General features: G+C 40.3%; 2 protein-coding genes across 3 annotated transcripts; both read right to left on the bottom strand.

Moving 5' to 3' along the window:
* Positions 1-1,804: 1,804 nt before the first annotated feature.
* LOC141787408 (A disintegrin and metalloproteinase with thrombospondin motifs 9-like) lies at positions 1,805-26,110 on the bottom strand. Its single transcript, XM_074665714.1, has 11 exons — positions 25,896-26,110; positions 22,716-22,892; positions 10,384-10,554; positions 9,952-10,146; positions 9,407-9,536; positions 8,908-9,002; positions 7,279-7,373; positions 6,983-7,116; positions 6,475-6,566; positions 5,543-5,647; positions 1,805-3,945 (listed from the first exon to the last, which is right to left on the bottom strand). Exons 4-11 carry the CDS (start codon positions 10,012-10,014, stop codon positions 3,850-3,852), a joined length of 810 nt encoding a protein of 269 aa, XP_074521815.1. The 5' UTR covers positions 10,015-10,146; positions 10,384-10,554; positions 22,716-22,892; positions 25,896-26,110; the 3' UTR covers positions 1,805-3,849.
* adamts9 (ADAM metallopeptidase with thrombospondin type 1 motif, 9) lies at positions 24,351-54,123 on the bottom strand. 2 transcript variants are annotated; one of them, XM_074665695.1, is made up of 29 exons: positions 53,722-54,123; positions 53,037-53,431; positions 51,327-51,489; positions 49,372-49,712; positions 48,174-48,257; positions 47,943-48,067; positions 47,753-47,793; positions 47,557-47,662; positions 46,346-46,492; positions 45,635-45,776; positions 45,143-45,247; positions 44,077-44,222; positions 43,453-43,634; positions 43,204-43,340; positions 42,234-42,351; positions 41,954-42,049; positions 40,717-40,883; positions 40,335-40,464; positions 39,160-39,286; positions 38,862-39,072; positions 38,571-38,735; positions 37,590-37,751; positions 36,313-36,432; positions 34,608-34,715; positions 34,356-34,523; positions 32,221-32,466; positions 31,531-31,692; positions 31,044-31,220; positions 24,351-26,066 (listed from the first exon to the last, which is right to left on the bottom strand). In XM_074665695.1, exons 1-29 carry the CDS (start codon positions 53,816-53,818, stop codon positions 25,800-25,802), a joined length of 4,635 nt encoding a protein of 1,544 aa, XP_074521796.1. In that variant the 5' UTR covers positions 53,819-54,123; the 3' UTR covers positions 24,351-25,799. The 2 variants fall into 2 exon arrangements, with proteins under 2 accessions (XP_074521796.1, XP_074521806.1); XM_074665705.1 differs by lacking the exon at positions 24,351-26,066 and having other exon boundaries at positions 28,817-31,220; positions 53,722-54,122.
* Positions 54,124-55,007: the final 884 nt, after the last annotated feature.

Genomic DNA, 55,007 nt, shown 5'->3' with positions numbered 1-55,007 from the left:
TTGTCAATATTGTCTCCTGGCCTTTCCCAAACATGTAGCCAAGACTGTAGCAGCTGAGGAGCTCTTGAACTTAAATGTTAGCTGTTGATTATGAACTGGCTGAAAAAGTGATGTCTTTCCATAGTCACAGGATTCCTCTCTATAAAGTCACATTTCCGCATAAGTCCACTGCTGTGCAGGAGAAATGTTTATGGCTGTATCAAACATATCTTTTAATAGAGAAGGAGGGGTCGATTTTAGTTTGATAATTTTCGGCAGTAAACTTTAGTTTTTCCAGGGGGCCAGTGCTGGCAACTGCAAAAATTCTCTGATAATTCACTGTTATGTGTGTGGACAGAGGTTAGATAAGTCACATAACACATCTGACAGGTCACAGCCCAGCTAGTGGTTAAAGAGGAAACAAATGGGCCATTTCCACTAGCACTCCTAAGTATCTCCTAAAACAAGCCAATTTTAGTACCTACTCCGCTCTGGATCCAAGAGAGCTGAGTCGATACTAAAAAAGATGACGTCGCCCACTGCCGGCTACCGATAGGTCAGAAACAAGATGGTACATAAGAGGACGAGAGCCACACGGCATTTTTAAACAACAACTTCAAGAATGGTGTCCTGACAAGTTATTCCGTAGTCCAACGACAAGGTCCAGACCTTTTTGGGGTTGGTGGCCAAGGACGGGATCCAACAGGAGCTGGACGGAGCCACGAGGAATGAAAAGGTCTACAAGGAAGTCTCGAGGCAAATGGAGGAGCATGGCTACCACCGGACCTCCCAACAGTGCTGGGAGAAATTGAAAAAACTCAAGAATGATTATAAGGCCATTAAGGACCACAACGGCCGGAGTGGGTCAAATCACCAAAAATGGAGGTGGTTCGACCAAATGGACACCATTTACGGTCTCAGGCCTGCCAGCAACAGGGGAGAGAGTGGCTTCGACTTGGCCGCAGCACTGCTGGAGAGAGAATGGTCAATGATGGCAAGTTGTGTCTCAACTCTGTAGTGTGCTTGATGGCATTGTTAAACGTTAGTTTCTGTTGCACAAAGGAGTATGTATTGTACTTAAAATTGCTATTTTAAAGTAACGTCAACCCCATGCTCTGTTTGAAAGTATGCCCTGCGTAAACTTTAGCTGAATAGGTTGAACTACCGTGTAATATGTTGTTTTTACGAGCTGCCATTTTGTACTGTGCGTATAAATAGTTGTGTCCGTGCTTCTTTTGTTCAAGAAACCCTTTCTGCCAGCGAGGAGGCATTGGAAAGCCTCCTCAGTGTGGACTCCCTCGCCCCTCCACGAGCTTTCACACCAGCACCACCAACACCAGCGGCAGCAGTGCCCAGCACACATCCTGTAGTTAGAGGTAAGAAATACATGAGCTATATCAACTGCACTACAGCTCATAGCTAAAAGCATTCTTGTGGACATGATTTGATGATGTGTCTCCCCCTTTTTTAGACACCCCCCACACACACACACACACACACACCTTTGAAAACAAACTTTCATCTGTGAATATTCGTGTTTGTACATTTTGCTTTATTCTACCATCTCTAACTTCCACTATTTTAATTCTTCACTGGGAGGATAATATCTTATGCACATTTAACTAACTTTTTTGTGTTCAGAAGGACAATAGCTCAAGGACAAGCTTGGCACTAAATCACATGTTAGTCCCAAAAATAGACAGGAGAGTGTGAAATGTGTCAGATATTTAATATCCTTCTGAGTATTACCATATCTGATCACATAAAGGCACCAACTCTGCTCTTACAATACATGCAGTTATTACATATCAAGAAAGGTGTTCACAAAACAGAGCATGTTGGCAGACAGTTCATTTGATGGGAATACGTCATGGTAATTCATGTTATGTCATTGTTTATGTACATTCACAGGAAAAAAAAAACATTAAATAAATACTTGTATATAAAATAGAGAATTTATAATGGCACTTAAAAATGATAAAGTCAACGATACATATTCAGTTTTTTGATTAAAATAAGACATTTAAGTAAGAAAAGAAAAATACAATTCAGTTTCATAATAGTCCCTTCATTTATGGCACCTGAGAACTTTGACAGAACTAAGTGTTGACATTCACAATGAGAAGTGCATTTTTCAGTTGCAAATGTGAAGGCACAATTGGTTTACTTCCCTGTCTTCAGAGGTGACTGTTCTAATGAGTATAGTGGCACATTAAGGCAGTGAAATTCCCTTTGGCTGTAATTGCATTTTATCACATCAGGCATTGAAAGAGCACAATATAAAGACGGTGTAATAAAACAACATATGGCTTCTTAATACATGTAACATAAAGGATGTACCCCCAACAGACTACAGACAGAAAAAGGCTTCACGAGTGTAAAACTGTTTCTGCGTTCTTATCCATCAACATTTCCGCAAAATGGTTAGACTACTGCATTCAAAGACACACATGTAGACAGAAAGTACCCTGATATTGCCAGAAAAACAAGTCAGACAGCTTGTGAAGGAAACAACATGTATAGTTAAGGCGAGTGCTCAGACACATACACCGGGAGAGGAATATGAGGTGCAGGAGCCAATTGTTTACTGTGCAGGCAGCAGCTGGACAGTAAACATACTGCGGTGCCTGTGAGCTTTGAAGTTTGAGCGGCGTCCCCAGAGCCAGACCAGTGCATTATATCTCCTGTGTATCCTCGATAGTCCTGAGGTGAAGTCTGTCTTTAATGCTGCTCAAGATAAGATAACCTGTCTGTTCTGTTAAAGCCAGAGGCTAATAGCTCGCTCTGGTCACTGCATGCTTCTAGAGCGATATACAAGAAAACAGAGAGCTTGGTTCTCTCTGATGTCTGGCAGAATAATCTCTTCAACTCTTGTCGCCTATAGCATTTCCTCATGATCCAGTAGAGCATTAGGGTGTTCATATCTGAGTAAACATTTACTTCCTCCCTATTTTTGACCCAAATCCCACTCCCACACCTTCACAATTACCACTCATGCCTTATAAAGGCTTAATGCTTAAAAGCCTTTAAAGAATGTTAAAGATTTCCATACCAGCTGTTCTTCTACTTCTAAGAAAAAAATGTCACAGCTAAGTTTCCATTTTGTCCTTCAAATAAGTCAAGAGTTCAAATGGATGGTTGAATGATGAGAATCTGATTTCCTCTCCTCTACCCAGCTCTATGAATGCTACAGTTGCAGCCACATAATCCAGTTGGTTTATGATCCCCTGTTTTGTATTTGTTAAGCTATCTATACATATAACATATCTACAGTAAACCAAGGTGAGAGGTGTCTTGGTGTGTGAGGCAACCACTTTCGTAGACTTACATAAACTGAAGCAGCCCAGTAAGTGAAATAAGCAGGACGGCAATAACTTAGAAATGGAAAGAATGTTGGACTGGGACATACATTAACAAAAAAAAAAAAAAAAAGAGCACTTCACCGAACCAGAAAACTTCTAACAGAGCTGCCCGACAGCACACAGTGTAAAACAGGTTTATGGTCATGTTAGGCATCATGCATGTGCCATGAGTCAAAAGAATAACTTAGTGATCAGTGACACCTCACTGCAACTTTAACATCATGGGAATAAACACAACTTACTGGAAGGATCTCAATAACAAAACATGGCTTAGAGTATGGAATAAAACAGCTGAACAAAAATATCAAAAGGCACAAACATTTGTTAAATTATTATACAAAAATAAATGAAGAGTATAATAAATAAGTCATTCTTATCCTGCTTTGTACAGTACTTACACCAGACTAATTTACACTATACACACACAAGAGTAAAAGAGGTCATGTGAGGGATGGGTTAATAGCACCAAAGATGAGGACAACTTGGATACAACGAGCACCTTCAGGTCTCACATCCTTTCCACTGTTACTGGCAGGCTGGAGCTTGATGATGGTGTACATTTACCGCAGTAGCCTCCACATATTCCTGACACCTTGCTGCCATCCTGTGGACATAAGAGGAAGAACACTTTTCATAGGGGGCGCTGTTGCTGTTTATGCAAACATTGAAAAATAAAGTCCAACACATGCTGATTATTACAGCTTTAGAGGAACCTTTAATATCTATCAACCAAAGTCCCCAGTCTTAGCTATCAGAGTCAAACAAATAGGAGGATGTGACCTGCAATGAAAAATTCAAAATGAAGAATCACTTCATTGCTTTAGGAATTTGGTGCAGTGATGTTCTGGTGACTGTGAAAATAGCCTCTTATTTCACTCAACACAAAGACATACATACAACAGGCAGTTTGTCATCAGGTATGAATAGAGTAATCACTCTCTACAACAAGCTGAATACAAGCTGATTCAACCACTAGCACTTCACGGCATGATTAACATTTGGCACAATAGGTGTTTTCACCCAAACATCAAGAAAAAGAGAAAATGCAGCAGACAAGTGGTGTAAAAGCATTATGAAACAAAAGCCACAGCATAAAATGAGTGGTGTGCCTAATCTGCATGTGAGTGTTTACTCTGAGTGTCCGGCTCTGCTGGCTGTGACCATCAAGCTGCGAACACTTTAAGGCATCACAAGTGCTTTATAGTTCAGCTTCACCAAAAGCACTCTCCAGCCAGTGTGATCTCCATTTCAAAGAAGAAGCAGGATTGAGCAGAGGGCACCAGTGAGTGCAGCTGCTCAACAAGGGTTTTTTCCAGTCTATTGGGATAAGTAGAGATGGGAAACTGAACCCACTTGGGACCTTGTTCGCTTCAGGCTTTAAATTGAGTAGGTATCATGACTGATCAGGGGAGTGGAGACAGTGGAATAACAGGCCTGGGTGAAATAAAGGTCATAGACTGTGTAGCCTGTTAAAAAGAGGTAGTGCCAGAACTTTTAGCTTACTTAATGATTATCTTCAAAATTTCATATGTATACTTATACCTTATATAATTAAAGGTGTAAGTGGGTACTACTCACACCTACTTTTACCTATATTTCGCCTGAAGAGCACCCAAAGCAAGATACAACGAGACTCTTTGTTTGGAAAGCATATCAAAGTTTCATACTGTTTTATTCCGCTAAACAAATATTTCTGACATCTAAACATTTCTTTAAAACTTTTTTAGAGATTTTTTCAGACCTTTCAAAAAAAAAGAATGTCAAAAAAAAAACACAAAAATATTCAATAAAATGTAAAATTATGCTGTTTAACCTGAAAATTTTAACATATCTCATTATTTCAATGGATAAGTTGGGGTTTAATGATTTATGTCCAAATTGTGTAATTTTGTTTTTTTCCATTTTTTCTATCATGTGAAATACTTTTGTGATAAAGGGGGGAGTTTTGTATGTGCATATGATCAAATATTTAGTCATATATGGTTATGGTTAATTTATTACCTGTTGAAATAATAATAATAATAATAATAATAATAATAATAATAATAATAATAATAATAATAATAATAATAATAATAATAATAATAATTTTGATGACATTTATAATTGCTTATGTTTGTTTGTTTGTTTGTTTGTTTGTTTGTTTGTTTGTTTGTTTGGTTGGTTGGTTGGTTGGTTGGTTTGATGTAAAACTGACATACCTGTGATTTTTGTACTTCAACCACTGCATAGTTGCCCTGGGAGATCCATGAGGCATCCTCAGTCACCTTAAAACCTGTTCCTGCAAGATTTATCCTGAACTGCCCCTAAAAGGAGAGACAGAAAAAGAAAGAAAGAAAGAAAGAAAGAAAGAAAGAAAGAAAGAAAGAAAGACAGAAAGACAGAAAGAAAGAAAGAAAGAAAGAAAGAAAGAAAGAAAGAAAGAAAGAAAGAAAGAAAGAAAGAAAGAGTGTTTGAATAAATGACAAGATTTGCAGGTATTTGAAGACACATAGACATTGCAAAACTATCACAATGTGTTTTGACAAACACATATACAAGTGTCCAATTAGAAAAAAAATTGTAATTTAGCACCCAGTTTGCAAAACATAGTTGGATACACCTTAACTCCCTTTGTGCCATGCACCTTTTATGTATTTATCCATTATCTCAGATTGAAATAATGGGTCCATGAAGTCAAACATAGAAAAAAATAATTATTGATCATGGATATTGTAACTGTAGGCTTGTAGGTTAAAGTTTTGTGGGTAGACAGACAGAACATTTTATAGTTCAGGAGATTTGCCAATTTACTATTACAAGTTTCCAAGATGGATATATTCAAATTCATTAAAGTAATAAAAAGGGTTTGAACAATTATTGTGGGAGCAGCTATAAAAAGGTTGTGAAAAAGAGAGAATACTAACAAAACTTGTTGACTGCAGACACTTGAATTTCATTGGTAATCAAAATAAATGCAGATATAAAAACACACCTATTTATTGCAACTTTAATTTGAATAATATTTCTTTCTCTGTAAATGAAATGTCATTAATGTTCTGTGTCACATTGCTTGTCTAACTTTGAGAAGACACTGAGCTGTAACAATGGTACGACCTTCTCATGTTCCTCTATGAACAGCTGTTGTTCTCACCTGTGGACAACGAGCTCCACTGTAGCAGTCTCCAGCTGTAGCAAAAGGGACACTCTTGCCTTCGCGGGTGAAAGCAAACTGCCAATCTGTAGCTGTACAACAAGACAAACCAAGACCGTGAACAAATACAGGCTGACAAATGTGCCCAGAAATTAGTACGTTGTAATTTGTTGCTTTAAGACCTCAGATGAACTTTAAAATGAATGCTTACATGTGACATAACAACCCACATTTGTGTTATTAAAATGGTCTTTTAGGCTCAGTCTAATATATGTGTAGTTTCTTCCACTCTGAGAAGTTTAATTCTAGCCGTCTTGAGGCTTGTAATTGTGGGATTCTTAATTGAACCTTCAGGACATCTTGAGCCCATTAAGCTTTGTGAGTATGAACATAATTAGACAGTAAAGGAAGTTCTTGTTTGACTGAAATGTAGAGTTAACACTGCTACAGGATGCGGTCATGTTTCAGTGTGTGTATCTGAGTTTCTGCGTGTGTGAAAGCCACTCACTGATGATGCTCATACTGCTGAGGTCCAGGCGCACTTTGGAGAAGGTGGTTATGCCAGCGGCAGTGTAGTCTCTCCGACAGTCACAATCCTCTCTTCTTGAGCCATTGGCTGGACACTGGGTGGGGTCATTGAGCCTGGGAAAAACACACACAAACACAAACACACACACACACGATACCTTAGCTCAACTTTACACTTTCAAGGAATTTATTTATTTACAGACGAAAAACTGCAAAGAGTCAGCTGGATCTTATAATGAGCTGGCTGCTCTTGTTGTTGTCCTGTTAGCTGTTTACCTGAAGGCAAAGATCTCTGAGAAATTCTCCTCTTCGCCAGTCGTCAAAGAAATGTACTCCTGTGGAGCCTCTGTCTGCATTCCTGCACAGTAGACCTGAGGAGGAGAAAGGCAGAGGAGGAGGAAAGACGGGATGGTAAAGGGGATGAAAGTGAAAAAAGGTGGCACAGAAAATAATGAAAATAGTCTTTTTTAGAAGAAAGGACCAAAAAGAAATGATGAGATGACTATAACAAGCCGCCACACAGAAGCTACTGCATAGATAGAAATAATTCAATAAACATGCTTATTATGAATAAGATAAGCTAGTGGTGGTTAGTTTGGAGGCAGAGAAGAGTTTCTTCTGACTGTGAGACATTAAAAACTAAGGATATCATTTGTGTCCCCTATCTTTTTTTTTACAGGAAACTTTTGAGTTGTTTGGATATGTATTGGAGAAGTGCACATCTGGTTCCCTCAGTGAGAGGAATAGGTAAAATACATATAGTATGGAACATCATAACCACTTTGTGGCCTGACTGGAGACACCTCTATAATGAATCATAGGTGGAAGATGTGTGATGACATGTGAGGCCGAACACTGCATTTCTTTATAGATTTAGTGACTTGCAGAACTTTTTGCCCACTGGTTGATTAAGCCTATTTACTAAATGATACAAACCAATATCCTAATAAAAGCCCTTTGTTTATGCAGAAACACATGGACTATGTCACACAATCTGTGCACTGAGAAACCCACAAGGAAGGAGCATAAAAACTGAAGGATGACTGAGCTGACTGGGATATACTACTTGTATGCAGCCAGGGTCTTGCATAAGCTATCATAGATCATTTTATGCTGTCACTGCCTCTGAGGCATGAAAAGAGGTGTCTTCAGTCTGGCCTGGCAGGGATGTGGGACAACAGGGACAAACAATCAGCTTGGATCTGACACTTTAATATCACAGCATACATTAACATGGCAGTAAACAAGAATCTGAAGTTACTGTTTATTTTCATGTAGTCTTGTGGCTCTCAAAAGGGCATTTTAAACAAGACCCATACTCTTCTTCAGTAAAGGTATTTCCTGTTTCTGTAGTATTGTTAAACTCTTTGAATTCGGATATCATCTACTCGACTAATCTTTAAAACTTTCAGCATCTCTCAAAACATGTCTGAAATATGGCCGATGATTAAAAATGCCAAAGCCATGATTTCAGACTTCATTAGGGATGGATACCTTTCACACTTGAAATGATACAGTATCGATTCCCAGTACCTGGCAATCGGTACCGGTACTCAACAGTACCAATTTCAGGTACTTTTAGTGTTTATGTGGTAAAAAATATCAATTTGTTTTATGATAAAATATTTATTTTTTTAACAATTTAACAAAGATATTCTTCAATATATAACCTTGAAATGCTGTGTTAATGTCTAGCATAGAAAATCGCCTACTTCTCCACTCCCTCACAGTCACAAAGATGCATTTAGGTACCTAAACATGATACCTTTTTAAGTCAACACGAATCGATACCCAGTACTTTTGACATAATTCAGTCGGTACCTAAAAAAGAACCTAATTCGGTACCCATCCCTCGACTTCATAAATATGTAGTATTTGTGATCCAGTCAGATCATATCATTTTACCTTGATTGCCCTTCCTTGAATATTCAGAAGGTGTTCACCATCTGAGAGCGGCCCGTTCATGCTCTGGACATCCAGACAGCTGGACGGCAAGTGGCCTTGAAAGCAAATAAGACATAGATGTAAGTAGGCATACATTACTGTATCAGTCAGTGGTTTAAAACAGGACAGGCACTCACACAAAGCCTGTGTATACACTCATGAGCACGCATGCACAGTAAAATTCCAGGGGTTTGGTGAAGTGTGGCAAATCACTGCAACGAATCAAAGAAAACGAAAAGCCACCCACTCTTTGATGTCCCATCCTTCCACAGGGAGGGGAACACAATAGACATTGATTCTTTGATGTCTGCCACAGATCATAAATATTTCCCCACAGGCCTATTCCCTGGTCAAATCATTTCTAATACGAAAATCTGAGATGCATTCAGTTCTTCTGTGTGTAACTGTGGTAGCCTTGACCTTTTTTTTAAAGGAGCAGTAGTATTCTTGCAGAACTTACAGCCTGGATTTCTGCAGATTTTTCTGGCCTCTGGAATGGCATCTAGGGAACACTTGTTGCTTTGTTGTCCATCTGCTGACATGCACTGCACTGTTCTCTCCATCACTCCCTCCCCACAGCTGGCTGAACACTGGAGGGGAAGAAGGGAACCAAAAAGTGTGAGAAGAAAACTTGTGGATAACTTTTTATTCAAAGTGGTTTCATCCGTAAAACAACACAACTGTCCGTTTTGGTCAGCAAATTGCTTAACTTTACCATGGTACAAGTTTTCTAATCTTTACTTTATGATCCATGAACTGAAAATGAACATAAAACTGGTGGATGGAGAAGCACATTTTTTTGTAATTTTAAAAATGTTTTGCACTTCTAAAAGCTTTTTTTTCTGTGGCTGCAATGAGTCACAACAGAAGAGATGCACTGTTACCTTAAAATCACCAGCTCTTCATAAGCTCAGGGTTATGTTCACTGAATCAAAGTATTCCTTTCCCAGCCAGACAAACTACTGTTTAAGGACTGTACTGTATTCAAAATCACAATTTTCTTACCGGACCCCAGATTCCAACCCTCCACTCCTGTGGTGGCGGGCAGGGGTCCAAATTGCATGGCATGTAGCTCTCAGGGGGAGTCCCTGGACAGTTGGACAAAGACTGATGGCTGTACTCATAGTTGTCATTCTCCACATGCACCTCACTGCAGGAGATCAGACGCTGACGGTAGCCTTGGCCACAGCTGGATGAGCACTGGAGGAGAGAATAAATCACAAGGATGAAATAACAACAGAGCCCCCTGCTCAGGAATCATGGCTGCTGTCTGTCACTTCTACATCGCGGCTTTTCAAGATGGTGATTCACATGAACGGGCTGCTTGAAAAGAAAGGTATTGGTTTCAGAAAATCCTTTAAAATAATTTAGATCATAAAGTTTCAAGTCAGAAAATGCTTTCTAAATGGCTTCTCCCGGCTTCTGTGATTTTCTCACCTCAGTCCATTCTCCTGTGATCCAGATGAACTCACAGGCTTCGGTGTGACAGCTCTCGATGTCTGGAGGTCTGATCTGGTTCACACAGTAGATCTCGTGTACCTCCTGCTGGTTGTGGTCTACACACAGCAGGGCTCGTCTCCGGTGGCCTTCCCCACATGATTTACTGCACTGCAGTGAAGACAAGTCAGAAACAAACCTTTAACAAACAAATATAAAGTAGGATCTGTGTTAGCCTTTTCCAATTCTATACAACACCAAGTTTTGAATGTAGTGGAAGTGTGATGACGAACAGATAAGTTTGTGTCTGTCAGTTAGAAAGTAGATCCACTTATTGATGCTTAAGTAAAAGAAGTTGAAGAAAGAGCAAAAATCTAAGAGGAAAACACACAGGGTGCAGACTAACCCAGAGCAAAGTCAGAACAAAAAAGACAAAATAGCACTGACTGCAGACAATGCCTCAGTCTGCCAGGGCTGTTTGCATATATTCAAACAAGTCAAGCAACAAGTATTATTTTAAGGATAAAAAAGCCCTTTTGCTTATTAAACTGAACCTCGTCTGGAAAAATCCATAGACTGTATATAGAGTGGACAGTGTGGCTCCGCCATTTATCATTGAATGGTTTTGAAGCCAAAATACTCTGTCAGAGGCACAGCCATTGGCAGCAATTGCAGCCAGAGTCTGCGCAGTAGAGACGATGAGGGATTCTGGGAGAATCTGAGTGGAGCTGGGTGACAAAAATAATAGTTTTTTTTTCTTTTGAGGAGTCTAATCACTTCTTGACTACCTCCCAACATCAGCTGTCAATCATCGTTAAACATTACTGGAAGCCTCGTTTTCAACTTTGTATAACTAATGAAAACGAAACTTTTCAGAAAAAAAGAGGACTTGAATACAAGACAGCTAAATACTATCTTGAAATCACCACATCAATCCGACGTGAGAAACATTTCTAGGAGGAGTATACATTTTTTAAAGTTTGACCACAGTCCATCTGGAATGGCTGGAAAGCTGGGTTTTTTAACCTATACTGCAGCCAGCCACTGGGGGGAGCAGTTTTTGTGGAGACCTCATTTTGAGCCAAGCAAGTGGACGTCCATTTTTTTTTCCAGTCTATGGAAAAATTTTAATCACTTGAGGGGACCATATTGGAAAACAGCTATACAGCACCAGACCTGTCAGTCATGAGAGCTGTGCTTCTGATTGGGCAAACTCATGATGTTAATGCCTTCTAAACTGCTGGGTTAAAAAAAAGTTTACCCTCTGTACTGTGTGTGCCAGCTTTGCTGCAGCCAGCCTCAAGTGGATACTCGATGAACTGCAACTTTTAGCACTTTTGCATGGGCTTTATATTTTAAAACGGGATGTTGCCCCTTGACATACTCTCAATGAATCCCTTTCTGTGGTTTTTGAGCTGGTAGCAATGGCATTCTGGCTGCTCTACTGATTGTGAAAAGTTAAACACAAGCAGAAATCAACAGTATGAAGGAGTGAGCTCGCCAGGGAATACAAAAAATGGTGGCTTTAAAGACTAAGATTATTTTTCCTTTTTGGACAGTCTGGGGCATGAGTAATGGATAGTATAGCAACACACTAAAAATGAAAGTAGTAGATAACAAATTTTACATGGTGATCTTGCCCTCTTTGTCAAGACATAGTTATGGCAAGTAACTCCAAATGAAGAAAAAGTTGTTATACTGTCTGCAATATTAACCTCTTAAGACCAAGCGTCCACACATGTGGACATTTCATTTCTGCCCTTCAGACTCATGATACTTCTTTTTTTTTTTAAACTTTGACCTATTGGCCACACTAAGGGACACTGCCCACTACATCTTTTGGTGAAATCAAAACATTACACCCGTTTTAGTGAAAAAACAACGTATTTAAGTTCAATAACACTACTAAAAAACAACTAATAGAGAACTCATAACACAAAAAAATCAAACTTTCCCAACACAAAGACCAAGTTAAGCTATTATACTTATTAGGTCTTATCTATCCCAAATGTCAAGGTGAATGAAAAATCACACACCATACAAAAGCTCAGGTCTTAATAGGTTAAACCAAACAACATCAAGAAAAAGAAGAAGTCAGGAATTATGGAGCAGATGGTATTAAGGTTTTATCATGAGAAGGAGAAATAGTTAATAGCATATTTTTTAAGTGTTTATACTATGGTAGTCTCACTGCCTCCAGTTTAACACATAAGACTGAGATCATTTCAGCTAAAGACAGGAAACCTTGTGATCAAAAAAAGAGACTGCACGCCTGCATACCCTGTCCGTTGATTTTGTTGTTAAGGTTTCAATGGCAGACTTTTTATGAGACATGTCACATACACAAACCCTCCTCGGCCTTCATGTCCTGCTAGATGCATTTGGAAACTCATCTGTTACAACATTCAAATTTGCAGGTCATAACTTAAGCACTTTACGTCTTAGCAAGGCTTCCACTTGCGTCAGAACCACTCTTAGGTGGTTACGCATGCAGCTGGTCTTCCTCGCTCTTGACATGTTGAACACTGTCAAACAACTGAATACCTGGAAAGGATTTTGTGAGCCGTGCTGCAACATCACGCGGGAATAAAGCTGTGTCATGTATGCTTGACACTGACATTAGAAAAAGCTGAGAAGAAAACTTTTTCAGACTATTAGATAAAACATCCTCTCCTATTTATTGAGTTGGTATTAGTGCATAAAACACTTGGATGTTCAACTCCTTGCCAGGTGAGCTGCTGTAATTACATCCAGCTGGTAAATGGGACACCCAGGCATTGAGCTCTTAAAATTTCTCCCCTGACTCTCTCTCCTTTCTGAGGAGATATTTCATGCTGCTCATTGACCCAGATTCAACATCACTTTAACACAATGAAGAACCTCCTGCTGCAGCTGCCTGCTCTAATCATCCCAGCTCTTAACAAGGATCTCTAGCCCCTAGCCTATAGAAAATTACTGGATCTCAGCAGGAATGCAACTATTAAATAAAGCCCTGATGCGGCTGCAGGGGAAACAACCTGAGCTCTCAAAATCACAGATCATAGATAATGGTAAACAGAGATAAACTAGAGAAGTTGCATTTCCTTGCAGCAAATGCGTTGAAATGCTGAAGCTGGAAAAGTTTGAATAAAAGTGGAAAAAACTGAAAATGTAAAATAAAGGAGTGGATTAAGAACGTGGATACAGTGGAAATGTAAATCAGCCTTTAAAAGTTAAAATAAATAAATACAAAGAGAGAGAAACCAAACAGTGAAATCTCAAAAATGTAGAAGACAGCAGAAATCTATGACTAATGTGTTAATGGGACGAAGAGAATAGGAGCAGTTTAATGTGTGAACAGAGTTTCAAGTCAAAGTCTGCAAAAGGTAGAAGCAGTTGAAGTTGAAGGAGTTGCAGGGGATCAGAAGATTATTTCAGTCTCTGTTTTTGATGGTTAAATGTTTTAAATAAAGTTTAATCATTTAAAAGTTAAAAAAAGGGGTTATGATGTGAACCAGAGCTGAAAATGTGGAATGGAGAGAAGAAGTAGAAGAAATAGGGGAAAAACAGTACAGAGATTAATGCAGCACTAGTAAGAAGAAAGGAAGGAAGAAGAAGAAAAACCAGCAGTTTGTCAATTATAAGTTGTGGGACAAAGCTGTATAAATAGTGGAGCATGTAGATTAAGTCAAAGGGGGAGGTATGGTATTATAAGTAACTGAAGTACATGTGTGTCTTTGTTCCTGGATGTTTTGATTACTCAGTATAAACAGCTGTGTGTGATGAAAGGTTGTCATGTTTGAATCTTCTGCTGCCTTTTGACGGTTTTGGATGGTAAAATGTTTGTGTGTGTGTGTGTGTGTGTGTGTGTGTGTGTGTGTGTGTGTGTGTGTGTGTATGTGTGTGTGTGTGTGTGTGTATGTGTGTGTGTGTTGGTATGTGTGTGTTTGGGTTGGCTGTATGTGTTCGTGTAAGACAGTTTGGGTTGGCTGTTTAGGCATTATAAAGAAATATATGTGTTTCTCTGTCCTTCAAAGACTAATCAGTGATTATCCACAGCTGTGTGGTTACCATGGTGATCATCATGATGTCATAATGAGTGTGAAATGGCAGTTGAACTTTGGAACTCCTTTGTATCCACTGATCTTAAGCTGGATTTTTGGGCTAGACATAGGTCCGAACAAACTGCATTTATGCTGAAACCCTAAGGGCTAGAAGAAAAACAAAAACATTGTGAGAATCTGGAGACTCTGATGAACAAGATGATGTGCTTTACAAGATGATAGGATTAAAACTGACCGCAGGAGGGTGATGTTTAAAAGTTGTTAGGAATCAAGTTGATGAGAAATATTGGTCAGATTTTAACATTACTTCAGATTACAGGGATGTGACGGTTTCTCTCACACTGAGGCGTTTTTTGGCAAAACTGTACATTTTTGTTGCTAAAATACTCCCTTTGTAAGAAGCAGGAGCCTTCAGTGAACCATTTAATGTACTTTTTATTTTTCTGCTGTGAAGATTTTGGAAGTTATGACAATTCGATCGAGATTCGCACAACCTTACTGCAGCAGCCTCTTTCACTCTATTTGAAAACATTCCGCAGTCTAGCAGCCTCGATTTTAGGGCAAAGTGGGAAAAGTTTATGTTGCTTGAAGAGTGAAATCTCAAAAACAGTAAAAGCTGTTTAAGAGCAGATAAAAACCTAAAGAGAGGAAAGATAGCTGAACATTTTAAAGTTTAATTGAAGTCTGTAAGTGGAAGTAAGCTGAAGTTAGAGCTTGTTAAAGTTGAAGGAGATTTAAAGGAAGGAGCTGACATTTCCCATCTGTTTAACATAGAGAAATTTTTTTGGAAAAAGCTGAATAAATCAAAAAGTTTAATAGTTAGAAAAGTGAAAAGATATAGCACACATGTCCTAAACAAGCTGAATAGTTTAAAAGTTGAACGGTGAAAATCGGACGAAATTTGAAGGCTGTGAAAAGGTCCAAAAAACGTACGGAAGAATAAGAAGTTTAACTAGAGAAGTTGCATTTCCTTGCAGCAAATGCGTTGAAATGCTGAAGCTGGAAAAGTTTGCATAAAAGTGGAAAAAGCTGAAAATGTAAAATAAAGGAGTGGATTAAGAACGTGGATACAGTGGAAATGTAAATCAGCCTTTAAAAGTTAAAATGAATAAATACAAAGAGAGAGAAACCAAACAGTGAAATCTCAAAAATGTAGAAGACAGCAGAAATCTATGACTAATGTGTTAATGGGATGAAGAGAATAGGAGCAGTTTAATGTGTGAACAGAGTTTCAAGTCAAAGTCTGCAAAAGGTAGAAGCAGTTGAAGTTGAAGGAGTTGCAGGGGATCAGAAGATTATTTCAGTCTCTGTTTTTGATGGTAAAATGTTTTAAATAAAGTTTAATCATTTAAAAGTTAAAAAAAGGGGTTATGATGTGAACCAGAGCTGAAAATGTGGAATGGAGAGAAGAAGTAGAAGAAATAGGGGAAAAACAGTACAGAGATTAATGCAGCACTAGTAAGAAGAAAGGAAGGAAGAAGAAGAAAAACCAGCAGTTTGTCAATTATAAGTTGTGGGACAAAGCTGTATAAATAGTGGAGCATGTAGATTAAGTCAAAGGGGGAGGTATGGTATTATAAGTAACTGAAGTACATGTGTGTCTTTGTTCCTGGATGTTTTGATTACTCAGTATAAACAGCTGTGTGTGATGAAAGGTTGTCATGTTTGAATCTTCTGCTGCCTTTTGACGGTTTTGGATGGTAAAATGTTTGTGTGTGTGTGTGTGTGTGTGTGTGTGTGTGTGTGTGTGTGTGTGTGTGTGTGTGTGTGTGTGTGTGTGTGTGTGTGTGTGTGTGTGTGTGTGTGTGTATGTGTGTGTGTGTTGGTCTGTGTGTGTTCGGGTTGGCTGTATGTGTTCGTGTAAGACAGTTTGGGTTGGCTGTTTAGGCATTATAAAGAAATATATGTGTTTCTCTGTCCTTCAAAGACTAATCAGTGAATATCCACAGCTGTGTGGTTACCATGGTAATCTTGCTGATGTCATAATGAGTGTGAAATGGCAGTTGAACTTTGGAACTCCTTTGTATCCACTGATCTTAAGCTGGATTTTTGGGCTAGACATAGGTCCGAACAAACTGCATTTATGCTGAAACCCTAAGGGCTAGAAGAAAAACAAAAACATTGTGAGAATCTGGAGACTCTGATGAACAAGATGATATGCTTTACAAGATGATAGGATTAAAACTGACCGCAGGAGGGTGATGTATAAAAGTTGTTAGGAATCAAGTTGATGAGAAATATTGGTCAGATTTTAACATTACTTCAGATTACAGGGATGTGACGGTTTCTCTCACACTGAGGCATTTTTTGGCAAAACTGTACATTTTTTTTGCTAAAATACTCCCTTTGTAAGAAGCAGGAGCCTTCAGTGAACCATTTAATGTACTTTTTATTTTTCTGCTGTGAAGATTTTGGAAGTTATGACAATTCGATCGAGATTCGCACAACCTTACTGCAGCAGCCTCTTTCACTCTATTTGAAAACATTCCGCAGTCTAGCAGCCTCGATTTTAGGGCAAAGTGGGAAAAGTTTATGTTGCTTGAAGAGTGAAATCTCAAAAACAGTAAAAGATGTTTGAGAGCAGATAAAAACCTGAAGAGAGGAAAGATAGCTGAACATTTTAAAGTTTAATTGAAGTCTGTAAGTGGAAGTAAGCTGAAGTTAGAGCTTGTTGAAGTTGAAGGAGATTTAAAGGAAGGAGCTGACATTTCCCATCTGTTTAAAATAGAGAATTTTTTTTGGAAAAAGCTGAATAAATCAAAAAGTTTAATAGTTAGAAAAGTGAAAAGATATAGCACACATGTCCTAAACAAGCTGAATAGTTTAAAAGTTGAACGGTGAAAATCGGACAAAATTTGAAGGCTGTGAAAAGAGCCAAAAAACGTACGGAAGAATAAGAAGAAGAAGAAGAAGAAGAAGAAGAACCTGGAATAATAAAGTAGGATAACAATATGTTGAAATGCTGAATCAGCATTTCAACATAACTAGAGAAGTTGCATTTCCTTGCAGCAAATGCGTTGAAATGCTGAAGCTGGAAAAGTTTGCATAAAAGTGGAAAAAGCTGAAAATGTAAAATAAAGGAGTGGATTAAGAACGTGGATACAGTGGAAATGTAAATCAGCCTTTAAAAGTTAAAATAAATAAATACAAAGAGAGAGAAACCAAACAGTGAAATCTCAAAAATGTAGAAGACAGCAGAAATCTATGACTAATGTGTTAATGGGATGAAGAGAATAGGACCAGTTTAATGTGTGAACAGAGTTTCAAGTCAAAGTCTGCAAAAGGTAGAAGCAGTTGAAGTTGAAGGAGTTGCAGGAGATCAGAAGATTATTTCAGTCTCTGTTTTTGATGGTAAAATGTTTTAAATAAAGTTTAATCATTTAAAAGTTAAAAAAAGGGGTTATGATGTGAACCAGAGCTGAAAATGTGGAATGGAGAGAAGAAGTAGAAGAAATAGGGGAAAAACAGTACAGAGATTAATGCAGCACTAGTAAGAAGAAAGGAAGGAAGAAGAAGAAAAACCAGCAGTTTGTCAATTATAAGTTGTGGGACAAAGCTGTATAAATAGTGGAGCATGTAGATTAAGTCAAAGGGGGAGGTATGGTATGATAAGTAACTGAAGTACATGTGTGTCTTTGTTCCTGGATGTTTTGATTACTCAGTATAAACAGCTGTGTGTGATGAAAGGTTGTCATGTTTGAATCTTCTGCTGCCTTTTCACTGTTTTGGATGGTAAAACGTTTGTGTGTGTGTGTGTGTGTGTGTGTGTGTGTGTGTGTGTGTGTGTGTGTGTGTGTGTGTGTGTGTGTGTGTGTGTATGTGTGTGTGTGTGTGTGTGTGTGTGTATGTGTGTGTTTGGGTTGGCTGTATGTGTTCGTGTAAGACAGTTTGGGTTGGCTGTTTAGGCATTATAAAGAAATATATGTGTTTCTCTGTCCTTCAAAGACTAATCAGTGATTATCCACAGCTGTGTGGTTACCATGGTAATCTTGCTGATGTCATAATGAGTGTGAAATGGCAGTTGAACTTTGGAACTCCTTTGTATCCACTGATCTTAAGTTGGATTTTTGGGCTAGACATAGGTCCGAACAAACTGCATTTATGCTGAAACCCTAAGGGCTAGAAGAAAAACAAAAACATTGTGAGAATCTGGAGACTCTGATGAACAAGATGCTGTGCTTTACAAGATGATAGGATTAAAACTGACCGCAGGAGGGTGATGTATAAAAGTTGTTAGGAATCAAGTTGATGAGAAATATTGGTCAGATTTTAACATTACTTCAGATTACAGGGATGTGACGGTTTCTCTCACACTGAGGCGTTTTTTGGCAAAACTGTACATTTTTGTTGCTAAAATACTCCCTTTGTAAGAAGCAGGAGCCTTCAGTGAACCATTTAATGTACTTTTTATTTTTCTGCTGTGAAGATTTTGGAAGTTATGACAATTCGATCGAGATTCGCACAACCTTACTGCAGCAGCCTCTTTCACTCTATTTGAAAACATTCCGCAGTCTAGCAGCCTCGATTTTAGGGCAAAGTGGGAAAAGTTTATGTTGCTTGAAGAGTGAAATCTCAAAAACAGTAAAAGCTGTTTAAGAGCAGATAAAAACCTGAAGAGAGGAAAGATAGCTGAACATTTTAAAGTTTAATTGAAGTCTGTAAGTGGAAGTAAGCTGAAGTTAGAGCTTGTTGAAGTAGAAGGAGATTTAAAGGAAGGAGCTGACATTTCCCATCTGTTTAAAATAGAGAATTTTTTTTGGAAAAAGCTGAATAAATCAAAAAGTTTAATAGTTAGAAAAGTGAAAAGATATAGCACACATGTCCTAAACAAGCTGAATAGTTTAAAAGTTGAACGGTGAAAATCGGACAAAATTTGAAGGCTGTGAAAAGAGCCAAAAAACGTACGGAAGAATAAGAAGAAGAAGAAGAAGAAGAAGAAGAACCTGGAATAATAAAGTAGGATAACAATATGTTGAAATGCTGAATCAGCATTTCAACATAACTAGACAATTTCCACGGAAATCGTGAGAGGGGCTCGGGCGGCGGCCGGGTTTTGCATTCATTAAATAGTTTAGAAACACCGATGTGACCAGACCTTGTTTTGTACTGACGTCTGATCGAATAGGTGTCAAATTATCCCATGCACAATGAAGCGCGCTTCGCGCGCACACTTTCATATCTTTACTGTTCTAGCCCTAAAACATTATGTCACAAATATACACCTACATGTCATGAGACATGGTAGAGTGGCTGGTTGCAAAGCCTTAACCCCAAATAAGCTCTTGAGAACTTGTTAAAGTACTTGTGTGTGTGTGTGTGTGTGTGTGTGTGTGTGTGTGTGTGTGTGTGTGTGTGTGTGTATGTGTGTGTGTGTCTGTGTGTTTGTGTGTGCACATGGGTATGTATGGGTTGGCTGTATGTGTGTGTGTGTGCGTGTGTGTGTGCACATGGGTATGTATGGGTTGGCTGTATGTGTGTGTGTGTGTGTGTGTGTGCGTGTGTGTGTGTGTGTGTGTGTGTGTTTGTGCGCGCGCACATGCGCCTGTGTGTGTATGGGTTGGCTGTATGTGTGTATGTGTGTATAAGAGAGTTTGGGTTGGCTGTTTAGGCATAATAAAGAAACACCTGTGTTTCTCTGTCCCTCAATGACCTCATCAGTCAGTAGACACAGCTGTGTGGTTACCATGGTGATCATCATGATGATGTCACAGTGAGTGTGATCTGTCAGTTACACTTTGGAACTCCTTTGAATCCACCACACATCTACAGCTGGAGTTTTGGTCTAGACATAGGTCCGAACAAACTGCATTTATGCTGAAACCCTAAGGGCTAGAAGAAAAACAAAAACATTGTGAGAATCTGGAGACTCTGATGAACAAGATGATGTGGTTTAAAAAGCTATAGGATGGAAACTGACCGCAGGAGGGTGATGTATAAAAGTGGTTAGGAATGAAGTTGATGAGAAATATAGGTCAGATTTTAACATTACTTCAGATTACAGGGATGTGACGGTTTCACTCACACTGAGGCGTTTTTTGGCAAAACAGTACATTTCTGGGGTAAAATACTCAGTTTGTAAGTAGCAGGAGAGTTCAGGGAACGTCAAAATGTAGTTTTTATTTCTCTGCTGTGAAGATTTTGGAAGTTATGACAATTCATTGGAGAATGCTGCAACCTGTCATCAGCCGCCTCTCTCACTCTACTTTCAGACATTCCGCACTGGAGGAGCTGAGGTGTCAGGGCAAAAACCAAAAAGTTTATGTTGCTTCAACAGTAAAATCTCAAAAACTGTAATAGATATCAAAAAAGTAAAGTCATACTCATAGAGCTGAAAGATCAGTGAACATTTTAGTGCAAAAATGATGCCTGTAAGTGGAAGTATGCCAAAGTCTTAGCATCTCATAGTTAGTGGAAATTTTGGGCAGTGAGAGGGAGAGATTCCTAGGTTCCCCATTCATTCTCTATGAGGGATTTTTCACCGTTTTTGGCCAATAAGTCGGCCAAAATTTGGCGAATCGGTGAAAAAAATAATAGCACACCATTCCCGGCCGAGCCGCACATTTTGATGTATAATTTGTGGGGGTTTTCTCAAAGCCCTTGGAGGAGTAGCGAGCCGAAATTTTGTCCGGAAGATGAAGAAGTTGAAAAAAGAGGCGAACGGAAGAGCATTAGGGGCTCGTGGCTTCGCCACGAGCCCCTCTCCTGCATAGCTTGCTATGCAGGAGAGGGGCTCGTTCGAAGCCCGAGCCCCTAACTAGAGAAGTTGCATTTCCTTGCAGCAAATGCGTTGAAATGCTGAAGCTGGAAAAGTTTGAATAAAAGTGGAAAAAACTGAAAATGTAAAATAAAGGAAAAAAAAAATGTTAAGAGAAATGAGGAAAAGACAATGAGTGGATAAAGAAAGTGGATACAGTGGAAATGTAAATCAGCCTACAAAAGTTAAAATAATTAAATAAAAAGAGAGAGAAACCAAACAGTGAAATCTCAAAAATGTAGAAGAAAGCAGAAATCTATGATTAATGTGTAAATGAGATGAGGAGAATAGGACCAGTTTAATGTGTGAACAGAGTCTCGAGTCAAAGTCTGCAAAAGGTAGAAGCAGTTGAAGTTGAAGGAGTAGCAGCCTTTTTTGTTTGATTTGAGTCAAGTTTGAGAATTTTATGGCAGGTTAATCGGCAGTTTTTTTCAGTAGCAGCAGCTGCTTCTCTCAGTCAAATTGAAAACATTCCGCCCTCTGAGAGCAGGAGGAGAGGTGAAAAGAGTGAAAAGTTTGTGTCGCTTATACAGTGAAATCTCAAAAACAGTTGAAGATATTAAAAAAGTTATTACAGATATCAGTAGTGGAAAGATCAGTGAACATTTTAAAGCAAAAATGAAGTCTGTAAGTGGGAGTAAGCTGAAGTTAGAGCTTGTTGAAGTTGAAGCAGATTTTAGTCAGAGGAGCTGATATTTCCCATCTGTTTAACATAGAGAAATTTTTTTGGAAAAAGCTGAATAAATCAAAAAGTTTAATAGTTAGAAAAGTGAAAAGATATAGCACACTATTCCTAAACAAGCTGAATAGTTTAAAAGTTGAACGGTGAAAATCGGACAAAATTTGAAGGCTGTGAAAAGAGCCAAAAAACGTACGGAAGAATAAGAAGAAGTGGAATAAAGTCACAGGATAACAATATGTTGAAATGCTGAGTCAGCATTTCAACATAATAAAGTCACCGGATAACAATATGTTGAAATGCTGAGTCAGCATTTCAACATAATTAAATAATGAAATAAATTTTGTATATTTGAATGTAAATCGTTAAACAGACAACCAGTGATATGTTCAACGACATACCAAAGTTGAGAAGACATGAATTGAACAGCTTTGTGGTCACCTGTGGTAAGCAACATCCACTCATTTTATCACATGTTCAGAAACAGTTGATAAAATCTACATACATTTTCCCATTAAAGCTTGTTTAGAATACGTAAGTAATGCTGTCTCTGTCATATTACTTATAAATATGCGCAACTTTGCTCGCGCTTCTTTATAAACGGATTAGCCAATCAGCGTTGAGCTACATTCATTCTAATGCTGCTGCAGCTTTGATGAAAAAAAAATCTGATCATCTGATTTGTATCAGGGCCATGCACCAGCAGCAGCTCACTCACACTCCTCCTCCCCTCTGGCCTCCGACTGAAGCAGCCACTCAGACTTCAACAGATTTGACAGACAAAAAAAAAAAAAATCACACAGGCTCTGTTAGAGGCAGAGTTGCAAAGCTTGCAGTGTCAGCGCTCCGGGCTCACCGGCTGCCATTCTCCTTCTCTCCACCGGTACCGAGAGGGACAGTCAGCGACCCGGCAGCTCTGGCTGGACGCCGGTCTGGAGCGCTGGGAGCAGCCTCTCTCCTGCTGGTTTCGTCGGCCCCCGACCTGGCAGAAGACCTCCCGACGCTGGACGCCGTCTCCACACGATGCAGAACACTAGCAACAGAAGAGGTACGACTTTTTAACACGTTTATTTAAACATTTCTCCAAAGTTTCACTCTCTCAGTATAAAATTCAACTGAGTTATTATCGCGATACTTAGGGCCCGGAGCTTATTGTGCTATTTGTTTTTTTTATTCTTGCTCGTTTACAAAAAAATGACATTAAATTTGATGGAGATTGATGAAAAGGTGTGCTAGTTTACTTAAATCAACACATACACCAGTTATTCTTTCAAACACGGACTATAAGACTTAATGCAGCTCTTTGTGCTCAGAATAACTCTGCTTTTCTTTAACTGTAGCTGATGACACATACAGATGTTGATAAATGTATATTTATGTATCTATTAATTGTTTTTTAATGATTGCATGAAACATTTCAACTGTACTCTATGAACTCACTGTCACATGTAGGCTTAAAACTGCCTTTAAGCCCAGTGTTGCACACGTTTTGACAACCAAACGCCAAGTTTAGTGCATATTAAATAAATCCATGGTTTTTGTGTGTATTCTTTTATTTTACCAGAGATGGGATGACTGTGAAGATGGAGGCTGGAAAGGCAGTGGTATCATTAAACTCTATGATGGCGACAGCAGATGTGTTTCTAATGAAAGCCTGTCTTTTGTTGTAGCTAATGGAGAACATGTTTCAACGTATTATTCAACAGAATAAGAGCAGGATGGAGAATGTGTTTTGTGTTATGTTAAATATGTCAAGTCTTCAACCCAGATGAGCAAACTATCACATGGTACGATCAAAGCATTCTTGGTCATTTCTAAAGCTGTGTTCAAACTTTTGGAGTTGATGTCTAACAAAAACTTTCTTTTATCTTTTTTTTTTTCTTTTCAGACAGAAGTTGACGGTTTTGAGCCACATGGACAGCATGATGTTTATTTAGTAATGCAAATGAACTGCTTTCATTTTAATTTGCTTATAGTGTTGGCTTGGAACAGGTGGTCTTTTTCCTTGTCTTTTTGTTTGACCGTGATTCCCTGTTTGTTTAAATGCACACTGAATAATACTGCTGTCACACTATTTATGATGTAAAGAGATCAGAAAGACAAACTGAGGTAAGTTTGGATGAAAAGTTTGGGTCCTGCGGCAGCTCAAGATTTTTGTGTAAATATACACAACATACAGCACACACATACTGAATATGGTGCACCCATAGTGCAGTTAACAGACAGCATTGTATCACTGGATATTTAGGATGGCTCATGATAATCAGTGACATATGTTAATTTCAGGTACATTTCAGTAAATAAGAATATTATAGAAAACATCATTTATTTCAGTTGTTCAATTCAAAAAGTGAAACTTTCAAGCTTTTCTTTCTGTAATTTATGATTATTGCAGACAATTAATGAAAACCCAAACTTCACTATCTCAAATAATTAGAATATTACACAAGAAAACTTAAAAAAAAGGTATTAATGCAGAAATGGTGGCTGTCTAAAAAGTATATTAAGTTGTATGCTCTCAATCATTGGTTAAGGCTCCTTTGACTACATTAAAGTATATCATGGAGGTGATCAGTCTGTAGCTCTGCTGAGGTGTTATGGAAGCCTTGGTTGAGCTGACACCAGCCCTCAGCTCATCTTCATTACTGCGTCTGGTGTCTCTCATCTTCCTCTTGATAACACCCCTTGGGTTCTCAACGGGGCTCAGGTCCGATGAATGTGCTGCCCATTCAAGTGCAGTAATATTATGGTCATTTAACTAACTTTTGTACTTTTGGCGCTGTGGGCAGGAACCAAGTCCTACTGGAAAATGAATTTGGTGTCTCTTTAAAGCTTGTCAGCGGAAGGATGCATGAAGTGCTCTAAAACTTCCTGGTACATGGCTGTGTTGTCTCTGGACTTCAGAAAACATAGAGGACACCAGCAGATGACATACCACCCCAAACCATCAACTTTACCCTGGACTTCAAGCAACTTCGATTCTGTGCCTCTCCATTCTTTCTCCAGACTCTGGGAACTTGATTTCTAAGTACAATTTTCAACAGAAAAGAGAACTTTGACCACTGAGTCCAGTTCTTTTCCTCCTTAGCCCAGGTTAGACACTTCCGTTGTCTGTGGTTCAGTTATTGCCAAATTCCTTGATACGTCTTTGTGTGATAACCCTTGATGCTGTTACTCCAGCCTTGGCCCTCTCCTTGTGAAGTAGCACTCTCTGAACATCCAGCTTCATTAACAATAACCTCTTGTGTCTTACCGTCAACCAGACTAAGATATCAAACTTTTTTACAATACTCTATTTTTATGAGATGCTGAATTTTGGGTTTTCTCTAACTTTAAACTATAATCTTCACATAAATGTATGAAACAGTTGTCACTGTTTATTACACGCCATTCTTATAGATCAGTGGAAGCAGGATGCCGCCTGTTGCACCATGGGTAATTATGCTGTACTTGTCAAAGCCTTGCGTGGAATATCATTCTCTCCTGGCATGTGTCCTGCTCCACAGCTGCTTGGAGCAGACGCACATCCTCCCTGACGTATGGAGCACAGATGTGGCTCTGTACTCAGTGGGGTGAATTCAGAGAAAGAGGAAAAGAACGGAGAAGGGGGTCAAGACAGACATTAAAGGCAAAGTGGGAAAGAAAGTGAACAAGCAATCCCAAGCAACTGAGATGCACATGGTGGGTATGAATGGTATAGTCAGATTGGGGGTTTGTTTATCTTGCTTGGCGTGTAAAGATACTCTGTGCTTTTCTTTAGGGCAGTTACAGGTAAGTTTAAAAAAGTAGTAGTGAATGTGGAGTACAAAACTACAACTATCATGTGATGTGTAACGCATGCTGCCTTAGTTAGTGCCCTGGCATGGTGGATAAATATAGTCAGGTTTAGCTGCAGATGTTTTCACGCATGCTCACATACTTGAAGGCAAGATGGTAAGAATTAGTGTGGAGAGAAAGAGCAAAAAATTCTGCCATGTCTGAGAGCATGAGAACAAAGGTAGTAGAGAAGTGTTACTAGCAGGATAAAAAGTCCCACCTCTCCCCAGTTGCCAGTCTTCCACTTGGGGCATCGTCCTCCTCGGCAGCGCCTCTGCTTGCTTGGTTTTGGGGACAGGGGCTGGCAGTTTTCTTCTGCAACAAGGCGGCCAGATCCAGTCACACAGCTCACCTTACGGGACTTGAACCCTCTTCCACAGGAGGCTGAGCACTGCAAGATATTAAAGGCAAGAATGAGTCCAGATGAAATCGAAAGGTATGTTGGTGTCAGACTGGGAAGCACTTAAAAAAAATGTCAAGGGTTTTAAATTTGTTTGACATCATTTGAGCAAAATCGCATGATGGTGAGTCAAGTGTTCATAATTTTTTGAATGCCAGCAGTAATCAAAATCAAGTTTTCAAATTCATTTAATACATGAGCATCTTTGTAGACTGAAAAAAAAGAAGTCCCACGTGGGAATCTGGTCAAATAGCAAAGCATGCATGATCATCCGGCAGCAGTTTGTTTTACCTCCGGGTTCACCAAGTTACTCAAAGTCTAATTCAATGTGACAGGCAACACAGACACACACACATGCGCACATACGCACACACAGCAGTAATAGAGGAGGGAGTGGAGAAGGGCTGGACTAGGCTTGGATAATCAAAGGGGGCGTTGCATGTGTGGATGGATGGGAAGCGACAGACACAGAGTTGAATGAGTGCGCAGCCCAGCGTGTGGTGCTGTCCTGACCAGCAAGGGACTGTACCGGACAGGAACACACTGCGACCTCTCACCCCATTTATTATTCCACTAAAGTTGGTTATTTTGTAAATGATGTTAGTTTTCCAGTTATTTAATCATTAACACCAGAAAATATGGTGGTTTTGTAATGTGTTTTTCAAAGAAATAAAGACAAATGAGTGGTTCTTGTGCAAATGTGATACTGTTTTAATAAAGGTGACTTTGTGACTGTGTTATTTGTGTGTCTTTGGGGTAGTGTTGTCCTAATTTAATGAAAATACTGTTCAGTTTTATTCATTATGGCATCAAAACATAAATAAATGACAGCACAATTTTTTAGATGAAGCATGGGAAATAAGTAGATCCTCACAGGAAAAACTGGACTTTCTAAATCATTTGGAAAAAAAGATGGTGTGGGTCTCCATTGAGGTTTTCTACATTGTTGCAGTTCAAATCTAAATCCTCAGTAGCTTCACTCTAAAAGAGCATTCCCGCTGCTGTGGTGCATTAAAATGTCCTCAGAAAACCTTGACAATCAGTGCTAATGGGTCACATTAGAGCACCATGTGTTATAGGAACATGCAGGCTTCATTAGCTTTGCCCACAACTCCTCTGGGGCTCCGTAATTATCCCAAGTAGTTCACTGATACAAACATTCCTGCTCACACATATTAGAAATTTATATTTTCTTACACTACAGATGGAAAACAGTTTATGTAGATACAAATGTGTTTGCATAAGTTCTATTTGTAGGATGTTGAGGGTGTTGTCCATTATTGTAGAGTTTGTAGTTCAATCCTTGGCACTTCCTGTTTGCATGCTGAAGTGTTCTTGGGTAAGACATCGAGCAAATCGGATCCTGATGTGAAGGCCTACCATTTCATGCCAGCTTTGATGCCACTGGTATGTGTGAGTGTGGGAATGAATGACTGAGAGGCAAATTTTTAAAACAATTGTCTCTTAAGATAGGAGACCTACTGTACGTAGGTGCAGCCCAGTTACAATGATGAAATTTAAACATGTCAGTCACCAGGTGGATTTGTTACCCTGACATTATTCAAAATGCAGATTAAAAGGATCTGCAGAAGATGCGTGCACAATTGGGCCTACATAAGTTTTGGCACTAAACTAAGCGTGAGTCTGCTCTGTGTTTGAGAATCCTTGTCAGCTCTGTTTCACCCCCCCATCACAGCAATTTCCCAGAAGTTTGTCTGTGCTGTTGGGATGAACCAAGAAGGGGCCCCTCCCCTGATCAAACATGACCCTTGACCCAACAATGCACCAGTGCATTGTCTAACTGGCGACACCCCTCATTCATTGCACCATCAATGGCCCCTGCATTGGTACACAGTCATCAACCTGCATTAGTCCAGAGTAGAGGGGCCTGACACGAATGGCCACAGGGCTAGCTACTTCATAGCGTAGCACATGTCACCAAGTGTCACAGAGAAGAGCCGTGGTGGGTTTTAAGAGTGAATTAACATGGAAGGTATTCTGTGCAGCTGTTGCATGGGACAGAAATTTACCTTGAAGGAGGGAGCTTTGAACACAGATGATAAAAAGCTTGAGTCAGTAGCAGTAGTGTTTGTTACTTTCGTCATTTAAAACCAAACAACTTCTGGGCTAAAAGGAATATTTTGGAGTCAGTTCCTTCATTTCTTGGTATCTAATTTGATGTTTTTCTCATTTAATATGCTACTGAAGACTTTGTTCTCCTCTGGCTGCAAATTTAATTGTTTGCAATAGTTAGTGGAAATAGTTGTTAGTTATCAGTTAGCAGAGACATGCCGATTTAAATCATTATTATTTTTCGTTATTTCTAGAGAAGAAAACTGTATATTCCAGTGAAACATCACTCCTCATTGAAAATACCACCAGTGTAACTTCTTTTAGTTAACGTATTATTGCTCTGATTCCCATATTTTTGCTTCTTTTTACCTTGATGAATCTAAACTCTACAGCAAAAATGTTGGGTGCTTTTTTGTGAAGGGTCTTGTAACGCTGTGGGCCACAATTGGAAGTATTACCAGAAAGTTTTTGTCCAAATAAGAACGAAAAAAAGCCTTGGATAGTACCTCTACGTCACTTTAATCGTAACCTTTTTCTGAAAATGAACAGAAATCCAACAAATTCATAAAAAATTAAATATTGACATAACATTATAATGAAGTAACAATAAATACAAGTAATTACATAAATGTACAGAAATCTTCTTGAAACACAGACGAATACTGCCATTTGCGAATAAGAGACATACAATGTACTTATTTCAAGAGCCTGTTGATATGTTCTGTACTGCTGTATGAACCAAAAAGTTGACCACAATAAGTCAAACTGTCAAGATAACCATAAGGATGAAGAACAGGATGAAGAATAGTAGAATGTGCTGAGGTAATAGTGTGCTCTACCTTCACTGATCTGACCTAGATTTGAATTAAAGCTACCTTACAATCACACACATGTGGTAGTCATTACAACTGGTAGTTCTCATTAGTAAATGATGTCTGGTAAAAAATGTACTCACTGCTGTGTTAACAGGCCCTTAAAATAAAGTTTGATGTCAGAACAGACATTTATGACCAGGAGGAGTCAACTGGGTGGGCTGCAGGAAAAAGCTGCTCCTAACCACAGATTCTGGATCAGTTTTAACTGCCCTCAGCAGAACTGTTAAAAGGTGGAAGATGATACTCAGCCTGGATCTGTGTTTAGGGCCATTGACTGCAATGGGAAGCCTTAACAACTCATGCTTCATGTTAGCCAGCTAAAACCCCTCCGGTGCAAGGGAGTGAAAGATACGGCAGGGGGGCAATCAAAACAGAGGCTGAGGTAGACACATTAGGTTGGCTCAGAGTAAGAGCTCTGAATACAAAACACTATTAACTTCCCCTGTGGTCACAGGTATCTCGTGTTCAAACTGGACATTTTAACAGCACATTCTCTTAAAAGGTCAAGAAAGTTGTTTTATGGACATTCAAAAACAATTCCACATTGTTTCATCAGAGCTGTGATCCACTTTGCATTCAGCTGATCGGTCTGATTAATCCACTTACTGCTAATGCAAGGAAATAAAAAAAGTACAGAAAAAGGCAGCATCAAAATTCAATGTGCCACAAAAACAAATAGCTGACCAAAAATATGATGGTTCAATTGTTACATACTGATATCTTACATCTCCCTTGTTTGGCCAAAGCACCACTATAGTGAAGGTTATTATAGTTGAATGGCTAGTTGAGTTGTGTTTTGTTCCAAGTGAGGTATTGTTGAGCATAGCATATTAAGCAATTCCAAATACTTACTGTACAAAGAAAACATGAACTAACACGATATAAATACTCATATCAAGCACCTTTGGAGCAGAGAGCCTTAAACCTATTGTTTTGGCCACACTAAGGAAATCTGGGTCAAAACCCTCTGCCAAACTGGAATACAATGGCTATTAGTTCTAATTACCACAAACTCAGTGAGACACTTTATTTCACAGTGCTGTACAGCTGCTGTTTGCTCGTGGTTACTATTGATACTGGACGTTTCAGGACTTTGTGAGTTAATGTATTAACGCTTCAGTGTCAATGTCATATTGGGCAAAACCCCTGCTGGTTTCATAGCACAGGGTAAATACATAGACTGTAAAATAAAGTGTCTACAAAAGGATTAGTAACTTCTCTAGAAAAACACATGTGCCTTGAGACCAGTTGAATTTCTAATACAATAGCCGTTTAAAAAATGTGTGAAGTACAAAGTTGTATATAAAATACACGGCCCAATGGAAGTTGGTGCTCAAATGTTCAAAACAGAACATCATTATCATTTTGTCTAGCACCATGTATTTGGAGATTATGGGCCATTCTTTGGATTATAAAAGAACAAGGCATCGTACTGTATATTCCTGATATACATAAACATTCATCAGTATTTGCATATAAACAACGATTGGCTATATGTGCGAAAACAAAGAGCTAAGACACAAAATAAATCACTTTTTGAAGTACACACTATATACATAGGATAAAAAGGAAAAAATATCTTAATAAATTATCTTTAAAAACAATATTTTACAAAACTATTTTTGATTGTGGTACAAAGTGATCCTGAATTTTTAAAACACTAATACAAGGCTCAACAGTTGAATGATTACTTGGACTGATACAAAATGTTCTCATGGTCACAGCTGTCACTGAAGTGTTTTGTGATGTTGTACTTTTTTGGCATATCAAGTGAGTCTGTTTTTGCCGTTAAAGTGCAACAGGAATATATTTTCCAAATGTCTTGAGGAAATGTTGACCAGTTGCAAAAGGGTCAAGAGGTGAAAGGGTTAAAAGTAAAAGAGAAGTTGGAGTTACATTCCTCTAATACAAAAGCACCATAGTAAAGCCCCTTTCACACGGTTTGTAAAAGAATAAGACTACCAGTATATGCAAAAATGTGAGGTTAAAAAAAGGTATATAGTAGTTTTTATGAGCGTACCGAGCTCCATGGGTCTGTGCTCCAGTGGGGGCTAGACGGGCACGGCTGAGTATTGCACTGCTCGCGATCTGGAGGCTTGTCGTGGATCTCGCAGCTCAGATCGTTGAAACGCTCGCCATTTGGACGCTGACACACCACCAGCCTTGTCTTTATTCCACCTCCACATGGCTTGGTGCACTACAGACAACAGAAAGGAATAATTCAGTGTTAAAATGGATACAGGAAAGTGAAATCTAAGAGCTAGGGAAAAAGCAAGTTTGCTAAGGACAGTAGGTAAGCTAAACACAAACATTAAATAATTCTCAATGCATTTAAAAAATTCCACAGTTAAAAATCCATCAGTCAAAGTGACTGCTCTACAATTGTTCACAAATATGACAGCAAATTTTACAATCTGATTCTCTTTGCTCAACTGTCTCTGAGACAAACTCCAGCACTGCTAAGCTTATCTTTGATGTAAACAGCAGTAAAGTGGTGTTGCTCTTACCTCCCCCCAGTTGCCATAGACCCACTGAGGACATGGCCCCGACTCACAGGATCGTTGCTCACTGGGCCGGCTGCGGTCCTCACAGCTATTGGCAGGATACCCATTCTCATCCTGGCACACAACTACACGCCGCTGGAAACCTCCTGCACATGTGCTGGAACACTGTTGTTACAGAGAGCAAATAGCGCACACTGTCACATAGATGGTTCTCACAAACAGGCACACACAGGGCGTAAATCACATTCCATATAAAAAGAAACAATGATAGTTAAAGTCGAGCTGTTAAAGATCACAGATACATCTCATATCAGATGACTGACCACGTCCGCTGCTCTCCCAAAATACACATCCTCAGGACAGAGGAAGGAAGAGTCACTAAAAATAGCTTCACTCATTTCCAAGAATTATTCAGAAAGTTTAAGTTATTCCTGGACAAAGATTATTACTGTTTGATTAAAAAACTGTAGGTAAAGAAGTCAAAAAAAAGATTCAAGGGAAAGCAAGCACAAGGCCAGAGGATTACGCTATCCTGTGGTATGACATCACATGAATAAGACTTTGTCTCAAAAAGAGTGAAGGACCCAAAACACAAGGCCGTACTTCATGTGTCTCCCAAACTCACAGACAAAATAATTAATTTTCCCACTGTTATGAAGTCTTTTGGATGATACTTGGTGTAAAATGTCTCACCGCGCCCCAGGGTCCTGTCCGCCATTGCTGGGATTGGCTCCTTGGCAGGTTGTTCCTGTTGGGGTTTGGCAAGGATGGGAAAGGTCGGGGCTCACTGCTACGGGAGGGGCACTGAGACATTGCACAGTCCTGCTCTGTGGTGGGACGATCATCTGGGTCACACTCACTTTCACTCACTTCTTGGTCACTGAAGTTGATGCACAGTACCTGCCGTGTCGTCTTCCCCTGACCACAGGTTACCGAGCACTGAAACACAAACCCAGAAGGTAATGCAATACAGATCAATGTGTACGAGTGGCCATCAGAAACAAATCTTTGACCTGAATTTGAGATGTGAGATAAAAGGTAACCCCCTAAGAATGAGTTGGAAGTAAAAAACCTCAATGGAAAATACATGGGCACATATTTTGAAATGGGCTCATTAAGAAAGCGACTTGAGAGCTCTTTGAGTAATTTCCCCAAGTTTGATACCACAACTAAAATAGGGATGCACTGATCCAACTTTTCTGGTTCTGGTATCGATACCGTTACCTGGGCTCTGGGTATCGACCGATACTAATACGGACACTGATACCGTAACCAATACCGATCCAATACGAGTGTTAATTAATAACCTGCATGCCCTACTGTGGGATAAGACTTCTAATGTTTTGGGTAAAAGGCAAAAAATGAGAAGAAGGAATTACTGAAGTTAATATTTATTTAACTGTAAAATATTAAAACTTTTACCAGCGGTTTGATAAAAACAAAGCTTCAGGATTTACGGAAATTCTATTCAATTTTGAACTTTTATACCCTGTAGACTGGTAATGCAGCAAAAAAAAACAAAAACAAAGAAAGAGGTAATATTTCAAACCAAGTAGCCAAGAGTGCTGGTTAAAAAAAAAAAGAAAAAAAAAACAACTGGCCCTTTCCCACCGGTACCGATCCAGATCTGAGGGGTACTTATACACTGATACCCTATACCAGGATTGATAACGGTACATCCCTGCACTGAAACCACCATGGTCATGGATCAGAACCTTGTAGTCTCTGCACTTTGTTATAACTGTAAATCTCTAGACCTCAAAGTACCAAAAAAACCTCTCCTAGGGGGGAGCTACTTACTCTTACATACTCTCTTAGAAGAAAAAAAGGCACATCTGCTGAGAACTGTGCCTCAGTGAGCTCCCCTGATTCACAGTCTAGTTTGTCTTGCATAAGTTGATCTATTATACTTATGTAACAGCTGTCTACTCGGAAACCTTGCCTGGGATTACACTGTCCAGACATTTACACTGCTGTGTAGCAATGCTGGTGTAAAACATGGTTTTAGACTCTCTAAGAAGAATCTGTGTGCAGTAGTTTAAGGTATTTCAGGAAGCAATAAATAAAACCTTAAATAGGAAACATAAGGCTGCACAGACTCTGTGAATGATCACAAATCTGACATATAGGAGGACTTTGTCACTGTATGATAAGAAAGGCTGGTTTCTTCTGGATTATTTAAGTAGTAGTGTATGTGTGTTTCTGTGTGATCAGTGCAGGACTTCAGTCTTTTCTGTGTGTACGTGTGTGTGTGTGTGTGTGGTGACCAGACCTGAAGTCTGGCTGTACTGTATCACAAGGACTGATGAGAAACATCTGTAAACAAGACTGAAGCCCCTCACTGGAGCCCTTGCATTATAGAGCCTCAGAAACTTCACCCTCTCTCCCTCTACTTCTCTCTTTTCTCTCAGAGTGAATACACTCCTTTTCCACCCCAGATACACACTTGTCTTCCAGATGCTACCCCGTTTCTACCTTGTTGCTCGGACAAACAGCTTCATAGCGTGTGTAGACCCTCAGTGTAGGTGCAAAATCAGATAAATGATACTAAAATAAATAAACTTTGCAAAAAGACCTTGGCAGCAATATTGATGGCGTGCAATTTAGAACAAACAGCAGTGCTATCGAGATGATGAGATTCAGATTTGGAGGAATAAGCTTACTGACTGAAATGTGAGATTCATTTGAAACTGTGGGACGCTTTGATGCGTTTCGACGCAGCTGCTTCACTCCTCACCTTCTGCACTGAACATGATTTATGAGAGGTAATGTGTGATAGCTGGGTCAGATGAAACTGACTGAACTGGTATGATGGCTGGTTTTCTTACCACTGTCCATTCCAGCACTTTCCACTGTCCGCAGGCCACTACTGAGCACACTTCCCTGGCAGGGGGTTTTGGTAGGTGGGCACACGCTGACTCGTCTGCCACGCCGCCCTGGTTGTCACGGCAGCTTACGTACCGCATGCGTGTCCCTTTGCCACAGCTGGCACTACACTGTTGTGCAGATGAGAAATGCTAAGAAACAGGAAACCAGTAAAATAAAAAACATAAACTTGAAGCTGTGATAGCACAACCAACCTGGGTCCAGGAACCAAACCGCCACTGAGTTTTGGTGCCCTGATGGGAGGGGACTTTGGTCCCTGGGAGAATCGGATGGCTGCTGGGACACTGAGCCAGTTCACAGTCCTGTGGAAGGGAGGACACATACACTCATTTATGCAGTGATTAACAAAATGAATACACTGTAACAACATCTGTCCCTGGCTACAAAATGCCATGAATTTCAGAGGTAGCTCCTCTGACATGAAACAGTCATTAAAAACTCCAACTATCTTGCTTCAGCACTGTGTTTGAGAGAAGTTGTGTTACACCACCACCCCAAACCCCTTACCAAAACAACACTAACAGGGTCCCCCTAGTCAGTTCAAACTATGGATTGTGGCAGTAAGCCACTCAGCATAAAGCCCTGATCCCTGTCATAACAGGTCATAGTGGAGTGGTATTCAGGGCTCCAATGCCCATGCTGGCGTGGTTGTAAACTCCACCCCTAATCCACCCCCTTGTCCCTCACCTTCCGCCCTTTCTCTTTTTCCCTCATGCCCTCTGCTGCCCTCTGACCCAAAGTCTCTAGGAAAAGGGCATTAATCAGGTCACACAGGCTCTGAGCAGACTCCACATTCCACACCCCACCTCCTAAGGGATGCAAACAGCCACCTTGGCAGTGCTTAAAGTCATTCTTTGCACTTTTCCAGTGTGACTTATGTTCGACTTGCATAAACCAAAATGATCATGAGTGTATGTATTGCATGGGCACTACAACTCTATGTTTTTAGAAATCATACATCAGCCTTTCTCCCATCTGTATGTGGAAGTACTGTACCAAGCAAAGCATCTCTGGCCTCCATGCCTCCTCTCTCTTGTGCTCAGTCCTTGATCCCTCTGTCTCTCCCTTTCTTTCTAAACCCTGCTTGGTGGCTAGCGGTGGCGGGACTGGCGGCCTGGTGGCCCACTTCATGGCTGGCTGGTTTGAATCACAACGAGGTGAGGCGACTGCTTCAGGGTCACTGACTCTGCCGGCCCAGGCTCCGGAATTAAGAGCCACTGCAACTACAGGGGGGCCCCATCCTGAGTCTGCATGCTCGGACCTCTGAAATAGATTTACACCCTACAGTGCCCTATCTATTGTCCAGTTCAAAATAGATCCCTTGTCCTTTCTGGCATTCTTTTGTAACCCTTATAGTTCAATGTGTCACTTTTTACACATCTTTAAAAACTCAGACGGACTTAGACAACAACAAAATTTCCTGGCAAATCTAGGTGAAAGTGTGAATGTGACATGTTGCAACTTATTTCATAGTGGGAAGGTAGAGGAAAATAATTCAAACAATGGCAACATGTTTGTGTCAGTCTAATTTGAACATCAGTGTGAAAGGTTGGTGTTAACAGGATTTTCAGAAGTAAACTGAAAGTTTTTGTCTGTGTGAGGACCAATGGGCAGCAACAGCTTCCCCCTCAGCCTCTTCAATAGACCAGACAACCACGCTTTATTGAGACCAGGTGGGAACTTAATGTGTGTATGTGCGAGCGTGTGTGTGTGTTGGATGTCATTCTCCAGGAACACTGATGCTTCTTTCTGTCCTCACAGTATGACGCAGTTTGAGATGCAACATTGGAGCAAATATTGCTCTCATAAAAGGGAGACAAACAGAGGTTGATGGTTGAGACAGATAAAGGAAAGACAGTTATATAGAAGAAAAAGATGTTTTGAAAGAGGAAAACTTACCTGGGTATCAGTGGGTCGGGTGGCGGCATTACATTCAGTGTCATCCATGACAGCACCATAAGAGCCGACTACACACTTCACTGCTCGCATCTGGTAGCCTGGCCCACATGAGGTAGTGCACTGAGTTCACAGAGGGAAAAAAAAGGAGAAGTGGAGGACCATGAACTACAGTGATCCAAATAAAAAGGTGCTATAAAAGGCAAGGACTGCAGGAAAAACAGACTGTTCATCTGAGCTCACTGAGGAAAACCTATTTATTATTGAAATTAAAAGAACCTCCACAGTTTGAAGTCGATAGTCTCACAAATTACATACACAAGGAACCTTGCTTATAGCGACTGCACTGGCCTTTTTCCACTGTAGCCAAGTCAGAGGGTCCTACCCCACGCTCTCTTCTGCTTCACTGCCTCCAATGAAACAGGGTCAAACTTGTGTGGCGGCAACTTCAACTACCATTTGACCATGCTCCATTAAACAACTTCAAGTATACCTTAACGCGTGCACATCCTGATGAGGGGGAACAAATATCTCAAATTTTTGGGTGTCCTCTCCTCTGTGCACAAACACAAATGAGACGAGGCAAAACACACACTGACTAACAGAAAATGCATACTGCATGTAGATGAATGTATGAAACTTTGTAGAAGAGCATGCCTACCCATCCATAACTCTTGTCTATTTATTTTGGCAGGATGTGCTCTGGGTCTCAACGGGCGTGAGAAAAAGGCACAGAGTGAAATGATGAGCTTAGCTTATCTCTGTCCTCTCACTGGTTTACATCTGTGAGGATTCATCTATAAAAAAACTACACTGTAAATCTTATCCTCCCTGCTGCTTCTCATCCACAGAGTTGACCATATTTTAAAATGAAAGAGGCAATATCTGTGGATATCTGGTATCTGGGTTGGCTTTTAAATGTCTTGAAAGAAACAACACCTCACCCTTTGTAACCAAAAATGTAAAGATGTAAAAAATAGTACAGTATGATTTTCATTATATCATATCACCAGTCACACAGTAAATTTCAAAAAGAATACCTTATGTACCTGAAAGGCAAACAGCCCACTATCCAATTGAACAAGTAACAACCAAACTTTTTTTTTTTTTTTTAAATATGATTAATTCCCATCACAAAGAATAAAAATACAAGAGCTGCCCTTGAGATTTTACAGTTGTCACTGATTTTTCCACGAATCATCTTTTCATATTGTTATTAGTCGTATCCTGCAGACCAGGACAAAGTTTGTGAACGAGTGTAAACTTTGATCAGAACTCACCTGTCCCCAGGGTCCAACCTGCCAAGAAGCACACTCCTGCTGCTGGCAAGTCTGCACGGACTCGGGTTTACTCGAGCCACAAAAGCGGTCATCTAAACGGTCCTCACCAAACTGACACCATGTCTGACGATGCTTATAGCCTTTCCCACATGTCACAAGGCACTGAGAAAGTTTGAGAAACAGACATGTATTCAGTAAACATCAGCCATGGTTGTTAACAGCAACTAAGTCTGTTTGAATGAAAATTTATAACAGAGGGAGATTGTGAGGTCTTATGGCAAGCAGTAAATCAAGCATTAAAGAAAAACATCTCTGTGTTTATTTGTGTGTAAGTACGGTGCATATGTATTCAGTGTTGAGTAGGTGTTTGTATTCAGCAGCACCACATGGGGGATTTGAAAAATTTCTGGAATGCAGGCCAAATCTTTCTAAGCACCTCACTCTACAGAGTGAAAACTGTACAGCAGTTAAGAATAATCTGACTCTGTAATCACTGATTTCCCAACACTCAGTGTCGAGACAGGAGGGGAGGAACTCTCCCAAAGCTTAGACATACACAGTCAACACTGGGATTTTACATATGACCCACATCACTGTTGGATTTAAAATTTGGATATAAACTGGAGTCTGTTTCTCTTTCCATCAACTCAAACCAGCTACAGAAACACCAGTTAGCCATCCACATAGATACACTCAGATAGCACAAGTCCAATGTGACTTATATCAATATAGAAACTACTAAATTACAAAATCATAATATCTTTTCTCTCTCCTTGTTGTTTTCTTTCCTACATCTAAAGCAACATTTTAGTGTTAACACTTACATTGTGTCATCATCTTAAATCATCTCCCAAAGCGAATTACTTTCTTTAAATGAACCCTTATGCCATGTATTGGTATGAAAGTGGATGTTCTCCAATGTGTGCATGGTGTTTATGTTTATCATTATTTTTAATAATAATAACGGGTATCTGAACTGACCTCAGACCAGTCGCCAGTCTTCCATTGTGGACAGAGAAATTCATTGCAGGGTTGGACGGTCAGCTTGTCCCTTTGACTGCATTTGCTCTCATCGCCGCCGGCTTCAGCTGCCTTTCGACACACTGCCCCTCGACGGCGGGTTCCCCCACCACAGCTCTTGGAGCACTGCAGCAAAATGAAACGTTTGAACATCAGGGAGCGTAAACATATATACACAACCCGAGATAAACTTTGACAAACATCTGGATCATAATAATACACAAACCCCCACGTTTCCCACAACAATCTTACCTCCGACCAAGATGAGTACTCCCAGCCACCCGGATTGCAGTCACCATGGCAACCTTCCTTGTCATCAGGCTTGCGCTGACTGCTGCAGTAGCGGTCATCAACCTTCTGGGTCTTCCCGTCTGTATGGCTGATTTTGGCACAGTAAATTTCCAGGGTTCGATATCCCAGGCCACACTGGGCCGTACACTCACTCTTGCGAGCCACATGCCACCTGCAACGATAGTGATCAGATATCAGAAGCCGGGAACAATCAAGCGAAGACAGAACAGTTTGGGTTGGTTTAAGATGAAACACGAACCTGAGTTCACAATCAGTGTTGCAGGACTCAGTAATGACAGCCGGTCTAGCTGTACCATGACACCTCTGGTCTGACACCACCACTCGGTCAGACTCTCTGCTGCAGAGAATCTTGCGCTTACGCTCTCCTACAAAGACACAAGGAGGTTCCCCAAATAGGGTTAGAGAACTCATAAAAACTATTCAACCAATAAGACAGGATTATTGCAACACTATTTTGTTTGTTCAAAGTTTAAGTTTAGAGTCTGCAAGGATTTTCCTAAAAAAATAAAATGTCAACTTTTACAGGAATAATCTTGCTCAATCGCCTCCTATTGGCCTCTATACAAGTGTGTCAGTGTCTGTGTCTGCCTCAACCCACTCCCCTGCCTGTATGTAGATATTTGGGTTGTATCAGGACATTTCTGGGTGGACAGTAAGTGTGGCAACCAAAGTGAAACAAAACATCAAACAGATAAAACTTTGATCCCAAACGAGATTTAAGTTTGGCTAAACTTTGATTTTCTGGGCACTTGAAGAGCAGCACAGGATGAGCTGGCTTTCTGCTGGGCAGGTATGTGTTAGTCACCTGTTATTGGCTTGTGCTAACATGCCAAGTTAGGTGCATGGCTCTCAAGTGTCTCTTACATAGAAGCGCAATGCTACAGCTAGTTGCTGGGCTAGTGAGTGTGTTCAACTAGTCACGGTTGCTCGAAACTACCCAGACAGCCAAATACATCAAAAAGTTCTGGTGACATAACATTTAAGCATTTTTCCAACTGTGTGAACTTTATGTTTTCTCTTTGCAATGTACCAACTATTATTCAAGCAAGGCAGTGTCAAGCAGTTTAGAAAGAAATTCCCAGACAAAGTGTTTGAGTTATAACACATAACGGGTTTTTGAGTTTACCTGCAATATGCCTCTGCACGCCCACATACTCTGACATATCTACAATCATGCCAAAGAAGTTAATCTGCCCCAGCTTACCATGAGGTCAAACCTTAATCACTTGGTCCAAACCTATATGTCTAGCATAAACCTGTCAAACTCCAACCCAACAATCATCTCTTTTCTGTCTGGCCGGCTCAGCAGTTCCCACATCTCCCGACTCTGTTCCATCTCATCTTTACTCTGGCCAAACCATTTATCATTGAAGGCTCCCATCACTGTGCCAACCCCTTGTGCCTCCCCCTCACCTTGGCACAGACGGCTGCACTCCTGCCAGGGCCCATAGGCATCCCAGAAGAACTGCTGAGGTTTGTCCTCTATCGGGATGTTAAAAGAGTACCTGACATCTGGGTTGTAAAGGTTCCCTACAGACAGCACCTGTGGAACATGCAGGCAATGTGATGTGCGTTAGAATACAGTCAGATTATTGCTTTTTCTAGTATAATGGATCATACACATGTGAAGAATAAAAATTCTTATATTAGGTCAAAATGTTGGTTGTTGCGTTCATGATACATTCAAAATTGTATTTTTACCAACTCAAACTCTAGTAATGCCACTGCTTTTAAAAGGAACCTAGCTTTGAACCTCCTACATGGCATATTGAACCCTTTTATAAGTGTAGCTTACCTGGACAATGATCTCCTCCTCAATGCGCTCAGTGCAGTTGATCCTCTCAATGACATGGTCAGAACCGCTGTACTCTATGATGGCATTTCCCACTTTGATTTCCCTTTTGAACATGCTGACCACAAACTCTCCATTAAGCAGGAACTCTCCACGGCTATTTGATATGGCTGCAGGCACACAGAAGACAGGAGTCACTTACTTTGCTGGATCACATTGAGAAGGGAGGCAGAATGAGTCTTATTCAGCAGGAATTCAATTCATTTAATTTTTACCAAAAATCAAAGCTTTGTGAACCTGATTTTCTTTGATATAAACCATTTAGATAAAACAATAGCCTCTCTTGACAGGGCCACATTACAACACAGTAAACAGCATTACATTTTATGGAAAGTCATGTACAGTGGCTAACAGTGCAGTCTTATTGGGCAAATAATCCTAATTTTGAGAGAAATCCTATCTCCTGCTCTGTTCAAAAGTCAGTCTGCAGCACCCTTTCACCTTAATGCGATTAGAGAGCTAATTTCCTGCCTTTACTTTCCTCGCCATTTCACACGTTACACTAACATGACCACGGAGAGTGGCCCCTATTCCAGTTAAATCATAGCCACTTTGGGCCCCTTGTCACTATGCTGTTGCTCACAGCTTGTGTTATAATCAAGCAAAAGGCAAATAAACACATGCAGAAAACTAAAACACACACCATTAATTACAGCAATGCGCCCATACACTCTGCACCTGCACACACATACACATGTTGACCTTAATGGAATGGTAGCCAAAGGGCTTTCTAAACTCAAGTATAAGCATGCTCTTACCAACGTGTAGACTAATAGCTGACAAAGCAGCTATTAGTGTACAAAAGTGATATCTGGACTGACAGATAGGCGTATGGTACAGAAAGTCACACGCAGAACGAAAGAAAATACACACCTGCATCGACACATCAGAGACACAACCCAACTGACTCCTGAAAATGGTATCCACAGGCCTTAAGGCCCATTGTCATGTAAGAGTACATGCTGATGGTAGCCTGATGCCAACATCCTAAGTTGTGAGTTCGGGTTTGCACCCACTGATTCTAAACTTGTACTAAAAGTTAAATACCCTGAGCTACAGACAAACCAGTAAGGTGACAATCAGAGCTTTTAGCCACACATGAGCTATGAAAGAGTTAAAACTACAAAATAATAAAACAGATTAGGTGAAACAGTGGTGTATTAATTTAAAGATGTCTTACCGAGGTAGTTGTCATCCTCTGGTTTCCCTGAATAGCTGTGCTGACGCACATCTATATTTGTTGCACCACTGGGTATTCGCACTACTTCATTATAGCCTGTGAGTGTTGTGAGCAATGGATAAAGAACCATTATTATAGCAAGTTCTCAGCCTAAATTAACAACAGGGCCCCACAATAGGAGCAATTTATTGTGACTATCCAGAAGATGATTAAATCATAAATTTAATTTATCTTATTTGAGCTGAATAAAAATGTCTTCATAAAACATGATATAGCTCACCATAGCGGACGATGTTGAAGGTGCCCGCCACAGTTTTGCAGGAAGAGTTATCGCCTCCACACACGCCACACTTGTCCCTTCTGGCTTTAGAGTTTAAGACATGGTCACAGCCTGCTTGCTGCATTTGGGGGGGGGGTATGGGAAATAAAAGATGAAGGAGTCATTAAATACTGAAATAAACAGTAGTTGTTAGAAAGGAACAACAATCATTGTACAGTGATGCACTAATAGAAAACAAAACTTTTGATTTGCTACTAAACAGACATCAGCTGACACTCCTGAATGACTTTTCTTAGCGTAAGGTCAACACTACATTACTGTTTGTAAGACAGGCTGTTGGGCTTTTCTTTCTGGATGGAATTTTGACCATGTAAGCCTGAGTCAAACCAACTGACCCATGAAGTGGTTTCACAAGATCTTAATGAATTCATCCATATCACTGATGCGCATGTGAAATTAATTTCCTCTTAGAAAAAAAAACACTCTGGAAAATGTCATGATGTGCTCTGCTTGTCATTAATAGACTGAAGATAGCTTGACTCACTATTGAAATGACAAGTGAAAGAAAAGTTAGTTTTAGTTCCACAGCATATATGGAAATCCACTTGCTCAGACCAGGAAGGCAAATAACTGAACCTCAGTCCAACCAAAACACTGTGTGTGGTTTAGAGTGTACACACAGCAGCCCACTAGTTTTTTTCAGAGAGCATATTGATGTGCATGGTGTGTTAGTAATCAAGCTGTCAAACTCAAACTCTATCTGTCACAGGCTCAAAGCAATAAACACAGTCCCTTTTGGAGAGGGATGGAAAAGCTTTCTGAAAAAAACATGAAATCTTTTGGGAATGATTACACAGATCCACGATAACTTTGCAAGAACGGTCACAGTGAAAGCCATAAGTTTTAGGACAAAGTTAGATGTGTATATGCATTTCATCAGAAGGATCAAAGGTTATCTGAAAGAGCTCACCCTGCACAGGCCCTGGACACAGATGTCATTGGTATCGGGTCCACATGGAGTGCCATCAATGACCCGGTCCCTGAGCTGATAGTATGCTGTGCTGCCTGCCACCCTGCAGAACAGCTTACACCTGTCCTTCATTAGGACTGACAAAGAGCACAGAGCAGAGATGAAATTTCAAACAGTAAATGTTTACATTAATCTTAAATTTCAAGTCCAATTTGATGCCAGTTTCCAAAAGAAAAACAAGATTCGTACTTCCGCTGTACTTGGGTACCCATCGAACATTTGGAGGTAGACCGTTGATGTTAAAGTGCCTGCCATCGAAAGCTGCGCATTGCTCCTCCCTGAAGTCTTTCTTCTGCCTGGAGCAGGGCTCAGAGTTGCAGGAACGGAACTTCATTCTGCGGCCAACACAATACATTCCTCCATTCCTGGGCCTGGGGGCAAGATCGGGGAGGCGAATAAGCCAAGCTTGGTCTAATTTTGTCATTTACATTACTGAAGGGAAGATGCAAGACACTCTCTCTTCAAGTAAAAACATCCATCTTTCTCCATCTTCTCACTTTCATCATACTGCCTTCTAACACACATCTACATCATGTCAGAAACACTATTTACAGCTTCCATCTCATCACAACTTGCTGTTTTCTTGTTGTCAGTGGAACCAGGATGAAAGATAACCTTCGAGGAAACTCAGTGACCTAATTTCTATTTCAAACAACTCTGGAGAATCTACGATCAAAGGATCTGTCTTGATGAATACTAGCTATGGAAAGAATTCCCTTAAGGAGGCTTGATCTATGCAACATTGACTTTAGTAGCTAAAATGGAGACAAGGTCCACTAGACATGAATGACTACAAAGGAAGGAACTGCTCACACGGGTCGGTTGCATTCGCGCACAGCAATCTTGATTCCTCCGCCGCATGTCCGCGAACAGGTACCGAAAGGACTCCAAACTCCCCATGCTCCCTCCACAGGTGTGGCATCATGTTCTTTGGCTATACACAGGCCATGCTTGCAGTGCTGTAATGAAACAGAAACAGAAACAGAAACAGCAAAGATATGGGTCGGATGAATGAAGGGTGCATGGGTGCAAGATGAGAGCAATGAGGTGAGCCAGAGGAGGAAAAATAAGCGTGAGAGAGAATAAGTCAAAAAAAAAGGAGAGAAACAGACAGAGTGCGCACATGAAATCTTATCCGTAGAGCTGGCAACACATCTATCTGCTCTCTCTCGCTTTGATGCTAATCTGGGAGAAATTATACAGTAAAGCAAAAAAAAAAAAAAAAAAGACCAACTGAAAAAGATTGTCACGGCTGAGTCTGTCTTGAGAAGAAGACAAGTAAACGTCACATTTTAAGTCAATAAATATTCCTCGGCCCCTAACAGGAGGATAATCTTGAGCTCTTCAACAAACACACTTCAATGTCAGTGTTTAGTGGGGGCTACTCTGGGATGGCACGGGATGAGAAGTTTGTGCAAACACGGAAAGGACCAGCATGTGACTGTATTCATAGCTGTGTGAAACTAATGCAGCTAATAAAAGCATTATACTTAGTGGCTACAAAAAGACACTTATGAGGAAAATTGTATTATTTATGCCTTCATAAAATTTTCATGGACGTCTGCTATAATCAAATAACACAGTTAACATGATCATGAGTTAACAACATGGTTGTCTGCTCTCAGTTTGGAAAGTTTAGATATTCAAAATCAAAATGCCTACAAAAATGTATCACTATCATCACTCAACCTTGATAACTCTAGGGATCAAAAAAGCGCCATTTATTGGGAATTTTGATAATGTCGCATTTCATTTCATCTCATGCTGTAATTCAAAGTAGGAAAAGATTTCAAGAGTCGAAACTTGAGCAACAATTCATTTCAACAAACAGCTCGCTTTTAGTACTTTCCTGCATTTTTACTCATTTTTAGACAGTTACCTTTCCAGGAGAGCAGTCGGTGCCATCAGCCCAGGGCATGTGTTGGGTCCTGCAGCCTCTTTGGGCGCCTTCAGGACTGGTGCACCACAGCCTCCTACACTGGGTCTGAGAAAAAACAAAAACACATAACATTGATTCTGCAGCAAAACAGAAGAGCAATTAGGAAAAAACTGTAATGTCACATGAAATAAGTTCAATGTAGACAAATATACATATACAAACACTATACCTACAGTTTGTATACACGTATACAGCACACAACTTTCGTAGGTAGTTTTTTTTTAACAGTTACCGCTCTATTTAGCCAAAATTTAATAAAGACAACTAATCCACCTTTTAGAGCAAAAGATTTTCAAATACAGAGTGTGTGTGACCCAGAAGTCATCAAATGTAGCAGTTAACTTCTGCAGCACATATAACAACATAAGACATATCTCCCACAGAACCACATATGCAACACGACAGTTTAGACTAACACACAAGTCCACTCACCATATAAGGGCACACCTGAGTCCCCGGCCCAAATATCAATTCACACTGTTTATTGACATTGTATATCCGTCCAGGCAGCTGCTGCGAGAGACTGTATGGCCTAGAAACTGGCTCATCAAGCAAGCATTCACCATATCCTGTGCTATTAAGAAATAAAAATAAAATGACTTAAAGAAAAAAGGGAAAAACAAGAGACACAAACAGACAAAAAGACACACTCAGTACAACGGAGAGGTCATTTCTTTCTGTAAATACATAGAACCCCTACTGTGCACAGTTTTCTCTATGTCTTGACAGATTTTTGCATCTTTCAGTCAACTTTAATTAGTAAATGGTGGTGTTTTAGGAGTCATTATGACAGTAAAATGAAGTGGATTTAAGGTATAATTTAAAAACTAGGCTGTCCTAATGCAAGAGTTCCTTGATCTTCCTTAATGGATCAAGTAGGCTTTTAAAGAAAAGCAACTGTACAGAGTGCTGCTACAGTCTCTGCAGAACTAAAACAATTTATTTTCATACCCCCAAAATGTGTGTGATGCTGCCAGAAGTTGGGAAAATACTGTATACATACACTGCGCTGTTTGTGTGTGTTTATGTATATTTAAGAAAACAAGCTTTAGAGTTTTCACCGCAGAACAAAAACATCTGAATGTACAAATCCATAATGCATGCATGTCTAAAAACAATTTGGAAGGGTCAAGAACGACTTACTCGAGGAACTCTGTGATGTACTTCCTGCTACACTTGGACCACATCCAGGGGTTTGTGTTGTAGTTAAGGGTGGGAGCCATCACGTGTTGCTGAATCTTAACTCCATCTTCCTTACACTTGTTACTGTCATCATGAGGCATATTAAACCTGGCAAAGAAAAAATTCACATTAATAAAAGCTGTGATTTGAATAAGAAATGTGTTTAAAATCCTTTTCGCACAAAACTTTGTGTTTTTAATTTAGTTTCCAGAATATACAAAGACAAAATATCCACACACAAAAATGCTTCTTTGTAGCATGCTTGTTGTAGTATTTCATTTTTCTGCCACATGTTTTTCATCTAAACACCAAATTCTAGGTTTCGCTGTCACTGTGTTCCTGGCTGTGGGAAACCCATTCCCGATTGTTGTTGAAAATAATGCAGAGCATTTGTATTGCCTGCCTGTGGGGAGTCTGGAAAGAAACCAGCACAATATTAAATTATATAAACACTGGGCAACCGCCGTAGAAAAATTTAGATGTGAAAATCAGAGCACAGTTGGTACAAGAGCAGCATTCAAGCCCCTGCAGGGTGAATAATAAGATCCAGGTCAGTGGTAACCAGGTACACCACCACACCTCCCACGGTCCTCTTTTTGAGCTCCTCAGCTCCCCACATGACAGGTACCGTCAAACACTGAGAACAGGAGCTTATCACTCACCATGCATGTTGCAGCAGCCTGATGCATGGTGACGTTAAATTAAACAATTCCACTCCTTGTTTTGAAGTTAGAGGGAGCATTTGTTAAGAGGTGATGAGGGCTGTTAAGTCCTGTGGACACTTCCCCTTTCACTATCCCTCTCTAACATGGCACTGGTTTAAACAAACTTTAGGACAATGCAGACTGAGCTAAGAGTGATTTGAATCCTAAACAAACAAATTACAGGCTATCAAATCTCTCAAATTAAAAGGCGGGTAAAAATTAGACCGGGGAAACCCAAAAACCTCAAAAGTTAAAAGAAAAACAAAAGGAATGTATGACTGTAGCGCTGCTATCCGTATATGTGAGATTCCTTGATCCTCCTCTGTTAGTGAGGCATGTTTGGATTCCTAGAAAGACCTCTGAAGCTCTACCAGTGTCTTGCTGAAGCCAAAACTCTCATCATCCGGTAGTGATGACAGTACTTAAGATGTACTTGAGTAAACACTCAGAGAAACATGCTGTGCTTACACATGGCCAAGTTCATGGGCGATGGTGAAGGCAGTGCTGAGTCCATTGTCTTCACTTATGCTGCAGCTCCTGTATGGGTCACACACTGTACCCAACTCTGCAAGTCCTTGAAAACAAGGAGAAAAGACCTGCTTTAGTTTTTCTCATTGGCAGCTGTGAATGAAACCACAATTTGTTTAAAGAAAAATCCACGTACCTAAGGTGTCACACTTATCCCTTGCTCTACAGATGTCCTGCCTGAGGTGGACACACAAACAATGGTTAGCCAGCAGCTCTGACAGTCATTTTTATAAAGTTATTTCCTCAGAGAGATATCTGATTCTACAATGTAAGATCCTGCCCCAGATCTACTGCATGCTTTGAGGAACTTGTTCTGTTTTTAGCACCTGGTGATGAGGATGGCAGTGTCATGATGTGAATGGTGGTTATCATCCAAGATGTTCTGGCTCTGCTGCCAAATGCAGAAGTTCTTTAAAGTGGTCTGTGCATTAAAGGAAATGACTGGACCATCCTGGGAAACGTGAACAGATCAATGGCATAACATGGTTGATGAGTGAGTTCCTCACAGACTCGATGTCAGTGTTAAAGAATGAAGGAAATAAATTACACAGGCTTACCAGCTCATTGTTGATTATTACTAACTTTACAATCACAATGTTAATTAGGTTGCCGATGCTGGGGTCTTTGTAGATGGAGGATACCTAGGTAACAGAAACAAAGCGTGAACTCAACAAAGTGAATAAAAACACATTTTTAAAAGAAAACTAGCTCCAGTTTCTGATAAATACCTGTTCCAATGTTTTCTTAAATTTAAGCCATTGGGGAAAAAAAATCTTGAACTCTTTTCAAACTAATGGACTTTTTAAAACATTTTTTACATGTAAAGAATAAGTTGTCAGGACACCTGTGAGGTCTAGCTGTGAGACTGCACACCCCATAAGGCTTGGATTCAAGTCCAACCTTATGGACCTTTCCCACATATTTATGCCACTCTCACCCTGTTTCCTGTCCTGTCCACTGTCCTGTATGCTCAGAAAAAATAACAACAACTTACAATAAAATTATAATGATGTGTATATACCTTTAAATGTTTCTGCATCACACATATTAAGACATATTATGGGCCTGTTTTGTGTAACAGCAGAACTATCAAAGTCAAGGTTTTAAGGTTTTATAAAAATGTTCCTGAAGATGGGCTCTGCCTAAAGCTGCTGACCAAGTTCTTTGTATAAAACAACAACACCAATGTATCTGTAGATTAGAGGATGGAGCTTTTATCACACACCACTTTCTAGTCGTAGTCCTGCAAGTGCTAAAGGATATGGTTGATCAGAAGATCAAGTTGATAATGGCCTGAGCCCCTGTGGAGAAGGCAGCCTCTGCCAAGAACAGAATATAGGTCATCTCAGCCTCCCCCTGAGGACTGCCGGCCCCAGGCGTCTGCAGAAGCTGGTGTTTGAAGTGGCCAAGAGTATGTGGTCTATGTGACATACCTGAGCTTATTTTTAACATTCATCAAAGCTGTCAGGAAGGGTCTACCTCAAGCTGCCCTCTTTCCCCCCTGGCTGTTTGAAAGTGGTGTTTACCCCTGCCCCAGGCTGCCCTTTTCCTTCCCACAGCCTCCTCCAAAAGCTGGCTGACTGACTAGAAGCACAAATAGGACAGTAAAACTGGTACAAACATTTAATGCACCATTATGAACACATTCAACCCCCGTCAGTCAATAAATGAGCATCCAAGACACACACTTTCAAGTCCCAGCAATGTCTCCCACTCCTAAACAGCCTTAAAGCTATTTCATATCGCAGTACTTACGATGGACATTAATGTGAGTATGTAGTGCTGTAGATTGCTGCTGTGATGCTCCACCATTCTGCTGTCGGCCACCAGCATGACTTCAACGAAGCGCGGGTAGGAGAGGAAGCGCTTTGATCTCCTGTGAGGTCCTGAGTCACCGCTGCTATCATTTGATGGTCGAGCGCTAGCACTGCCGCTCTGAGATCTGAGCAGAGGATCGCTGGCAATGCTGGCACTCAGGGACTCTAAGTCAGTGAACACACCAGCACTGACCACAGGGGCAGCACTGGAAACTGTGGTCACATCAGCCACTGATCTTCCTCCTCTTAGCTTTTGTCTCTTGTGTCTGTGTTTGTGCCCTGGGGAAAGAGTCAGAAGGAAAAAAACATGTAAATATGAAAACATGAAGCACCGATGGAAGGTATACCAAAACGGACAAACAGCAACAGCAATGGCAATATGTTCAAAATTAAAAAAAAAATTAAATGAGGTGAAATGGTTGTCTAGTAGTGAGTATTGTTAAAACATGTTGCTGCCTCCTTTGCTCTTTTGTTTATTGTTGCTCAATGAGTGGGTTGACAAATGAATGCTGCCTGGAATGCCTTTTATTTCTCTCTCCCTCCTCTGAAAGAGGAGGGGAGGAGGGCAAAGAGTTCAGGCTAGGTAAACCTGGCACCCAGCCATAAAAAAATGGAGCACAAACTGCAGTGAATAAACCAAAAGAAGTCAGCTAACAACTGGGCGGCAAAGTTTCTCAACAAAGAGGGGACTTGGGTCTGATTTTGATCATGACACGGCAACAAAGCTGCTAAATGTCTGATTTTTTTCTGTTTCTATCAGATGCAGATTACTCCTCTGGACCACCAGCAATGCAACGCCAAAAAAATTACAAAAAGCAGGCCAGCAGCGTAGTGGTGTTGTAGTTTTAGTTCAAAAGCTTACTGACTGATTTAAACAAAGCATTTTACTATTTTAAAAACTTTAAAGGGGAATGTTCGATTTTGTACAAAGATGGAACAATAATGGTCCGAAAGTGGGTCAAAGTCACGTTCCCTTTGGCTACAATAATACACACACGCACATGCACACAAACATACTGCTATACAGTACCAGCCAAAAGAAGGCTACACACACACATATATAGCATGCAAACACAAACACTCTCTCTTTCTCCCCCTCTCTTACACACACACACACACACACATTCACACACACATGCACACAAGTAAGTCCAAACATCTGCTTGCAGAAAAAGTGTTCAACACAACAGACAAAGAGCAAACTATTTCCAGTTTTGTTTATTGTCAAAGTTTGGATTATTTGACAGTTTCTAGTTGGCGAAACTTAATTATACAATTTACACTATGTCTTCAAGGCAGTGGGTCTACCCAACTTTCTTATCAAAGAGGCAGAGGAAGTACAAGAGTCAACAGGAAGTTCAGCCAGTAAACTGAGATGGGAAGATACAAGGGTTAACTTCAAAATGATTTTTCCTGTGTGAGAGTCGGAAAGCTTCATCTTTGCTGTGCTTCTGCTGTAATCAGAGCAATGTGCCAGCTAGATGTGCGCCGGACCAGTTTGACATCCTACTTTGCTTGGTTCATTTTGACTCTCTTTTTCTTTTCTAAATGACAACGTGCCATGCCACTGCCATATTATAATAAACAATACATCTTATAAACAAATACGAACTCTAGAAATGAACTCTGTTTCTGCTTTTGTATTTGCTTGGCTGATACACTGTGTTCATCTGGTCTTGTCCAAGTTAAAGGTGGAGACATGTGGCAGAGAAAAATTAAAAACCACAAAAAAGTAAACTGATTATGCCAGCCAATGTTAGTGGTTAATATTTCAAAGATCAACTGCAAATACTCAACTTACATGTTGGGGTTGGCTCTATCCGTGTGAAATTAAGTGATCATTTCTTATTGTCAAATGCACGTATGCATACTCTTTGTGTATTTGAAACATACCTGAAGTGTCACAAGCTGAGTCCTCCCCAGATGACTGTTTCTTGGGTGCACTCTTCCTGTATACAATATGAGGTTTTGTGTGTTCCTCTTCATAGTGTTCTCCTTGATAGCTGTGTAAGGGCTCAACAAAATATTCCCCGTCTGGAGACCTGAAAGTGCCAAGCTGGTTGAAAAAAAAAAGTGCATGGTAGTTAATCTCCATCCATCTGTTCACTGTAACACTAATTACTTCTTAGACACAGCATAGACTCAACATGGAGAAATACAGACTTCTATAAAACTTTCTCAAAGATAGTGAGACAGTGGATACTATAGTGGAACAATCAATTTTTGTAGTACAACAAAGTACACTATTGGCAAACAACAGCTGAACTTGGTCTATTTATGGTTCAGTGAACGGGCCAGAGAATATAAGCCAGGCTGAGCCCTCAGGGCTTGAAAAGAAAAGGTAAAATGAGTGAATTTGCATGCATGTAAGAATAGTCTAAAAACGGGAGGAAAAGAATAATAGGGGACGTTTGATTACTATCAGGAAAAGAGTGGGGCTATATCTTCTTGGCAAGCATGTTGAAAGTCTAGTTTTAAGCACTCAGACTTTTGAGTGAAACTGCAAAGCTTTGAGGCCTATAATGCTCCAGATAAGGTACAGTAAGGGCCAACTCAAGCACATTTTGATGCCCTGCTTTTGATACAAGTTCACATATTATCAACTGAGGATAATAGATCATTGCAAAGATAAAAATGTGCTTCATAAGCTAACATTTTCAGTAGATATAGCTATCCATCATCAAACAGGCACAAGGGAAGAGTTGTTACATGCTTACATTCCCCTAAGAAAGCGAATATTCCCACTACAGCAATGGGACTTGCACTTGGATTGACCCTGGGAGCCGGCAAATCTTTAAAGGACTCTCCTATATCCCTTACCTTTGGGGATAGGGAGATATACTTGTGGCCACCACCAGCAGTATTTCCTCCTTTCTAGAGTATGTGCCCTTGGAGGTCTTAAATAAATATAAAATATGCTTCATAAAGCCAGCTGGGCTCCCTAAAGCTCTCTGGAGAATATGACAATCACATCATTTTTGAATGATGTGATGCTGCCCCCACAAAAAAAAAAACAAAACTCATTTTATCCAACTGTGTTTTTATGTATAAACTCAAGAGTGCACTGCTCCACTCCTGTACTGTTGTATCAGCAGGCCTGAGAGTGGGACGAGTGGGACCAGTTTGTGATGACGTCAGTACCAACCACCCTCCCACGGTACTAGCGTGCGTAAATACGTCACCAAAAGCCGGGAGAATGAGGCATGGAGGCAAGATTCGGAACAGCTTTCAGTAAACTTGACTAAGCACAGGAACGGGGACCATCACATGCCAGTGCAGTCATATTACTTGGAAGCAATTAAAACTTTTGCTCCGCAATACAACTGAATCTTGGAGCATATACCAGCTTTGCGAGTAGACCTGGCTCTAACCTGTCTTTCACGAGTTCCTACATTAACTATGACCGACTTAAAGATTTTATCATTCTTTACACGTCACGCATTTCGTTAATATAAGGGTTTGTTTTAAGAATAACACTGTAACGTAAAGTGCAACATTACGTTCGCAAGCAAACTTTGTGCAAATTATCAATGCCATTTTTTGTATCGGTCTTGTAATAATGGCCCCTCAAAACAGCCAGTCTAGCCGTGCGTAAAAACTCACCAGTCCAGAGCACAAACTGATGACCGCGGCATGTTCTGCTTGTGCATTTACTTGTCCCTTATAGAAGCAGTGTCTTAACTCCGTGTCCTCCTCCTCTTCTTCCTCATCTGTTGCAAAATCCGTTATGTTATCTCCTCGGGGTACTCCAAGTACTGTCACAGTGTAAAGAGGTGCGATAAATCCCGAATCCAGCGTGAGATTGAGGTGATAATTCTGTCCAAAAGCAGATATCCTGTAGTGAATATTTGGCGAGGCCCAGTGATCCGTAGTATTACCGGTGCTTTCGTCCAAACTTCGTCTTTTTCTCTTGAAGTGCACACTAGTTGGAAACTTGTCACCGGCTTCATTCACTCGCACCGGTGTTACAATCTCATAAACACCGATCTCGTCTTTTGCTGGGGAATGCAAGCAGATGAACAACATTTAAAATAAAGATTATGCATTCCATAACATCGATGCAAAGAATGGGCGCAGATGTGTCAATCGATCGATAGTGATTACAATATCTTCTCTTCTTATACACGCTGAAAAGTAATGCAGGAAGAATATAGTAGACACTAAGTAATTAGAAAGCGCTGCAGCTCGTGTGCTTGGCTGCATTCAAAACTCATTCATTCTCTGCCCTCTGTGCATGGAAATAACTTTCCGGGATACATGCACGGGTTGACATTGCGGTATACTTTACCTGTGCTCGAGTTCAAAAGCAATTTCCCCGTAGATGCAACTACATTCAAGAAATCAGGGAATAGCAGGAACCCCAAGCCCCAGAAGAGCACATGCATGATTGTCCACGTTCAGAAGAGAGTGGCAGCCTGTATTCCTGTAGTAATACTGTATTCCTCCGGTCACTCCGGCCTTTTCGCCTCCTGTCCGCCTGCCACATTCACTTTTATTATCCTCGGCTCTTTGGTAGATGGTCTCTGGCCGGTGAAGTACACTGCTGGGACGTGAGCGCTTCGCGGATTCCCTGACGAACATGCATACTGCAGAGAGGAGTGGGCTGCTCAAACAGTCAACTGCGATGGGCTCTGCTGCAAGCCTGTGCAGCTTTCTTCACAGCTAGGGGCGGGATCACTCAGGCAAGGTACCCTGCTGATACAATGAAGCCACTCCCGGATGCCGTGGTGGGTACTCACTTATATCCACTTTGGATGATGTGATATGATCAGTAATTGGGTTGCTCATCCCATCCTGGTTACACCCAGAAGTTGATGTGAGCTGTTACAGGTTAACACCAGCCTGACAGGATCCATACTCAGGGGCCCACCACAAAACGACCCCATGAACCATATTCACCAAGTATTGTGATATAATTGTAAAGTACTCAAATTGACGTTTTAAATGCAGTTCAGTTACTTCTAGTTAATAGGTAGTTACACGGTGAGAAGGGCAGATCAGACCATAACCATGAGGTGGGGCCTATAGAAAATGCCTGCCCTGGGGCTACAAGCCAGATAATCTGGGCAGTGCTGTATACTTAGAAGTACATGGGATCACTGGGTGACAAAATGCAAACTGGCAAGCAGTACGGTCACATACACTAGTGATGAGAGGTCTTAAGTAGGTGCTGGAAAAGGTATTGTGTGGGGATAATGGTAATGATTTTATGAGCTATAGCCTCCTCGGTAGAACAATGTCGCAGGCAGTATGGAAGCCTTTGTAGGTGCCTTTGTTATGTGGGGGATCAAAGAGGGGGCCATCCAGTCTGTCTGCTGCCACATTCATGAAAAAACCCATGCTCATATGCAAATAGCCATTGACAGAATATTCACTTTGTTTTACCAGTTTGTTGTTGTTGTTGCTACTTCAGACAGGTGCACAGACCAAGAGACACGACATTAAGTTTTACAAAGAAAACATGGACACTGAACTAATAGATAAAATTCAAAATAGCCATTTATTAGTTTGAGAAACAACATTTGTACATTTCCCTTGCTCCTCAGATGTATTTTGCTGGGCTACAGCAAGATC

The sequence above is a fragment of the Halichoeres trimaculatus genome, unplaced genomic scaffold, assembly GCF_033239565.1.
Source record: "Halichoeres trimaculatus isolate MK-OKI-2021-1 unplaced genomic scaffold, fHalTri1.1 fHalTri1_scaffold_1, whole genome shotgun sequence".
Classification (NCBI taxonomy): Eukaryota; Metazoa; Chordata; class Actinopteri; order Labriformes; family Labridae; genus Halichoeres; species Halichoeres trimaculatus.
Note: the sequence above shows the minus strand (reverse complement) of the source record. Positions and strands in the feature narration are given on the sequence as shown.

Excerpts from the sequence above, each read along its gene's own strand:
- LOC141787408 (XM_074665714.1), bottom strand. The coding sequence starts at position 10,014 with ATGCCATGCAATTTGGACCCCTGCCCGCCACCACAGGAGTGGAGGGTT. Across the intron at positions 7,117-7,278 it reads TCAGAGATCTTTGCCTTCAG|GCTCAATGACCCCACCCAGT; the intron begins GTAAACAGCTAA and ends TGTTTTTCCCAG. Across the intron at positions 6,567-6,982 it reads CAGCAGTATGAGCATCATCA|CTACAGATTGGCAGTTTGCT; the intron begins GTGAGTGGCTTT and ends CTTGTTGTACAG.
- adamts9 (XM_074665695.1), bottom strand. The coding sequence starts at position 53,818 with ATGCATGTGCTCTTCTGGGGCTTGGGGTTCCTGCTATTCCCTGATTTC. Across the intron at positions 45,248-45,634 it reads CTCAGGTGTGCCCTTATATG|ACCCAGTGTAGGAGGCTGTG; the intron begins GTGAGTGGACTT and ends GTTTTTTCTCAG. Across the intron at positions 26,067-31,043 it reads GCACAGACCCATGGAGCTCG|TGCTCAGCCTCCTGTGGAAG; the intron begins GTACGCTCATAA and ends AATATCTTGCAG.